The sequence below is a fragment of the Impatiens glandulifera genome, chromosome 7 (assembly GCF_907164915.1).
Source record: "Impatiens glandulifera chromosome 7, dImpGla2.1, whole genome shotgun sequence".
Lineage (NCBI taxonomy): Eukaryota > Viridiplantae > Streptophyta > Magnoliopsida > Ericales > Balsaminaceae > Impatiens > Impatiens glandulifera.
The window spans coordinates 28,816,907-28,878,865 of record NC_061868.1 but is presented as its reverse complement, the minus strand read 5'-3'; the positions used below and the strand labels follow the sequence as shown (position 1 = coordinate 28,878,865).

At 33.6% G+C, this 61,959-nt stretch overlaps 7 protein-coding genes across 7 annotated transcripts in view; 2 read left to right on the top strand and 5 right to left on the bottom strand.

The window, feature by feature from the left end:
• Window positions 1-5,110: 5,110 nt before the first annotated feature.
• On the bottom strand, window positions 5,111-8,708 carry LOC124909688. The gene is made up of 2 exons (XM_047450342.1): window positions 8,372-8,708; window positions 5,111-5,274 (listed from the first exon to the last, which is right to left on the bottom strand). The coding sequence occupies exons 1-2, from the start codon at window positions 8,706-8,708 to the stop codon at window positions 5,111-5,113; spliced, it is 501 nt and encodes a 166-aa protein (XP_047306298.1).
• Window positions 8,709-11,909: 3,201 nt separating this feature from the next.
• On the bottom strand, window positions 11,910-17,248 carry LOC124945005 (3-hydroxyisobutyryl-CoA hydrolase-like protein 5). The gene is made up of 15 exons (XM_047485365.1): window positions 16,942-17,248; window positions 16,770-16,853; window positions 16,624-16,692; window positions 16,467-16,530; window positions 16,308-16,381; window positions 16,025-16,108; window positions 15,846-15,930; window positions 15,274-15,359; window positions 13,940-14,061; window positions 13,799-13,859; window positions 13,620-13,718; window positions 13,323-13,424; window positions 13,209-13,250; window positions 12,270-12,376; window positions 11,910-12,170 (listed from the first exon to the last, which is right to left on the bottom strand). Exons 1-15 carry the CDS (start codon window positions 16,972-16,974, stop codon window positions 12,116-12,118), a joined length of 1,167 nt encoding a protein of 388 aa, XP_047341321.1. The 5' UTR covers window positions 16,975-17,248; the 3' UTR covers window positions 11,910-12,115.
• A 3,100-nt stretch (window positions 17,249-20,348) lies between these two features.
• LOC124944601 lies at window positions 20,349-20,863 on the top strand. The gene is made up of 2 exons (XM_047484899.1): window positions 20,349-20,369; window positions 20,496-20,863. The coding sequence occupies exon 2, from the start codon at window positions 20,521-20,523 to the stop codon at window positions 20,827-20,829; it is 309 nt and encodes a 102-aa protein (XP_047340855.1). The 5' UTR covers window positions 20,349-20,369; window positions 20,496-20,520; the 3' UTR covers window positions 20,830-20,863.
• Window positions 20,864-22,226: 1,363 nt separating this feature from the next.
• LOC124909687 lies at window positions 22,227-24,240 on the bottom strand. The gene is made up of 5 exons (XM_047450341.1): window positions 23,548-24,240; window positions 23,308-23,433; window positions 23,109-23,232; window positions 22,291-22,430; window positions 22,227-22,244 (listed from the first exon to the last, which is right to left on the bottom strand). The coding sequence occupies exons 1-5, from the start codon at window positions 24,238-24,240 to the stop codon at window positions 22,227-22,229; spliced, it is 1,101 nt and encodes a 366-aa protein (XP_047306297.1).
• Window positions 24,241-41,536: 17,296 nt separating this feature from the next.
• On the top strand, window positions 41,537-49,084 carry LOC124945191 (peptide-N(4)-(N-acetyl-beta-glucosaminyl)asparagine amidase). Its single transcript, XM_047485581.1, has 17 exons — window positions 41,537-41,712; window positions 41,783-41,836; window positions 41,924-42,097; window positions 42,179-42,277; window positions 42,891-42,977; window positions 43,593-43,675; window positions 45,069-45,182; window positions 45,927-45,981; window positions 46,047-46,133; window positions 46,809-46,864; window positions 46,945-47,004; window positions 47,117-47,204; window positions 47,294-48,043; window positions 48,219-48,279; window positions 48,369-48,471; window positions 48,568-48,705; window positions 48,794-49,084. Exons 1-17 carry the CDS (start codon window positions 41,635-41,637, stop codon window positions 48,873-48,875), a joined length of 2,169 nt encoding a protein of 722 aa, XP_047341537.1. The 5' UTR covers window positions 41,537-41,634; the 3' UTR covers window positions 48,876-49,084.
• Window positions 49,085-49,342: 258 nt separating this feature from the next.
• On the bottom strand, window positions 49,343-53,897 carry LOC124945517 (PITH domain-containing protein At3g04780). Its single transcript, XM_047485964.1, has 8 exons — window positions 53,760-53,897; window positions 53,601-53,687; window positions 52,310-52,433; window positions 51,048-51,096; window positions 50,906-50,963; window positions 50,751-50,797; window positions 50,579-50,656; window positions 49,343-49,612 (listed from the first exon to the last, which is right to left on the bottom strand). The coding sequence occupies exons 1-8, from the start codon at window positions 53,796-53,798 to the stop codon at window positions 49,564-49,566; spliced, it is 531 nt and encodes a 176-aa protein (XP_047341920.1). The 5' UTR covers window positions 53,799-53,897; the 3' UTR covers window positions 49,343-49,563.
• Window positions 53,898-61,744: 7,847 nt separating this feature from the next.
• LOC124945342 (serine/threonine-protein kinase Nek2-like) overlaps window positions 61,745-61,959 on the bottom strand; it is an 8,585-nt gene continuing 8,370 nt past the window's right edge. Inside the window, exon 15 of the mRNA XM_047485761.1 lies at window positions 61,745-61,959. This exon is cut by the window's right edge and continues 648 nt beyond it. The gene's annotated coding sequence lies outside the window, so the exon portion shown is untranslated.

The following is a 61,959-nucleotide window of genomic DNA, read 5'->3' as shown; positions in this document are numbered from 1 at the left end:
TTTTATTTATATAGGTCATTATCGAAGGTTTTTATATACCTTTCGGAATTACCAATTTGGGAAACCCTAAAACCGAAGGTTTTCTAATAAACCTTCAGTTTTGACACTTCTCAACACTTGGAAAATTTTCAGATTTTTTTGGAAGGGTCAAAAACAAAGGTTTATTATAAAACCTTCGGTTTTAACTTTCCCCCAAAATTGGTGATGCGAAGGTTTATTGGAAAGCCTTCGCAATATAAACCTTCGCAATTACCAAATTGAGGAAAGTAAAACCCGAAAATTTTCTAATAAACCTTCGATTTTGACCATTCCCAACACTTAGAATTATTTTTAATTTTTTTTGGTAGGGGTCAAAACCGAAGGTTTATTAGAAAACCTTCGGGTTTTACTTTCCCTAGATTGGTAATTGCGAAGGTTTATTGGAAAACCTTCGCAATTACCCCATTCCCAACACTTAGATTTATTTTTGGTTTTTTTGGAAGGTCAAAACTGAAGGTTAATTAGACAAATTTCGGTAAATCATCATATCACCGAAAGTTTTACACACCTCTTGAACTCTATTTTTATTAACGAAAGATTTCTCCTCTCGGTACCATAACCGAGAGTTTTAGAAAACTCTCGGTAAATTTTTTCGATAAAGACCCTTTTTTCACTAATGACACTATTATTAGTTAAAATCTAATAAATTTAACTAAATTCTTATTTTTTTATTAAATGGGCTGCTTTAGAGAGTGATCTGCTCTAATCTGTGGGCTTGTCTGGCTTACCTAGTGCCGACCCTAGAAACATGTTCCTATTGATTTTAGGTTTGGGATATTTTTTATATTTTAGAATTAATTTTAAATTTCATTAATAAAATTGACCAATTGAGTTTTATCATAAAGTCTTATTGCTATTTTGTTTTGATAAGCTGAACAATTTTTTAAAGATTGAATTTATTTTAAATAAATTAATGTAGGATAGTTTAGTATTATATATATCGATGTATTCTCTTTCTTCTTATTTGTTTCATAATCATTATTTAAAAAATACACACTTTAATTACTAAACTATCCTACATTATTTTATTTTTAAATAAAACTCATCTTTCAAAAATTGTTCAGCATATCAAAACAGAAATAGTGGAATTTTTAATTATACATCAAACACAATATCTATTGGGAGTTGTAGTCTTTCTTTGAACCAAATTTCAAAACTTATATTTGTCTCAATCTAAAAGTGAACCATCCATTTATAAGGTGCACTTAGACAACCAAATGTTACATTGACAAAACACACTCACTTATTTAACAAATAAACACATGAGTTGTCTAAGTGCACCTTAGAAATATATATGAATTAGATCATATGAGTTGGATAATCACATGTCCCAAATTAGAATGAGTAGATATAAATTATGAATTGAGTACCTAATTTATGAATTAGATAATATGGGCTGAATTGGTCACTCCTTCAAGTTGAGTTAACTACAACCTAAATTAGAATAACTAGATTTGAATGAAGTAATATGGGTTGGATTGATCACTTCTCAATTTAGGGGTGTTAAGATCGAAGACAATAGTAGAAGGGGGTTGAATATTGTTGTTCTATTTTTCACTTAAATGCGATTTTAATCCTTTTAGGGATTGAAAATCTATTTCTATTCTTGGACAAATCGTAACAAGCTCTTGAACGGTTTCAAGTGCGGAAAATGCTTACAAGATTTGAAGCGGCAGATATGAGAATGAATGAAGCAATGAAAAGACAACACAAGATTTTATGGATGCTCTGAGATAAAGACTCCTACGTCACCACTTCTTCTATTTCTAAAATGATTCTACAAGAAGAATTTGATTTGTATAGCCTCTACACAAATCCACTCAGATCACAGGCCTTAACACTTGCATGTATGAACTCATAGCTCTCAAACTATCTTGTTGAACAGATGACTATTTATTCAACTTACACAAGTAAACTGATTATAGAATGCTACAAAAGATTATCGCTCAACGTATATCGTCTCGTGTATGCGTAAACTTGAAGAACGAACGAGAGAACAAAGAACTGGAGAGTTTTTCGGACCAGAGAGAACAAGAGAGCTTCATCGTTGCTCTCTGATTTCTTTTTATGCTTGAGGAATGGAAACAGTCGAATCTATTTTGTCGAAATGTGGCAATGGTACGTTTGTCGTATGTCTAACATACCGGATTTTAGTGCGCATGTGAATGAAATATTCGTTTATCGTTTTACATGTCAGAGTAGATAGCTGGTTGTACATTTTGTCGTATTCAGCTGATGTAGAACTCTATTCTTAGTGAGCTTTGCTGATCATTAGCTTTGCTGATCATTAGCTCTACTAATGAGCTACTCTACTGATAGCGAACTCAGTTGTTAATCAACTATGTTGATGAAGCAACTCTACTTCCAGCGAGTCTTCATCTGATGAAAACTCTATTTTTGGCGAACTCGGCTGATAACGAGCTCTACTGCTAGCGAACTCTACTGTTTGAGCAACTCTGCTGCTAGCGAGTCTTAAGATGATGGCAACTCAATTGTTGGCGAACTCTACTAATAATGAGCTCTACTGCTAGCGAACTATGTTGTTTGAGAAACTCTACATCCAGCGAGTCTTCAGCTTATGGAAATTCTACTATTAACAAACTTTGCTGATAGAGCGGCTCAACTAATAGCGAGTCTGCTGATGGCAACTCTACTGTTAGCAAACTCTACTGATGGAATAGCTTAGTTGATAGCGAGTCTTCATTTTATGAGTTACTCTACTATTTAAGCAACTCTACTACTAGAGAGTCTTCAGCTGATGGCAGCTCTGTTGCTAACGAGTCTTCAGCTGATGGCAGCTATGTTGAATGACGAGTCGATTGTTGATATGGGGAGATGGCTGGTAATATCGCAAGGGAGCAGTCTGTCATAGATCCGGGGAGGGAGCCTTGGGTTCAAAGATCGCAAGTTCTTTTCCTTTACTTGTAACTTCGGCAGTTCATGCAGCAGCTGGAACTGGTTCTCTTATTTGGATACTTATAGCAGTTGGAGCTGGTGCTACGGTAGCTGCTGGTGAGACAGTTGTTAATGAAACAACTGTTGGTATGGTTGCTACTGTTGATTTTGCTGCAATAGGACCTTCAACTGACACTGCAACTGGTCTTTTAGCAATTCCTTCAGCTTGTGCTTTAGCAAGTACCACTGTAGGGGTTGTCTCATGAGTTGTAGCTGCGACTGTAGTGACATTTATTTCAATCACTACATCGGAGTCTACTTCTGTTGTTTTCTCTAGTCTTGCATTCTTGGCCTTAGAGACAGTCTTGAATGACTCTCCTGTTGAGTCAAGGGCTCGATTTCTTAAGCTTTCAGCAGATACTCAAGTATCAGCCTCCTTCTCTTTCTCGTTGTTGGTCGCTTGGGAGAGTTGTTGACTGTTCGCTTGACTGTTATGCGGATATTTCGAGGCTTGAGTCATGCACCCCTCTTATCTTGAGAATGTAGGTACTGACCATCCTATTGGTCAGAATCCTAGATGAATGGATGTTCACTCTCCTACCTACATTTACTTTGAAGTGCTCGAGCAGTCTGTTGATTTGCACAGCAAATCCAGTATGCTGATTCTTCGAGAGCGTCACCATGGTTATTAGGGTTGTGAAGAGGATTGATGACCAGTTGATGGCCATTCCTTTTGTGATTCCAACCATTATCTTGAAGAAGTCCTGAGTGTAAGCGTCGAAGGACCCTACCTTTGCTCGAAGGATTTTGCTAAAATATTGTTGAGTAGACGATATTATGGTTTCATCACCTTCTTCTTTCCATGAGTATGAATGGCTTGTGAGAATTCCGAGAAAGCCGTCTACAACTCCTTAATCACGGCTACTGGTATATGGTCGAAGGCGATGTTCTCTTCCATCGGAAGCTGAAAGTGTTCGGTGAACGCCTCTTCTGAGATAGTGAGCTTAGTGCCTTTCACCGTGCACTGGATGGTGTCCTCGACGACCTTCTCTATCGAGAAAAACTGACGTACCTCTTCTTCGTGTACGCAGTTGGTTCCCCTATAAACTTCTTCAGGTCGGTTGCTTCTAGGGTTTAGAACATCTTCACAATCTTGGGAACCGCTAAAGTGTAGACAAACTCGAAGTCTACTTAAAGAATGTTCTAAGAGAAATACACCATTTAAGTTAGGGTTTCAAAGAGAAGATGAAGAAAGTTAGGATTTATAGTTAAAATCGCAAGAGAGAATGTAAATTGTTGTTGAGAATGTGAGTCGTTTAGAAATGTTGGTCACATATTTATATAACATGACAGTTCAAGTGTCTTCATGTTATTTGAGCAAAAATTAGCATACAAAGTATTTATTTTTAATAATTTAATTCAAAATTGTGACCGTTCATTATCCTAAGGGAGATAATGCGACAGTATATTAATAAGATCGAAATGTTGTTCCACTCAGATGATGAGTAGTCGACTGATACTCACTAAGACAGTTGAAGGACCGTGTTATCCGCATGCCTTTTATTTCAGTTGAGTGTCACTACTCTACTGAAGGCATTCTGCTGACGCACATTAACAGATGATGTACTATGCTTGGCACCATACCTTTCTCATCAGCTAAGTACTCAGCTGATAGCGCGTAGTATTCAGCTGATATACAATCAGCTGATAACATACTTTGCCTATCAACTGAGTTAATATACTCTACTGAAATTACAAGTTGCTTATGCATAACCTCGTCTGATGTATAGTGTCATCAGCCGACTCTTCTTTCAGCTGAGTTAGAGGCAGCTATTTCAACATGTCTGGCTTATCAGCTGACCATCAGATTCCCCCTAAGTTTATGCATGATTAATTAATTTAAATCTAAAATACCTAAAATACTTCTAAAGTAAGAAAACTTAGTCTCGAGGAGTGCATTTGTGAAAATATCATCCACTTATTGATCGGTTGGCACGTATTCCAGTCGGACGTGCTTCTGCGCTACATGGTCTCGAATGAAATGGTGTCGAATGTCGATATGCTTTATCCTTGAGTGCAACACTAGATTATATATGATCGATATGGCACTGGTGTTATCACAAAATATTGGTGACTCATCTGCCCTAATGCCAAAGTCCCTCAGCTGTTGTTTAATCTATAGTAGTTGAGCACAGTAGCTGCCAACAACAAGGTACTCTGCTTCTGCTGTTGAAGTGGCAATAGACGTCTGCTTTTTATTGAACCACGAAATCAGACAATTACTAAGGAACTGACACAATCCACTAGTGCTTTTCATATCAATCTTACATCTTGCATAGTCTGCATTAGAGTAACTCATTAAATTGAAACTTGAATCCTTTGGATACCACAGTCCAACACATTAAGTTCCCTTAAGATATTTCAAAATACGTTTATCAGCTATGTGATGAGATTGTTTAAGGTTAGCCTGAAATCTTCCACACACACCGACAACAAACATGATGTCTAGTCAACTGGCTGTCAGATAGAGTAAGGAGTTAATGATCCCTCGATAGGCTGTGATATCAACATCTTGAACTCCTTTATCTTTGTCCAGTTTGCTCGATGAGTTCATGAGAGTTGAGGCAGCTGAGCAGTTCTCCATATCAAATTTCTTCAGTAATTCCCTGGTGTACTTAGCTTGATTTATGAATATTCCATTTTCAAGTTGTCTAACTTGAAGTCCAAGGAAGAACGTTAGCTCACCCATCATGCTCATCTCAAATTTGTCATGTATGAACTTAGAGAACTTTTCACATAATTTGGGGTTAGTTGACCCAAAGAAGATGTCATCTACATAAATTTGTACAAATAAAATATGTGAGTCTTTGACAAATTTAAAGAGTGTTTTATCTACGGTGCCAATAACAAAATCATGCTCAAATAAGAATTTTGACAATGTGTCATACCAAGCTCTAGGAACTTGTTGAAGTCCATAAAATGCTTTAACTAATTTGAAAACATGATGAGGCAAGGTATAATTTTGAAAACCAAGAGGTTGTTAAACATAAACATCCTCATTGAGTGTGTCGTTAAGAAATGCACTCTTAACGTCCATTTGATATACTTTAAAATTTTTGAAAGCAACATATGCTAAGAAGATTCTAATAGCTTCTAACTTAGCTACAGGAGAAAATGACTCATAGAAGTCAATTCTTTCCTCTTGTCTGTATCCTTAAGCTACTAGCCTAGCTTTGTTTCTAATAACTAATACATCTTCATTTAGTTTGTTTTTAAATACCCACCTAGTTCCAATAACGGGTTGATTATCTGGTCTGAGAATTAGATGTCAAACTTTGTTTCTTTCAAATTGGTTTAGTTCTTCTTGCATGGCATTGATCCAATCTAGATCGAGCAATGCTTCATCTACTTTCTTAGGTTCGATTTGAGAGATGAAAGCAGAGTTTGTATATTGATCAATCAATTGATTTTTGGTTCTAAGAGATGCAGAGGGATTTCCTATGATTAATTCTGGTGGATGATTTTTATTCCATCTGGAGTTCATTTCTAGAAGGTCAGATGTCTGATCAGCTGTTCCAACAACATCTAGACTGTCAACTGCCTATTGACTTTCAGTCTGGGTGCTTGGTTGAAAATCAATTGTGTCAGTTGGCTGATTAGATGGATTGTTTCTGTTAATTTGAACTTCATCGTCACTATCAGATTGGAGATTAGTTGCTTATAATCTATTAATTACTTCATTAATTTCATTAGAATTATTTTCAACAGATTCATCAAATACAACATTGGTTGATTCTTCAACAGTTAGAGTTTGTTAATTGAAAACTCTATAGGCTTTGTTGACTAAAGAATAACCTAGCATGATGCCAATATCTTCTTTGGCATCAAAGGCAGTTAGATTATTTTTTCCATTGTTGTGAATAAAACACTTACAGCCGAATATCCTAAAGTATGATATTTTAGGAACTTTTCCATACCAAATTTTATAAGGTATTTTATTAAATCGTTTATTAATCATCGATCTATTTTGAGTATAACATGTTGTATTAATAGCGTATGCCCAAAGTTTTTGAGACACACCAGAATCAGCTAACATTGATCTAGTTGTTTCTTTTAGTGTTATGTTTCTCTTTTCAGCAACACCGTTTTTCTGTGGAGTTCTAGCACTAGACAACTCGTGTCTAATACCAGATTCCTCAAGAAAAGAAGACAGATTCTTGTTTGTGAATTATGTTCCTCTGTCACTTCTAATTTTTATAATGCTTAAAGATTTTTTGTTTTGTAATCTAAGAATTTTTATTAAATTAACTCCAGTTTGATCCTTAGATACTAAAAAATACTACATAAGTAAACCTTGAGTAGTCATCAATTAGGAGCAATATATATCTCATTCCCCCTAAACTAGTTACTAGAATTGGACCAAACAGATCCATATGTAGTAATTCTATACATCTATCAGATTTAATATTTCCTTTGTTTTTAAATGTTTATCTGATTTGTTTGTCCATTTGACAAGCTGGACAGACCTTATTTTTATTAAATTTCAGTTTAGGAATTCTAGTTACAAGATCTTTTGTACAAATATTATTTATTGTTTTAAATTTTAGGTGGTTAAGTCTTTTATGTCATAACCAATTTTAGTCATTTTTGGCAATCATGCATACAGGATTTGAAGATTTATTCTTCCAATTAATTTTATAGAAGTTTCCTACTCTACTTCTTGTCAGTAGGGTGTTCCCCTACTGATCTCTAACAAGACATGCATGATTTTGAAATTCTACTATGTGCCCATTATCGCACATTTGACTTATGCTAATTAAATTGTAACATAGATTTTCTACCAATAACACATTATTAACAGTAAGATTACCGTGGACAATTTTACCCTTACCCACAGTTTTAACTTTCAAGTTATCACTGAAAGTGATTTTTGGTCTAGTGCATTTTGATATGTCTGTCAGCAGCCGGATGTTACTTGTCATATGCCTGGAGCAGCTGATGTCTAGATACCATATTGAATCTTCCAAGTTGTTGTCCTATTTTACCTTCACATATAAACATTGACAGCTTTAGTACCCATATTTATTTGGGTCCATAGTTAACTAGTCCATTAGAGATCCATACTTGAGTAATTTTTATGGATCTCCCATTTTGTGTTTTTAATAATATGTATGTTTTAGACTTGGCATATGTCTTTCTGCCTGCTGATGATCCGTTAATTTTAGAAAATAATTTTTGATAAAAACATTCCTGGCTTTTTGTCAGGTTTGTGCTTACCAGACCAGCTGGCTGCCTGTTTTTTAGCTTAAGCTAGTTGACTTTTAGTTAGTTGTCTTAACATATTTAATTTCATCTTTAAGAGTCAAATTATTACAATTTTGATTAGTTCGAATGTCAGATGAATTTTCCTTCACGAAACTTATAATATTAAGTTTGCCTTTTATCGGGTTCAACTTGTTGTAGGACTCAGTTGGATTGCCCCCAACAAATCCCAGACCGGATTTGCATCCGACAAACCTTTGTTGCTCATGCAATTGCTTGAGAGCATTTCTAAACTTAATCCATGAACCAACCACATAGTTAAATCTTTGATTTTTAATAGATAAACTCTGAACTGTTTCTTTGAGCTTCTCATTCTCAACTAATAGCTCATTCATTTTGTTTCTTAAAACTTCTGGTTCATTATTTTGATTTGAGAAACTTGTATTGTAAGATTTGTTTTTCAAATTTACTTCGTTAAGAAGATCTGATAGTTTCTTGTACTCAATGACCATGTTATTGAGTGCAATAATTAAATCATTTCTTGTGAATTCATCAGAGGTGAAATCAAATACTTCGTTGTCATATGTAATGAGGCATTTGACAATTTCTTCCTCACTTTTACTTAAGGAGCTCTCATCATAATCACTTTCAGCCCATTTTCTCTTGCTTTCCTCAACAAGCAGAGCCTCTTGTCATCTTGTTCCTGGAAAATTTGCGATCCTCCTTATTCCTTCTTTTGGGTTTTCTGTAGTCAGCCATAAAGTGACCTGGTCTGTCACAATTAAAATATTTTAAATTAGCATTAAACTCATTTTTATAATTGTTTCTATTAAGATTATAGTTCGAATGATTCTTCCTCATGAATATGCCAAACTTTTTGACAAATAATGACATCGCGTTATCGTTGACTCTTCAGCAGACTTAGCAGACGTCGAAGCAGGTGGCTCTTCAGTAGTCACCAATGCTTGTGTTGTGATGGAGGTGGACGGCTCCTCCTCATTCCTTGAGTTTATCTCAAACTCATAAGTCTTCAGATCGACAAAAAGATCATATAGCTCAATTTTTTTGAGGTCTTTGGATTCCCTCATAGCCATTGTTTTAATATTCCATTTCTGGGCAAAGCTCTCATATCTTTGATAACAACTTCCCTATTGCTATATACCTTTCCCAGGGTTGAGTGTTCGATGACTATGCTGCTGAATCTTTCGTCGAACTCAGTCATAGTCTCACTTGGGCGCGTCCTGATATTGTCGAACTTTTGTGTGGCAACCATCAACTTGTTTTCTTTTATTTGGTTGTTTCCTTCACAAAGTTGAGTTAGCTTCTCCCAGATCTCTTTGGTAAAGGAACATGATTTGATCTTGCTGAACATGTTCTTGTCCAAAGTTTTGTAGAGGATGTCTTTGGCTACGTTATCGAGGTTGGCCTTCCTCTTGTCTTCAGCAGTCCACTCATATCTAGGTTTCTCTGTAATCTGAGGAGAACCCTCCATTGTATTTGTGTTTATATTGACCTTTAATATCTTCATGGGACCATCTATGATGACATACTACATGTCATCATCTTGTGCCGTTAGATGTGCTTGCATTCTGATCTTCCACTTATCATAGTCTTCCTTTGAGAATATTTAAATCTTGTTTAGGTAAGACATGATTCAGATATCTGTAGTAGCTTAAGAATAGAAAATCTTGCTTTGATACCACTTGTTAGGATCGAAGACAATAGTAGAAGTGGGGTTGAATACTATTGTTTTATTTTTCACTTAAATGCGATTTTAATCCTGTTAGGGATTGAAATCTGTTACTATTCTTGGATAAATCTTAGCAAACTCTTGAACGGTTTCAAGTGCGAAAAATGCTTACAGGATTTGAAGCGGCATATATGAGAATAAATGTAGCAATGAAAAGACAAGACAAGATTTTATGGATGTTCGGAGATAAAGACTCATACGCCACCCCTTCTTTTGTTTTCCAGAAGGATTCCACTAGAAGACTTTGATTTGTATAGCCTATACACAAACCCACTCAGATCACAAGTCTTAACACTTGTATGTCTGAACTCCTAACTCTCACACTATCTTGTTGAACAAACGACTATCTGTTCAACTTACACAAATAAAATGATTATCGAATGCTACAAAAGATTATCGCTCAACGTATATCGTCTTGTGTATGCGTAAACTTGAAAAACGAACCAGAGCACAAAGAACCAAAGAGTTTTTTGGACCAGAGAGAACAAGAGAGCTTCACCGTTGTTCTCTAATTTCTTTTTATGCATGGCAACGGTCGAATCTATTTTGTCGATGCGTGGCAACGGTACGTTTGTCGTATGTCTGGTGTATGAGATTTTAGTGCGCATATGAATGGAATATTCGTTTATCATTTTGAATGTCAGAGCAGAGAGCTGGTTGTACATTTTGTTGTATTGTATTTTGTCGTATTCACCTGATGTAGAACTCAGCTGATAGCGAGTTCTCCTGATCATTAACTCTGCTAATGAGCTACTCTGTTGATAGTGAACTCAGTTGTTGATCGGTTCTGCTGATGAAGAAACTATGTTGTCATCGAGTCTTCAGTTGATGGCAACTCTACTGTTGGCAAACTCTGCTGATAGCGAGCTCTCCTACTAGCGAACTTTGCTATTTGAGCAACTCTGTTGTTGACGAACTATGTTGATAGTAAGCTTTGCTGCTAGCGAACTCTACTGTTTGAGCAACTCTGCTGCCAGTGATTCTTCAGTTGATGGCAACTCTGATGTTAGCAAACTTTGCTGATGGAGGAGCTTAGTTGATAGCGAGTCTGTTGATGAAAACTCTGTTGTTAGCGAACTCTGCTGATGGAGCAGCTCAGCTGATAGCGAGTCTTCATCTAATGAGCTACTCTGTTGTTTGAGCAACTCTACTGTGAGCAAGTCTTCAATTTTACCTACGAATTAACACATTAGTGAACTTAGTTTATTCCTTCATCAAAACCATGTGTGTTCATTTTAATTATTCTAAGTTCAATTTAATCAATTAAAACGTTTTTCATAATTTAACTTAATTTAATGATTTCCCCTTTTAACTTAATTTAACAATTTCCTTTTATTTCCCCATTTTACTTAATTTAACAAGAGGTATAAGTGGTACGGTTAATTTTTTTTACAAAAAATCATCTCAATCGTTGGTGTCGGTTTTTCAAAATCTTCATCCGTCGATTGACTATTAAATGTCGATTCAGTTATAAGATTGATTTAGTCGGTTTAATCGTTAAAAAAATAACAAATATATATAATATAATAAACTAAAAAATAAAATAATAACAAATATAAATATATATATATAATAAACAATCAAAAAAAATATAAATATATATATATAATAAACAATCAAAAATCTAATTGAGAAACATTCTTACAAATAAAATTCTAATTTAAATTATGTAATAAAATAACTATTTAACTTTAAAATATATATATATATATATATATATTAAAATATTAATTAAATTAAGATGAGTTTAAACAAAACATAACCAAAAGTAGCATAATATTCATCGTTTACGATTAGGTTAAAAGACATATTTAAAAGATACAAAACACGTATATAAATAGTCGTTAAATCGTCGTTTTTTATTATCTAAACCATCAACCGAACCGGACAGAGTCGATACAGAAAATTATAACTCGATTCGGTCGATTTTTCATCATTTTTTCTTAAACGCTGTCTCAACCAATCAGTTTCATCCTTTGTGTTATTTCTTTCCCCAACTCATTACCCAACATTACTAGTGTCAGAAACAAAGAGATAGATTTAAATTTTAGTACAACACCATAAGTTTCTGTTTAGCTAAGAACAAAGGACCATAATAGATTGAGAGAATTGTCCACAGAGGAATTTGCAGAACATAGAACAAAATAGGTAAATTGACAAATACTTCTGTCAATTGGTTGCTTTTTTTTCTGCATAGACTGAATTCTCGTACTTTCCTTCCCACCTGTTTATTTTTTCAGTTGAAAACAGAGCATACATCAGATTTTCTAGTTGGACTTAATTGTAAGTAGGGGGAACATTAAAACTGTAAGTCCCTGCTGACCTGTGCTCCTCATTGTCAGGAACATGAAGCTCCTGCTCCTTCTCAAATGGCTGAAAGACAGCATCTATTTTCTCCTCATCCACTTTAGCAAGGCTAGGAGGATCCCACTATGAAAGAGAAAGAGAGAGTGAGCTAGTTTGTGGTGGTAATTCTATTAACATAATCAGGTTCTAATAAGCAAATTACTAAATCCCCTTCTCGTTCATATGCAAACCACCCACGATTTACATGTGTTTTAGCTTCACATTCTAGCAATACTTTAGAGGGACATCGTTTGATAGAATTCTCAAAATTAGAGTTTCACTATTTTGTTAAATATGTTGATGCTTTACTCTTGGCACCTTTCTCAAAAGTTGCATTAAGTTGTTTCAAACCCATTTCAGTTTTGCTGCCATGATTAAGAAAAAAATACAGATTTTGCAAATCATCAGGATTTCTCATTTTGATAATGCCATGGAAAAATAAGGAGACTGCATTCAAGTTCATTCCTTAACATGATAATCTTACACCTTCAACAAATTGGATATCAAATGAAGCACAACATCTAGAGCGGCCCTTATTAAATGAAGAAAAAATGGTCATATGTGATTTAAGTGTTTGAAAGAAAAAGATCTAGTTAAAATTTCACTTAAAAGGGGTTTATCTCAAAACTCATTCATAGTATATGGGCCTAGATTTAAAATAATAAAAGAGATTAAAGGCGGATTTCAAAATTGAAAAATAATTTAAACACTTGTTTATGGGCTTACTCCACAAATACCTCATAATACAATTCTATAATTTCTCTCAAGTGGGAAGAGTAATGCCTAAGAGATCAAAGATTTCAAACTCGATTCTCACTAAAAACGCTTTAAGTTAAAGTGGGAGACCAAGACTGTGTGCAGTCGTGCTAACTTCCTCTGGTTTACAAAAAAAAAACAAGGAAATGAGATATAGTACCTTTGGAGAATTATCCTTGTCAATTGTAAGAGCTCGAATACCCTGTATGTTATGAAAACAATAAATTAATGCTTCAATTACGTGCCAATATAATTCTTTCTTTCCTAATAATACCTCGTAGACATCACCAGATATTGTGGTTCTTAGAATGTTCATTGTCAGCCTGAACTCCTTCTTCAGACAATCAGACAGTTTCTGCTTCCTTCCTTCGCGAATCTGTTTATCCAACAAGAAAAGTCCTACTTTTAATGCAACTCTTATTATTAGTTTATAGAAGATTGAGTTCTAGCATTCATGTATCTCACAGTTATAGTCATCAACTGGATATTGTAGTAGTAGAAGTACAAATACACAAAATAGAACTAAAAATACAAATTGCTCAAGATTTCACAGCAATGCAAAAAACATTACTGATCTTAGAGTTATCTTCAATCCTGTAGGTGATGCTCTCTTTAAGCCCTTGACAACTGAACCAATCCATTCACTTCCTTCTTTGCTAGCTTCAGTTTCCTGGAAGATGAGATGTATATCTTAATTTGCAGTTGGCACAATGAAGAACTCTATATCCAGTAAATTACAGGAGAACTTACACAAGATTTTATAATATCTTCCACTGTGTCCTTACAGAAACACTCATTAATTATTGACAGCCTGTGAATTAATACAAAAACAACTTCTGTAAACATCTCTTCAGCTACAAGGAAGAGGATTTACTAGATAAGAAATCTTACTTGTTTAAAATACTTGCTTCATCAATCTGAACATTTTCTGAGAACTTCACAATAGTAGATTTGACAGCAGACTCATCACCAGAATTTAAGCTTACCAAGCATTTTTCCAGCTCTGACAATTTCTGATATTACAAACCAAATGATGGAGTTATTACAAATTCAGCAAAATGAACTACAGAGAAAATAAAAAACAACATCAAAACTCTTCGAGCCGAATCAAGACAAGTCATGAAATGCTGATTCTAGCTCTCTTAATGCTAAGATCTGTCTTCTTCACCCCCGACAATTTTCAAAAATTAAAGTTCACTAGGAAGAAATCTTTCATAAATGAGAAAATAAAAACGGTCTATTCACACTCAAAAACATGATTATGAGACCCTAATTTCTATCTCTATTTACACTATTAATCTCTAGAAAACAAAATAAATAATATTCTTCAGCACTCTCATGTGATTAGGTCAGCCCTATTATCCTAAAGAACATAACAATAATCCCTAAGGTACAAATATCCTATTACTACTTGTAATAGAGTGTTTCCATAGACTGGAATATAGATCAAACAATATTATGTGGCTATTCAAAACAAGGAGACAAGTGTCCTAATTGATTACACCTCCAGGAAGAAAAAGAACAAAGGGATCCATCCAAGGTGAATCAAAATTGTGTTCAAATGCACAAGATTGCACCATAATCTGACAAGAAAGCAAAAACCTCCTGTTATGGCTAGGTCAAAAATCGTTTAATATCAAGAGGTGGATATTCTCACCCTAAGGTCTTGGGTTCGAGCATGTGGATTTGATTTTTTTTACTTTGATAACAAATAAGACACATCTTTTCTCCAATTTTTCCCTCTGAGTTTTAAAATTATAAAATCAAATAAATATCAAAGGTAACTTCTCAAAAAAATGGATGAAAGTCATTACCAATTTGAGGTAGTGTTACTTTCATCCAATTCTAAAAGTTAAATTTTATCCTGTTAGAAATAATAACAATAAATCGAAGAGCTTTTCACAGAAAAAAGAAAAGATAAAAAGAGAGACTATTCTCAGCTTTTTTTTCATGCCTGCATGGCCTTAAGCCATGTCATTGGGCAAGGTAGAGGAGCTTCTCAATTATGGAATAGACCCTGGCCCTGATTTGGATCATGTTCAAGGTAAGTTTCCATGGTCAGGCTTCTGTACAAATATACACCCATTCTAGCATTACATGCTTATTTTAATCCCAATAATGTTACAACACAATCTAAAGATAACATAATCTATCAAGTTGATTTAGGGAAAATGAAAAAGGGAGAAGAAATTAATTAGAAAAAGAAGAAAAAAGACCCAAATCACCTCGGAAGGGACAAAATAAGTTGCCAGTCCAACTGAAACCAATTCCTTTCCATTCAGTCTAGCTCCAGTTAGACCCAGATATTCCCCTGCAAACACATTTAATTGAATCAGAAATTAGTTTTTGCTGATTTCTTGTATTAGAGCAAAAACAATTTGTTTTTATTCTGTTTTCTTTCTTTTTTTTTTAAACAAAACAAGTTATTTTATAAAATAATCTACTTAAGGTTTCCATTCTTTTTCATCAATGTATATAAAAAATTATAGCATAAAAAGTCCATGCACACAGACTAAACAATATAAGAGAATGGACAACCTAAACAATACAATTCAACAAACACATGAATAAAAGTATAAAACTGTAACTGCAGAGATTCCAAGTTCTTCCTTTTCCGTGAGAATGGTTAAAAATTGAAGTAAAATCTCAAATCTAATCTTGGTATTGATATGTGATTTACAAAGTTGAATTGCAAGATAGTTAAACAATGACATCCATATCTGTTCACTTCAGAAATCTATAAAATGTATGGTCACCTTGAGAATACGATATTATCCTACAGTAATGAAATGCATACCGATATGGCCAGGGAGATGAGAGAGCATGTATGAGAATCCACAATCCGTGTGAAACCCAATACTCGCTTCAGGCGTAGAAAATACCTAAAATAAGATCTGATAATAGTAAGTTCATTGAAAGATGCAACAATAGAATTTCTTATTAAGCTTGATTTTTGGTTAAATAGTGAATACTCACAGTCTTTTCAGTCACAACTGAAAACTTCATTGGAACCATCAAAGATGCTCCTCCACCCATTGCAATTCCATGAACAAGTGCAACCTAGAGTTGTCAAACATTAGAATTTAGACACAGTAATATTTCACCTGCACGGTGTTTTCTACGCTAATCTTGTCTTTATCCATCATTCCCACATTGATTTCCTGTTCTTTATACATTCATTATCTTCATTGTTTTTTTTACCTTTGTTATACCATTACAGATATAGTTCTTACATAGTCAAACAGATATAGAACAGTACCTGGGTCTTCTTAAATGAATGGATATGATAGCACAGCCAATACATTCTATACACCACCTCAAGGCAGGAATCCTCTGTCAAATAACCAAAACTTTTAAGTATAATAAATCCACATGCATTTGAATAAAGTTCTAATAAAAAACACACAAAATAGCATACTTAAATTTCTGCCATTGTAAAACATCTTTAAGTCACCTCCAGCAGAAAAGGCACGACCAACTCCCTAATGACACAAATGTGAAATGATCAGAAAACAAAACCATATCCAGGAAAGTCCAACTAGCCTTACACTATTGAAGTGAAATAAATACCTAACCTTGATTATCACAAGCTCCACACTGCTGTCTCTCTCCCATTTTTCCAAACATTCAGCTAGAGTAGAAACCTAATTCCCAGAATTTCAACTATTTAGATATTTAAAAACCTCCAGATCAGGAAATTGAAGTAAACTAAGATGCTTACCACTTTTGATGAAATGACATTCAATTGATTAGGTCGATTCAAGACAATGGACCTCACATGATCAATTTCCTTAGTGAGAACAACCTAGTAGTAATGCAAAACACCATAATAATACTGGTATCAGTATTCTTAATAGAGAAAGTGAAATATACAACCTTTTGCCCATATGTACCTCTTCTTCTGGGTATACAATTTCTTGAGCCATTGGGATATGTGTTAGCTCAACCAACTTATCTTGCAGAAATGATCTATGAAAGATGTAATTAGTGGAGGAAACAGGCACAAACTCTAACTAACTAACTGGGTTTTAGCTTATAAAGACCTCACCCACTCTGAGGAAATTGGTAGGTAGTGACACTGATTTACAGAGATAAATTTGTTCATGGAAGTTGTTGAATGAGACAATTGACAGATTTAACAGACAGGGGTTAGGTCAGGTGGTTGGTAGCCACCGTTGTTTAGGAAGTAATTCAACCGGTACACGGAACAGAGCGTGACCCACGTTTCTGTCTGAATCACCATTACCTAACACCTTCTATTAGTAGTGTGTCTATTTTGTTTAGGGAAGAAAAGAATAATGTCCTTGACTTCATGTCATTTTTTAAATTTATTGTCTGTAATTATGATTTTATAAATTATGTTCACATTTATTTAAATTGGTAAAAAAAAATTAAATATATATATAGTTAACTTTGACTATGTAAGCATCATTGTATTTTTTTTTTTTTAATGAGAATTTTAAAAAGGTTTGAAGGAAGGACATTGGAAGGGAAATTTGATGGAATAACCCTTATAAGAGGGTTATTACCACTTTTAGCAGGTGATTTATAATTTTTTCATTTTTGACCTCAGTTTTACCCTTTATTTAAAAAAAAAAAAATTAAAATGTCAGTAGTGCGCCTTTCAGTTAAAGTGTCCCTATTCTTCTCCCCTTTCCCTCCTCTCCACCAACCGTCCTTTCCCCGTCCTTCCTTCATCAACTTTCCTTCATCATCAACGCTTCCTTCATCATCAACGGATCCTTCCTTCATCATCAACGTCCTTCATCAACAAAACTGGAACGTCTTCAACATTCAGGTTAGACCTTCGTCGTTTTAGGGTTTTGTCGGTTAGAGTCTAGGATGTAGGTTAGGTCATGGAATAATGGTTTTAGAGCTTGGCTGATTTGTTTTACAGTGAAATATACATCCGACGAAGGTGACGAAGGCGACAGTGCATCTGTCGCAGACGACGATGTATCTGTCGCAGACGACGATACATCTGTCGCAGGCGGGAAATGCATCTGTCGCATGCGCCAGATGCATTTCTCGCCTGCGACAGATGCATTTCCCGCCTGCGACAGATGCACTGTCGCCTGCGACAGATGTATTTTCCTTGCATTTTCCTCCTTGCAATTAACACTGACTGGTCACTGTCAATGACTTCTGTGAATTTTTATCAATTGCAGATCACATGAATGTTGGTGTTTTTCTCCTCTTTGATGGAGACTGGAAAACTGATGATTGTGGGGTTAGTTCTTTTGTCTCAAGTTCGTGTCGTGGTGTGAATGTACCCCGAAATGCTACATATGAAGAGTTAGCTTCAATTGTCTATAATTCTATTGGTGTGGACAAACTAAGATATGACTTAGTGTTCAAGGTAAAGTATAATATGTTAATGATCAATTCTCCTCCTGCAACAATCATTGGAGATAGCGATGTGGCGTTCTATTTACAAGAACTCTCGTCTTCACTGCCCAATCATCGCGCCCCGCTATGTGTCTCCTTAGTAGAGAAGTCAATACCTTCAACTCAACAAAGTGAAAGACCAGAAAATGACATATTTGAGCAGCAAGATATCTTACCAAGGCATCGAGATGTATGTGAGCAGCGCGACGTATTTGAGCAGCAAGATGTATTCCCAAGTCAACAAGATGTATTCCCAAGGCAACAAGATGTATCTGAGCAGAAGAATGTGTTTGAGCAGCGAGATATATTTGAGCAGCAAGATGTTTTTGAGCAGAGAGATGTATGCGAGGAGCAAGATGTTTTTGAGCCGGAAAATGTCTTCCCAAGTCAACCAAGCACTTCCCATGTTAGGAATACATTCAGCCATACTGAGGGAACCAATCACTACTTCTCATATGAACCACTCGAGATCGAAACTCCTGCTCCATTAATTGAAAATTCATTGGAAGTGGGTACGTTTTTTGACAACAAAAAAGAAATACAATTGAGGTTGCATAGACATGCGATGTCTAATCACTTTGTCCTTAAAGTGGTGAAGTCAACAAAAAATCTTTGGTTTGTAAAATGTATGGCTGAGAACTGCAAGTGGAAATTGCGTGCTATGAAAGGAAAATTTTCGGAGATGTTTGAGATCAGAAAATTTGTAAAAGAACACACATGCTCAATTTTGACGAGACAAGACAATGTGAGGCAAGCACCATCATGGGTAATTGCGGAGTGTATCAAACGTAAATACATGGACCATCACCATGACCACATGCCTAAAAAAATAATGGAAGACATGCATACAAGTTATGGGTTAACTTTGACATATAATAAGGCTTGGAGGTCAAGGGAAAAGGCCTTAATGGCGGTGCGAGGAACTGTGGAGGATTCCTATGGTGAATTGCCATCCTACCTGTTCATGTTGCAGAAGAAGAACCCAGGTACCATAATTGACATCCAGACGGATGAGGAAGGACACTTCAGGTATATGTTCATGTCTCTAGGGGTTTCATAGGATGTTGTCGTCCTGTATTGTGCATCGATGCCAGCTTCCTTAAGCATAAAGTTGGAGGTCAACTACTGGTTGCGATAGCATTGGATGCGAACGAGCAACTATATCCCGTTGCTTTTGGTGTCGTTGATTCAGAGAATAATAACTCTTGGACATATTTCATGCAACAACTAAGGTTGGCAATTGGATCAGTCCCGGATCTCGTCTTCATATCCGATAGACACCCAAGTATTGCCAACGCCTTGTCCGCGATTTTTCCAGAAGCACATCACGGTGCATGCACATACCACATCAAAATGAATATAATGGCCAAATTTAAAACTGATAACTGTCATGTTGAGTTTTATTTGGCTTCTCGTGCATACACCGAGACCACGTTTCAGAATCATTTTGACAAGATCAGAACTAAAGACCCTAGGATTGCTCAATATTTGGAACAAATTGGAGTGGAGAGATGGAGTCGTGCTTTTTTCCTCGGTTCGCGATACAATCAAATGACAAGTAATTACGCTGAGAGTTTTAATAGTCAGTGCAGAGAAGCTAGGAAATATCCCATAACAACATTAGCTGACTATTTAAGATTCACAATACAAGATTGGTTTTATCATAGATTAGAAAAATCATCCAACCACAACGAACATTTATCTCCATATTATGAAAAGTTATTACGTGAGGAAGGTGAAAATGCTAGATTCACAGCGTTTATCCACTTAATCGATTTCAGTTCCATGTGCATGACGGTGAATTTGATTTTCATGTTGACTTCAAGGGTCGAACTTGTACTTGTAGGGTATTTGATGTATCCGGTCTTCCTTGTACGCATGCCCTGGCTGCTGCCCGTTTCCGGAAATCGGTTCCATATGAGTTGTGCGCAAGGTTAGAGAATTTTTGTTCCATAAGTTATGTTCAATTTATGTTGTGTTGAATTTATGTTATGTTGAATTTATGTTATGTTCAATTTATGTTGTGTTGAATTTATGTTATCACTGTATAATTTTTCAGGTTTTACTCAACTGAATCGTGGTGCATGGCTTATGCGGAGACATGTTATCCAGTTTTTCAACATAATGAAGCTTGGGACATTCCCGAACATATCAAGAAACGAGTCTGCCTAAAACCCCCCGTGAAGATTAAGAAAGGACGACCAACAACAAAACGTAGATCATCACAAGGTGAGGTTCGTAAAGAACGGAGACGGTGCGGCTCATGTGGCGGTCTAGGTCATAACAGAGCAACATGCTCAGCAGTGATGCCTGCACCATCTACTGCAAGACCTTCACAATCAAGTGCCCAATCTACACAACCTTCACAATCAAGTGCCCAATCTTTGGCATGAAACTGTTTTAGGGTTTTGATCAAACCGTTTTTGTATGTACATCAAACTGTTTTAGGGTTTTGATCAGACTGTTTTGGGGTTTTGATCAAAATGTTTTTGGGGTAGGGTTTTGATCATCTGTTTTTGGGTTTTGATCAAACTATTTTTGGGGTAGGGTTTTGATCAAACTGTTTTTGGGGTAGGGTTTTGATCATCTGTTTTTGGGTTTTGATCAAAATGTTATTGGGTTTGGATTATTTGTTTAAGTGTTGTCATATGTTGTGTTGTCAAAGAGAAATAGCAGGATTGATTGCAGGAATGCAGGAATGCATCTGTCGCAGGCGACGGTGCATCTGTCGCAGGCGGGAAATGCACCGTCGCATGCGGGAAATGTATTTCATTTATGTTTTGTGCTTAATTATATATATACTACATTATATAATCCATGTGAATTCAAAATAGCAAACTAAATTACATTCAAAAATAAATACATATGGTTTACATTCAAAAATATACATAGCTAAATTATGTCCATTTTCTATGGGTCTATTATATGGTGGAACAACCTAACTGCTCATTTTTGTCTCCAAAAAACCATGTTTTCTGTTGTCATAGCTAATATATCCAATTTGGCAGTAAGGTACTCCAAATACATGATTGTAAAAAGACCACAGTCTCCACTCTTCGTGCACTTGAGGACTCTTGGGTGTGGTATTACAACATATGACATTCCTTCCAAACTGAACTTAGGATACTTGATCCTGTCAAACTCGGTCGTTCCAAATAGAAACATATATGGAATCATTTCACATAGTGGTTTCATGAACTTGTCATAGTGATTCTTTTTTATAAATCCTTGTTCGCAGTCATAAACATTGATGCACCAATCTTGTAGTTGCACCTCACAAAGGACCCAATGCTTCATATTCAGATTCATAGGGAAATATACCTTATCTACAATCATCCAAGAAGTCATCAATTTTCCTTCATCACCCCTGAAATATTCCATCAAGTCATCGTCGAATTGGTATGTTTGTGGATTTTTGGAGAACTTTGAATAACGTAACGACAACCTCGTAGAGACATTACAGTCACATATTGAGAAATCCATCGGTTGATAAGTCTTGGGAAAATTGGCAACCCTTTTTTTAAGAATGTAACATGCTGCATCTATCTCCTGCGACAAATTCGAGAAAATGAAGTAAGCACAGAGCATCAAATGAATTAAGCACAGAACATCAAAAGAAATAGCAGGAATTGCATCTGTCGTAGGCGACAGTGCATCTGTCGCAGGCGACGGTGCAACTGTCGTAGACGACGATGCATCTGTCGCATGTGACAGATGCACCGTAGCATGCGCCAGATGCATTTCCCGCCTGCGACAGATGCACCGTCGCATGCGACAGATGCAATTCCTGCTATTTCTCTTTAACCTGCTGTTAATACAATACCCAAAAAACAGTTTCAACAACAAAAACTTACGTGATCATGTAGCCAATTCTGAGGCCTCAACATTCTGTTAAACAATTCTCGACCAGCATGGAAAAGAACCAGATTTATCTTGTCTTCATCCTCCAGCTTCAGCCATTGTTTCAACTCATCCAACAGTTCACTATCATAATCTAAAAGAGGATTGACAGTTACTGGATCAATGAGTTTAAAGGATTTTCCATTAGGATCTGTGTAGTTCCCCAATTGTGTGGACCTCTTCTTTCTCCGAAAACTCTGTCCCTGAAATCTTGTTGGAGTCAATACCAATACATCATCATCCTTCTTCTTTCCCAACTCAGCCTCTTCATCCTTCTTTTTTCCCAAGTCAGCCTCTTCATCATTCTTCTTTCCCACGTCAGCCTCTTCATCATTCTTCTTTCCCATGTCAGCCTCTTCATTCATCTTCCTTTTCTTGCCCAACTGCTGCAACCTATTTTTGGCCAAAACCACCTTCCTCTTCTTCTTCGTGGCCAATTCTTTCTTTCCCAACTCAGCATTCTTATCAACAACTGCTGCAGCCTCTTCATCTTTGTTTTCATTCTGCTCGGCTTCTTTGTTGATCTCCAAACCATCAACAGCCTCTTCATCTTTGTTTTCATTCTGCTCGGCTTCTTTGTTGATCTCCAAACCATCAACAGCCTCTTCATCTTTGTTTTCATTCTGCTCGGCTTCTTTGTTGATCTCCAAACCATCAACAGCCTCTTCATCTTTGTTTTCATTCTGCTCGGCTTCTTTGTTGATCTCCAAACCATCAACAGCAGCATCATCTTTGTTTTCATTCTCCGCAGCTTCTTTGTTCATCTCTAAACCATCAACAGCAGCAGCATCTTTGTTTTGATCATCATCAACAACAGCTTCTTTGTTCATCTCTAAACCATCAACAGCAGAAGCATCTTTGTTTTGATCAACATCAACAACAGCTTCTTTGTTGATCTCCAAACCATCAACAACAACATAATCTTTGTTTTCATGAACAACAGCTTCTTTGTTGATCTCCAAACCATCAACAACAGCAGAATCTTTGTCATCATCAACAACAGCAGCATTGTTTATCATCTCCAAACCATCAACAGCAGCATCCTCCAACCCAACATCATCATTGTTTATCATCTCCAATCCATCGGCAACATCATTCTGATCATTGTTTATCATCTCCAACCCATCAGCAACATCTTCTTTCTCATTCAACCGATCAACAACATCATTCATATCAGCAGCATTTTCTTTTTCATTCAGCAGATCATCAACATCATCATTCTCATCAGCAACATCTTTGTTGATTTCCAAATCCTTCTCCACTAAATCATCATCAGCAGCAACATCATTCTTTTGTTGTTTTATTTCACCCAATAATTGGATTATGTGATTGAACATAACCCGTTGATCCTCTTTCACTACCTTCATTTCAGTTTTCAGCTCCTTCACATCCCTTGTCAACTCCTTCACATCCTTTGTAAGCTCATCAAACTTGTCATCATTCTGGGCTTTAGTCACCGGATTGTCAAACTTGTCATCAAACTTGTCTTGCCTAGTAGGAGAACTGTCTTCTTTCTTTTGAGGATTCGTTGCTGAAGGGACATGGCTTGATTCACGAGTAGTAGACCGAGAGTTGTCTTCGCTAGATTCATCACTAAATGACTTCTCGGTCCTCTTAATTGTTGTCCTTTTAATTGGTTTTCTCCTCTTGAGCGTTTGTTTGGGAGTACCATCTTCATTCTTTCTCTTCCTACCATCCACCTCAAATAAATCATCATAAATGTAATCTCCCATTTCTTCAAATTCATCCCCACAGTAGTTCGTCTTCTCCTCCTCAGACTCATGAATCTTGTTAAAGACATTGCATTTGAAAAGGGCATTGGATACCTCTTGGCTAGTGTTGGTGTTGCTTCTGGAGGCTATAAAAAGTAATATCCTTGGGCATGTATGTTTTTCCTCGATCATATCCGCAAATTTGGGGACAAATGTCTTATAACCAAATATGTCCAAACTTGGAAGGCTATGGCGAACCCATTAATAGTATAAGCAACATCACAGTTCCCCTTGCAAGTTTCCTTCTTCTCCACATATAGCTGTCGAAGATGTTTCATGTCCTTGTCAATACCCTTCAAAGTTGAATTGAATGACACCTTTCCCCATGGAAATTGAAGGAACATTTCCATATCCTTCACCATGCTGAAGATCTTCAAACATACCCTCTTCCTATTATCAGATCCAAAGAGACACTGGTAAATAAGGTTGATGAGCCCAAGCTTCCATGCATCCTCCTTCTCAGAGCAGTTGAGGAAAACACTTTGAACTTCTGTCACTTTAACAACTGTTTTGCCACCAAAGTATTTATGGACTAGGGGTGGACATTCTTCAGCGTGCCAGTTTTCAATCACAGGAAATCTTCCAAAATTTAGGCCTGTTACCAAGGCATATTCCTTCATGTCCCAATAAAGCTGTTGACCATTGACTAAGAAAGTTATTCCCTTCGAACTGGAGCTGCTTTTCCTGATCAACATCTGGTGGATTATTGTTCCTGAGAAAATGACAGTCGGGGCTTTCAATAGATACTGAAATTGACTCTTCATAGCCCTTTCCATAAGACCAAAGTGATTAAACTTGTCCTTGGTCTTTAACAAGTAGGTGCAAGTAGATTTCCATGAAACACGTCCAGGAAAGTTCTCAATTACCGTTTTTTTTTTTGCATTTGGTTGGTGCCATCTGCAAAAAAATCAATAAGTCAGAATAATGAAAGTAAATACCACTAATTTAAAGGAAATATGACATATGTCGCAGACGACAGTGCATCTGTCGCAGACGACGATGCATCTGTTGCAGGCAGAATAATTCTGCCTGCAACAGATGCATCGTCGTCTGCGACAGATGCATCGTCGTCTGCGACAGATGCATCGTCGTCTGCGACAGATGCATCGTCGTCTGCGACAGATGCACTGTCGGCTGCGAAAATGCATCGTCGCCATCGACAGCCTGCAACAGCCTTCGACAGAAGCATTTTAAACCCAAAACTAAACCTAAACAATAAACCTAAACAATAAACCCTACCTAAACCTAAATTCATACCTAAACCTAAACAATACCCTAAACCATTCATCCATTATAGCATGCATGGATATAAAACGGAGAACTAGGATAGAAACGGATAGAAACGGGGAAGATAAACTCACCTTCGTCGTTCTGGAGTTGAGATTCTCGTCGGGGGCTCTTGTTTGTCGTCGGGGCTCGTCGGGGTTCGAGGGAGGGTTCGAGGGAGAGGACGTCGTCAATGTTTCGGGGGATTTTCGTCGTCGTCGTTGTTTTCGGGGTTGATCAGTCGTCTTCGGGAAGTTGGAAACGAGAGAGAGGGAGTGAAAGGAGAAGTGGGGAAAGGGAAACGACGGGGGAGAATGAAAATCAATTTTTTTTTTTTAAATAAAGGGTAAAACTGACCTTTTGCCTTGGCAAAAGGTCAAAAATAAAAAAATTATAAATCACCTGCTAAATGTGGTAATAACCCTCTTATGAGGGTTATTCCATCAAATTTCCCCATTGGAACATGAGTTGAAACAGTAGATCTGACAACTTTTGTTTAGTCTAGGTGGCACATTTTATTCTTTTTCAATATTTCTCATTTTATCGTTTTAATAAAAATTAATTTAATGTATATTAAAAATAATTATGATTTAAAATATAGAATAATCATACATTTTTTTATAAGAGAAATATAAGGAGACTTAAAAATATTGAAAAAAAATGTATGAATTATGTGAGATGAATTGAGTGAATTGAAAATCTTTTTGTATAAATTTTTGAATGATTCATTAAATATTTTTTATAATATAAATTTTCAAATAATTCATTACATATTTAAATTTATTAAATATAATTTTTTTAAATATGTTATTATGTTTTATTAATACTTAGTTTGACTATTTTCGCAGATGCCATTGTCATCTGCTTGGTTCTTCCATTTCTTAAACCTATTAATTTGCCATAGTTCTTCCATTTCTTGAACCTATTAATTCACCTTTTTGTTGTTTCTTAGTACTCGAAATTTGTTGATTTCCCTTTTGTTATTCGTTTGTCATGTCTTCTTCCTTCCTAGGCTCTATAGGAATAGACGGAGTTTCACTTAAAATTATATTTCAAAAAGTGTTTTATTTAGAAAGATCGTATTCGTTCTTGTAAGTAAAATTTGATGAATCTCTTTTATTAAAAATAACTTGTTACAAAATAAAATTAAGAATATCAAATCGAATGTGAAGGATATATGTGGTGCATGGGAATATCTTAGATCAAGTCAACAACTTTATTTTTTTTTTAAATAACCACTTGGTTATTTTGTTTTTTTCTTTTCTGCATTTCTATCATATACTTTTTTTCTTTTGTAAATTGGCCCTTATTTTGTTAGGCCACATCATCGACCTTCTATCAAAAATCCAAGTCACTTCATCTCTCCGATGAAACGTCATCTTCTCTTCTCATATTCTTCTGATTATTGTATCAATTGGTATCAGAGTCACTGTCCTTACGATGGTCAAAACCCGACATCAAACAAAAAACGACTCCTTGCGTATGTTCGTAGACTCGGTGTCCCTGACTCTTAAGGAGGTACGAAAGGATCTAAACTAAAGTTGGGTCGATTGAAGAATAATAACATGTACTAACCAAGCAAGAAGGTCCGGACCACCCTGAACAATCGGCGGAAATGTCGAGAGCAGGTCAGCATAGAGAACAACAATGTGTACCACCGATGCGGCTAACCAAAGTGGACTTCCCTATGTTCGACGGAGTGGACGTTAGGCTGGATTATATTCTTAGAACAATTTTTTAGTATCAATCATACCAAATATGCAACTAAGGTAGAGATCGCTCCTATTTATTTCTCAGGGGATGCTCAAACTTGGAATAGATCATTTTTGTCGACCATAAATCAAACAATAACATGGATAAATCTCAAGAAGTCGCTACTTCAGCAATTTGGCCCATCGATCTGTGAAACCCCAATCAGGCAGCTGATTAATCTGAAATAAACCAAAATTGTTCAAGATTACAATCTAAGGTAGAAGTGTTAATCGGTTCGGTTTTCGGGTTTCTCGGTTCGGTTTCTTCAAATTATTATTTTTTTAGCTAATTCGAAAACCGAACCGAATTCAAATAAATTCTAATAAAACCGAACCGAATTTGATTTTCTTTTTTACTTTTATTGTTAAATCTTTAATTCGGATTATTCTAATTCAAAACAAAATTTGAATTGTGATGTTGAACAACGAAGATAGATCTTGAATTCAAAATATGTGTTAAACCACATGGAGATATATCAAGATTTAACAATTTTGATAAAGAAGAAACTAAGACATAACGAGATTAAATAGATCAAACTCAGAGATGTAGTTGAAGTCTGGAGACTCTTTCATGTGAGAATGGAGAAGAGATGTAGTTGAAGCCTGAAGGGGCTAAAGATTAGGTTAATTTCATATGAGAATGAAAATGAAAGAGGGAGATGACGACTTGAGATTAAGTTAGAGAGAGTATTTGATTAGGTTAGAGAATAAAAAGGGATTAGATTTAGAATATATATATATATATATATATATATATATATATATATATATATATATATATATATATATATATATATATATATATATATATGAGGTGGACTATTGAGAAATTAGGTTTAGAGAATAAAGGTGAGGTGGGCTGTGGCCCTAATGAGAAATTAGGGTTAAAGAATATAAATGAGATAAACGGTTAAAAATTAGGTTTAGAGAATGAAGGAGAAATTATTATATATAATAAAATAAATTATTATATATTATATATAATAAATAATTATATATTATATATAATAAATAATAAATAATAAAAAAATGAATTCGATTTTCGGTTTAGTTTCGAGTTAAAACCCCAACTCGAAAATCAATTCAAAAATCGTATTTGAATTCGAATTGGTTTGAAATTCGATTCGAAAACCGAAAATAAAATTCGAATTTGGTTTATTCGAATTCAGTGAATTCGAATTCGGTCGGATGTTTGGTTTAGACAAAATATTGAACACCCTTAATCTAAGGTACATGGTTATTTCTCATAAACTTATACACATGTCTAATGAATATGTACTTGACTGCTATCTAAGTAGTCTTAAAGAATATATTGTTAACTTTATACGGTTGTTGCAACCTCATTCACTAAACGATGAAATGGAAGTAGTCAAGGTCTAATGAGTAGTGGTTACTTATACAACTCGAGTCCACCAATCTTACTCACACCCTCCTATCCGAAATCTACCCTGTTTAATCATCCCAAATCACATCAACCTAACCTCTCTTACTTCTCCTTTTTCAACTCGAATCTCAGGCAAAGATATATGCAATAGATGGATCCTAAAGTCCTTGATGACAGAAGGAAGAATGATCTCTATTATACTTGTGATGAAAAATACGTTTCAAATCACAAGTGTAAAGAAAATTTGTTTATGATACTAGTGAATGAAATTGGGGAGTGTGAGAACATACCTGAAATTGTTAATTTGAACACTCTTATGTCCAAGCCAAATTGTGAAGAACCTTTCATGTCTCTCCATGCCCTATCTAGATCGAAAAACTATCAAACTCTACGAATTTGGGGGAAATTTGGGTTACTATTAGTTGTTATTCTTATAGACACTAGTAAAACTCATAATTTTATTGGCAGTAAGGTTCTCAAAAACATTCATCACCCTATTGTTATAACTAAAACTCTACAAGTAAAAGTAGTAGATGAATCAAACCTGGTAAGCGGTAGTTGTTGTCAAGACTTGAAGTGGACCAAATGATGATGAATACATAGACGACATGTGGGTGTTATCTATGTCAAGTTATGACGTGGTCTTGGGCATTGAATGACTTATAACTTTAGGGCCATCATCGTGGATTTTTAAGAAACTTACATTGACTTATGAACGAGGGGGGAATAATAATATGCCTGTAAGGAATTAATCAAACAATGATTAATATAATGGAGGGTAATAAACTGCTTAATCTAGTATAAAAATGAAATATAGAAGCACTAATATAAGTAAGGAACTCAATTTATGAAGGAGGACATTTCTCCGTAATTGTTGTGAGTTTTTATGAGGCCCTGAAAGGCTTGGCTGGAGTTTTGGCTTCGTTTGAAGACCTATTCTAGAAACCCATTAAACTTCCATAAGCCCGAGATCATGATCACTAAACTCTTTTAAAATTAGGTACAGAACCAATATGTTTAAGATCATATCTTTATCCTTCATTACAAAAAGCAGATGGATAAAATACTAGAAAAATGAATCATTCAACACAGTCATAGTAAATTTGTTGCACCAATCGTCCTAGTAATACTTATCTTCGAGGTTCTATATAGACTATCGCCAACTAAATGTAGCTATAGTCAATGACAAATTACCTATTCCCATCATCGAAGAGTTATTGGAGGACTTCATGGTTCTAAATTATTCTCGAAACTCGACATGTGTTTGGGTTATTATCAAATTCGTATAAAAACGGTCGACTGCCACAAGACAAATTCTGCACACATGAAGGGTTGTATGAATTCTTGGTAATGCCCTTCGGGTTAACTAATGCTCCATCTACCTTTCAAAGTCAAATGAACTCTATACTTAAACTGTTTTTGAGGAAGTTTGTATTAGTGTTCTTTGATGACATTCTAGTATATAGCCGCACTTGGGAAAATCACACGATGCATGTTACTCAAATTCTAGAGATTCTAAAAAACCACACCCTGTTTCTCAACCAAGAAAAATGTGATTTGGATGTATCCAAATAGCATATTTGGGACATATCATAAGTAAGGAGGGAGTAGTAGTTGACCTTGAAAAGTTGAAAGTTATGTAAACATGGAAACTTCTATGACGATCAAACAACTTAGAGGGTTCTTGAGTCTTACGGAATATTATCGTCAATTCAATCAAAAATATGGGTTGATAGAAAAACCCTTAATAGATTTTCTAAAAAAGGGAATTTCAATTGCATTGAAAAAGTAGGGTTGACTTTTGAACACCTCAAACAATTGATGATGTCTCCTCCTATTATAGCATTACCTGACTTTGCTATTCCATTTATAGTTGAAACATATGCTAGTGAAAGTGAAAGTGAAATTGGAACAATAATAATGCAGGAAAACCAACTCATTGTATTCATAAGTAGAGCCCTTCCAAGTGATAATAACCCTTCTTCAACTTATGAAAGGGAACTATTAGCCATCACATTTTTTGTCGAGAAGTGGAGACCTTACTTGCGATACAAGTCATTCTTAGTTGAGACATATCATTAATCACTCAAATATCTTCTGGAACAAAGAGTATAAATACCCACCCAAGAGAAGTGGCTCTACAAGCTGGTTGGTTATGATTTTATAGTACAATTCAAATGTGGCAAAGGTAATGTAGTGGCGGATGCTTTGTCTATAAGGGGTAATGAGGGGTGCAATGCACGGGTATTTCAGTTTATCATTCACCAGTCATCCAAATGATTAACCAAAAATGGGTCACTAATCCTAATTTAATTAAGATTATCCATGAAATCAAGGAAAGTGAGGAAGTTCATAAGGAGTTTACCTTCATAAATGAAAAGTTGAGGAAAATAGTAAGCTAGTGGTGGACTACAATCCTAAACTTCGAACGATACTCATTGCTGCAATGCATTCTATCCCGACTAGTGGTCACTCATCACGTGTAAAAATTTGCAACTGATATATTATTGGGTAAAAATGGAACGAGATGTTAGGGAATATATCTGGACATGCAATGTATGTCAAAGAAACAAAAGAGAAATGTAGGCTCCGAAGAGTCTTCTACAACTGCTGCTTATTCCTAATAAATTTTGGGAAAAAATATCTATGGATTTCATAGAACATTTACTAAAGCAGGGAAGACAATGATTATTGTGTTGGTTGATCGCCTATCCAAAATGACACACTTCTTTGATTACACCACCCTTTTACAACTAAAAAGATTACAGAAGTATTTTTGGACGTCTTCAAACTCCATAAAATTTCGCTATCAATAATAAGTGACTAAGAAAAAAATAATTATCAACATGTTTTGGTAGGAGTTCCTCAAAATGTAGGGTGTGCATCAAGCCATTTCTTCAGCTTACCACCCACAATTTGACGGTTAAACGGAAGTCGACAACTGTTGTTTGGGGACATATCTGCATTATATGGTAGGACAACACCTGTATTAGTTGAATTAATGGATTCCCCTTGCTAAATGGTGGTACAACATCAACTTTCATTTGGCCACTCATGTTTCTCCCTTCGAAGTTATATATGGGTATAAACTCATAATTCATACACCCTACCTAGTAGGGGACTCTCGAATTGAGGAAGTAAACTGCACCTTGTTGAATAGGGAAACCACTCTCCAATTACTCAAATTTCACTTACAAAGAGTCCAAAACAAAATAAAACAGACTCGTGATAAACATCAAATAGAAGCAATTTTTTTGGTGAATGATTTTGTTCTCATTAAACTTCAGTCATGTCTACAATTTTCTATAAGGAAGACATATTACAAACTTTACCCTAAATTCTTTGGTCCATTTCGTATAATAGAACGAATTGGGGAAGTAACCTACATTATGGATATAGGACAGGAAGCTAAAATACATAATGTGTTTCATATACAATTGAAGAGATATCATGGAACACCGGATATGATTGAATAAATACCTAGTGTGGCGGTTCTAAATTGTGTCAAGAAGAAATGTGAGTAGAAAAATACTTAATAGTGGAGGGCAATATGCTTAACCCGGGGGAATTAGTCGCACTCCAAAGGAGTTGCGGAACCCAACGTTCTCAAAAAAAATATGTGTTGTCAGTTGCTCATTAAATGGTTAGGCAAAGAGAAAGAAGAGAAGTATTGGGAGAATGTAGAGACGTTGACCATCGAACATCCTGAAAAACTCCTAGAATGGGGAAAGACAAGGAAGAGGTCAATGAGATTTCGTTGAGGTCAACTAAAGGTTGTAGGAGAGGGTATTGTTACAAAATGAAATTAAGAAGATCAAATGGATGTGAAGGATACACGTGGAGCATGGGAAGTTGTTGGATCAAGTCAGTAACTTTCTCTTTTTTTCTTTTTTAAATAACTACTTGGTTATTTTGTTTTTTTTCCTTTCTGTATTTCTATATCTGTACTTTTTATCTTTCAATAAAATTGACCCTTATTATGTTAGTCCAATCTTGTTTGTAACGGAATTAAGTGAGAATTTTCAGAGCACTATATACTCATATAGATTTCTCACATAATATGCATGTTGAATGTTAAAAGTAATATGCATGTTGAATGTTAAAAAGGCAGTAACTCCTTATTTTCTCTCATCTTCCTTCTATCAAAAACCAATGTTACTTCATCTCTTAGGTGAAGCGTCATCTTCTCTTCTCATCTTCTTATGATTATTGTATCACAACTTCTGCACATTCTTATCTTTCGAATTCTTCTTATGTGTCGATTTGAAGCCAAAAAAGTTATCATTTGAGTTCAATTTCTGTCTATTAAGAAGGTGATTCTCATCTTTCATTTCTTTTGGTGCAACCATGATTACGCTTCTTGTATCGAACTATGCTCCCTAAACTGCAAGCCTATACAACAATGGCATCTTAGAAGATTGATAGTAATCATTTGTTATGGATTTCATGTAAATAAGCTCTAGTAAATAATGATTTTTTTTCTTTAATATAGTCCATTTAAAGATCAGATTTTTTTTCTAAAAATTAACTGATTTTTGGATAACCCGCCTACAAGAAGAGAATGTAGCTTCAATGTTGCGTCTAGAAGATCCGCTTTGTAGCCCACCATAAGGCAATTATATTTATCCTCATACAGAATCACCAACATTGGAATGTTGAATCTGTCAACTAGGCTTACCCCGTACGACGAAAAATTAACATTACTGTGATGGGTGTTGATTTGGGTGAGTGTGGTCGGTGTGGCGATTCTGGTGTCGACACATTCGCTAGTGGCACAAGTTAACGATTGTAGGAGGATATACAACCAGTTTTTGTCCAGATCCTATCAGAATAGGGTTCAGGAGCATGGAAAGAATGATGTGAGAGTTTGTTGAGGTGGAAACTGACATTTTCGAAAACTAGGTGGTAGTGGTTGGGCTGGATCGTCGGGCATATGGGTAAGGACAATTATTGACGATCGCTAGCATTAGGTGAGAATTGTAAAAGGTTGAAAGAGGCAAATAGGAGGAGGAAGGAGAACATAGAAGATGAAGCCAAATTTTACATTCAATCGCACAAATACAAACTATCCTGAAATAGAAATAGATGTTTGAAGTTGATGACTCGGTTTTCATTAATAAAGATTTGCATCACAAATGATGGTTTTTTACAATCATAGAGTAATATATTGTTCTTCATGTACACAACAGGTTGAGCATGGACTCAACCATATATATAAACATATGCCTAATAAATCTAAAGATCGGACTCTTAGTCTAGATCTTCTTTCGGATCCATCTCGACGTGGGAGCCTTCTACATCGGCTTCGGCATCCTCTACTGCGAGCAATGCTGCATCATGCTCGAGTTCGAACCTCAAGTCTAAATTGATGTCTGATGGATAGCCATCTGAGTATGTGGGCTCGATTTAGGTACAATACATCGATGACTACTACAACTTCTTACTCCATGGGTGTGTCATCTAAAGTTCCATGTCGTTCATCAGTAGTCATGTACGTCTCCTCAGATAGATGATCGTATTGAGATGCATCTATGTATGTGGGATCCTCTTCTTCTAGTGAAGTTTGATCGATATTTGAGCGAGAAGAATCATCGACTGATCCTAAGTCATCAGCCATGTCAATATTGAGGACCTCAAGGGTCACGTCTACGTAACTAGGGGAAGCGATATGCTCATGAATAGGTGAAGGGACGTCGTGCTCAGAATCATCATATTTTGAAGAGTCCTCTTCCTTTAACTAGATATACATCTCCACTTTAGTCTCCCAATGGAGATCCCTTTCCTTAATGATGATGTTGTACCAATAGTCAATGGTCATCATTCTCCACGTAGACTACCACAAACTCGCATATGCATCGTAGCTTAGTCGTGATTAGTCTATCAGCTATAGGATAAGGCCCATCATAGTAAAGCCATCACATTTACCAAATTGCTTGTGTAGATACACAGTGCAATAAGTGGTAACCTCTATTAGTCCGAACAACACAATGAAAGTTCAACCCTCCATAAGGAATGCATTATCCAAGATGTGGTATGAAGGAACCACAAACTGGATGTGATGATCATCACCAATAGGATGAGTGCATAAATCTACAACAACTCTCTATTCAAGCCTTCAAGCATGATCATAGTAAGTGTCATCAACATGAGGATGAAGGAAACTGAGTTTTCATCATCTAGAGATAGAGAATAAGAAGAGAACCTCTCTTAGACATGCGGGTTTGACCAAGAAGAGTCTAAAAAACACCGAGCATAGTCTCAACTAAAATAAGCCTTGACAAATTATGTTGGGCGTTCTCCATAGTCATGACAACTTCCAATATGCGAGATGAAGGTCGATGTGTCTTATCGGGGCATAAGAGAATGTGAGCCATGAGGATGACCAAGATCTTGCGACAAATGATCTCATGGTGTTCATGGTTAGTAGATCACTCTAAAAGTTTTTTCCACATGGTTATGGTAATACCTTTATTTTGAGCTAAAAAATGGGAAGTATGCTCATTAGCAGTGGAGAACTCCCATAGGAGGTCTCGAGAGGACCACACATCCTCTACAAGAGGGGGGTATAGAAGATGCCGAGAAAAAGAGCGTAAGATGGCACGAAAATCCTCAATAGTAGGATCAATATGATGCAAACTGATGGTGTACGTTTGAGTATCACCATCCCACTACTAATGCATATGCGACATTAATTTTGTGTCAACCTTCAGATGGGCCAAAGATAAAATGCTGCCCAACTTATAACGAGTGTAAGAGGGAGAGTCTTTAAGAAATCTCTACAAATATATAGAAACCATGTCAAGGGGAGCAAATCTATGACATATACAAAATAGGGTTTAATTAGTACCAAAGTATATGTTTTTTTAGAGAACTAACATTTATCCCGTGCATTTGCACGAGTAATAATATAAAAAATCGTGAAAAAATATTACGATAAAAATATTATATCATTTTAAATTTTATTTTTAACCGTTTTAAGTTTATGGGCGAGTCAACCCATAATCCGACTCAAATATCAATTTACTCTCACATATATATCCAAACTAACCACAGCTCTCGACCCGGCAATCCGGACACTTTAAAAATTAAGCATCATTATATATATATATATATATATATATATGTTTTGGTTATGAACGGTTATTTCTTCTAATACCATGCATGAAAGAAATACAACATGAAATATGAAAGCACAAACATGTAAACAACCCCGAAGTTGTTTAGAAAAACTAAACGACAAGCTATGTTTCCAACCATACACATAATACCTTAGAATTTGAAATAGACACTCAATTTCTAAATGCGATTATCATTGAAAATAACATAGTTCATACAAAATTTATTTTCACTCATGTACACAAAGATTTCGTACATGTAGCAAAGCTAAATAGATAAATAATCGAAAGTACTAGAATAAAAGATTTGCTCTAATCGTTAGAGCTTGTCTCGTCTTCATCTTCTTCAATCACCTCGTCTATGTCCTTTGGTTCGAGATCAATTATCCCCCTCAATGACAATTAAACTATAAAGCCCCTTGGTTTTAGCAATAACATTGACCCAGTGTGTGGGAAGTTGAAATTAACTAGCATCCTCCCACATGAATGGGTAGTTAAAGTAAAGTTGTGAGGAAATAGGACTCGTGTCTAGAGGAATGTCTCCTCCCAATGGAACGACTCTCTGTATGCCAAATTTTCGTAATAGAAAAGTAGTGTCGTAGGAGGTAGCCTATTCTAATTCGAGCAGAACAATGAATGGACCATCCTCCATCTCGTATTTCATGGTATCGAAATGATACCATGGAACAATGAACCGAATAGGATGATCATCCGAGATGACCTGTGTTGTGTTCATTTCAACTATTATTTGCATATAAATAGGTGCAAAGGAAGAGTAAAGAGATGAAGTATGAGGCAAGAAATGCAACTTATCCAACAACTAGATATATATGATCAAAGGTGATCCTCTTTGGGAATAAGGCATTAGTCCCAAAGAAATTCGCGAAGACCGATAAGCGTCTCAGCGAGCACAAGGCCAACTAACCCTCGAGACTCTGTCATCATGGCGTGAACTAACTCGATGATCCTAAAATAAGTGTGTCCTCCCTCGATGTGACACATAAGATAATGATCTAGAAGCACCAATATGATATGTCTTCGTTGTATGACGCTTCTGTTTGATCCCTTGAAATTCCAAATGACATTATCCAACTTCTACATATGGATAAATCCTCCAACAATGATCTGTAGGGAGTTGTTTCTACTACACTCAAAGAAGATCCGGAGAATCTCCTATGGTTCTTGAGGAGGGTAAGGAACCAAAAACATAGGTTCATTGAATCGAGACTTAAGAATTGCTTGAAAGTCCTCGATTGAGGGTCAAATGTGCTTATCCCTAATGACAAAAACACGAGCTTTCGTACTCCATTTACTCTGCATGTGAGCCACCAGCGCCTCATCGATCCATATGCGGGTAAGCGGTAAAATCTCATTTACACTGAAGGGTGAAAATGCATTGAGATTCTCCATTAATACACTAAGGTATCACTCCAAACATTTCTCCGACAAAACAACTATTTTCCTATCAAAAAAAAAGTTAAAATTAGCTTTTATTTTTGGAAAACAATTCTGAATTTTAATCTTATGAGCGTCTATTTATTCTAGCATGCAAACACATAGGAATGATAGTACATTGATTAGCTTACGACAACGATTGTCGTAATCAAGAAGAAATGAGATTAAAACTTGAATGGACATAATTGTCACCCACAATTTGACATATTTGCTCTTCGAAAGATACATCATGAGGCACAAGGGTTTGTTGGTGTAGTTAATATCATTTGGATACTCTTTAACTACACACATTCGACATTGTAAAGGCATTTGAGCAAGTTCATGTGCAAATAGTGTTTACCAAAAAACTTATGTTCACACACCTCATCGATTAAAAGGCATTGAGTCTTGTCAGGTTTAATCCACGTGTAAATAGGCAAGAAAGCAAGCAAGCAAATGCGAGATTCACATTAATTTGGCCCGTATAGGTTTTAGATTAGTACGCGTGAAAGTGTAATAAGCTAATTGACTTTAAGAGTCGTCACTTTAGTTTTCTTCACAAAGAAACTAAAGAAGAGGAAACATAGTATACACGGATTAAGGGTTCGGTGCTTGGTTATACAGTAGGAAAGGATAGTAACAACTATGTCATATGCGTCTATCCCGTGGGATAGTCTCTACTCGAATGGAGTTGGCCAGTTATTTGTGAAGGTACTTACACGTTGCATCATGAGTTTAGAATTCTTTTGCTTGTGCATATCCTAACATTATGTCTAATATAAGGGATTAACCAAAGTCTTTGACTAAAGATGACTCTAAGCTTCAATTAGATTCAAACAAGGTTGATATTTAAGCCATTTAGAATTTTTTGAGTTTTTATCATCATGTCTTATGTCTAATTAGATAATAATTGTATGATTAGTTCAAATGTGACTTTAAACTCTCGATAGGCTTGTTTTAGGTAAAAGACGATATGATGAAACACCAAAATACTCTTCGAGCACATGTCAACGTTAATGTGAATTCGTCGATTTGCGTGTTACTTGAAGTTTTCTTTTCGAGTTTGAACTGTGAATCCTTGTACAAGGAAAGGAGTTCACAAGTATAAAAATATGTGGATTAAGGATTTGAATGGGGAATTGGAGCCCCATTTATGAAACACCCCAAATTAAGAATTTTCCCAAAAATGTTGAAATTTTTTGAAAGTCTTTGTGCATGTTGACCATATTTTTAGAAATAATTTTTACTCGAGTTTAGAATTTTCGGAGCTACAAAACTCCTGATATGACACCACTAAAATAAGTGTTTTTCCAAAAGTGTTTCGAAAGGTCAAAAATAATTTTGTGAACCCGCTGTAAAAATTTTGTAATTTTCCGAAAAGTATAACTCAAAATATAAGCGTTTGAAATTAAGCCGTTTTCCAAATGGGCCCTAAAAATTATAAAAAAATATTGTTTTTTTGAAGAAAATAATATTTTTAGCCAGTCATAAAGTTTGGTGTATTTTGAACTTTATTTTGAATTTAAATGTCTACTACATTTTTCCTAAATAATTGTTTAATCTATTTAAGCAATAAATTTTAATTAATTTGGGATTAATAGATAAAACATTTTTCTCAAACAATTATTAATTTATTTTGACCATTATTTTAATTATGAATTTAATGAATGCAACAATTAAAATTTATTTTATTTTTGACATTTATTTTAATTATCTTATATTTAATGAATGCAGAGTTTATCCAAAATAAATTATTTTTTATTTTTTTTAAATCTCTTAATGAGCCTTTAATTTTTAGAAAATTATTTTTATATTTCGGAATTATTCTAATTTTTTCTTTAAATTGGGTGAATTAAATTTTAGTGTCTATCAAATATCTTTCTTGAATCAAGTTTAGAAAAAAAAAAATAGAAAACATAGATCCAAATTTGACACAAAACACTACTTTAACTAAGAAGAATAGAAAACAGACTTGGTAGAAAAATAATCCAAAAAAATCTACAATTTCAATTCAAATTTTAAAGTCAAATACCAAAGAGGGTTTTAAATAACATATTTTCTCTTTTGTTTTTTTATTATGTTTTTGGTCATGTTGAAGTCTTGTAAACAAGAATTAGGCTGTGAACAGGAAACATCTAGTCAAATAAATGTGTTAGCTATTGAAAGATAAAAAAAAATTAACTCATTTAGAATTTAGACCAATTCATAATCATCATTTAAATAATATCTTGCATATTGACTATAAAAGTTAGAAATTCTTCTAGATTTTTTAAATAATTTACATTAACATTTGTCCTTCAATATACTATACCAGGTCATGAACTAAAATCCATTTATCTAATAATGAGAAGGACCATTATTTATTTCTCTTTTTACTATTAAAAATAAGTCGTTTTGTACAACTTGTATATAAATGTATTAGCTATCCTATAGTCCAAGAATCAGCCTAATTTGATCAATATTAAGTTCAGAACATTCTGTCAAAATTTGTCTAAATTGTTGATTGGATTTTGACCCTTTTCTAGTTTGATACTATCTTGTAAGGGATGAAATCCTCTGATACAGATTCCACGTGATCCCTGTGTTCCTTCTCGCGAAATCCTCTAATACAGATTCCACATGATCCCCGCGAAATCCTTGATACAGATTCCACATGATCCCTGTGTTCCTTCTTGCATATTTTGAATATTAAAAAAAATAATCATATTGTGTACCCAAGTGGTCTTATAGATTTCGAAATTCATTTCTAGAGATTCATTTTAGAAAAACATCCATTCTAGTTTTGCACCTTGATAGACAACCAAATTATTTAAGTAATGTCAAAATTGCAGAGCATTTAAAATTATACACAATCCACTATCAATCTCCAAAGTTCATCTAATTTATGTATATTCAACTTTTTAAAAATGGTTCAAACTCCTCTAGATTTTATGTGGCATTCAAAAATTGACCATAAAATGACTATAAAATGATCATAAACCCTTTCAGACAACATACCAAACATGAATCCACACCCATTGATATCAAATTAACATGCTCATTTAAAAACATAACTTCATTTAAATTTAAAAATCACAAACTATAAATTAAAACATATAATCAACAATTAATCCATAATCATTTCATGTGATATAATGATCAATTAGAAATAGTCAAACTATTCTAAGAAAAAGCCAAGAAAGAAAAACCCAATTTGAATTTTTTTTAGAATTTGAAATTTTCAATTCTAGTTAAATATAATAAATTTTATGAATCAAGAATCATTCAACAATGTATGTAGAATTAATCTAAGACTTCATTTAGAACAAAATAAAACATTGAGATAACTGAATTAAAAATTTATGTCCAAATCAAATTTTTATTAATTGCAATTACATGAATACTTTGATTGTTTTCTTATTACATTTCATTAAGTATCAACTTGATTTTTATCCGATTTTTGTTAAGTGATATTTGACCATAACAGTTTTTTATTATCTTTTAAGATATTTTATTCTTTAGAGACAAATATTTATTGTTAGTGCTCATTTTTCATGTTTTTTTTATATTAAATGTTAATGCAATATTTATAATTGATATGTCCAAGTTTATTAAAAATATTATGAATAATTTGTAACTAGAAAATAACAAAAATATTATGGTCGATTGAAAATTAATATTTAATTTAGAGAAGTGAATATGAAGAGAAAATTTGGGAAAAGAATTTGAGAGAATGACTTGAGATCACTAATCGAATGAAAAAATGAAATGTAAGGAAAGAAGAGAGACAAATTATTTTATTTTTCAGAGTCAATTAGATTGCGCTATATATGATTGTCGTTCTCCTTTCATCACCCAAATTATTGAAAAAATCTAATGAATTCATCCAAATACTTTCATTACAAACTTTTTAAATATAGTATTTTTTTTTTATTATTTTCAATTATAATTATTGTAAATTCTTTTTTATAAATTAAAAAATTAAAATTTCTCATTCAAAAGTGATGGAAAATAAAATTTGAGAGAAAAAATGAGAGAAAGAATGACACTCTGATATCGGGGAATTTGACGAAATGACACTAAATATTGTCTTATTTGACATAAGTGTCGGCTCATAAAATTAAATGCGCTGATGACACTTTTTTTTAGACGATTTTGCCCCTGTCGCGAGACGTACATAATCGCGAGACGCAAACTCCGGTTGCGAGACGCAACCGACAATCACGAGACACAATTTTTTTTTCGTCTCGCGATTGTCGGTTGCGTCTCGCGAATGCCGGTTGCGTCGTTTCGCGATTGTGAATGTCTCGCAACAAGGACAAAATCGTCTTAAAAATTAAAAAAAATATATATATGTCACTAACATATTTAATTTTATGAATTTCCCATTATATCAACCTCAAAGAAAAAGGGTAAGAAAAAGAGAAGTCTAGATCATTTCTCTTTCTTTCATTTTTTAATGAAATGGATGTTTTTTTATAATAAAGAATTTGACGATGAATTCTTGAAATCTAAGAAAGGAATTCTCCCCTCTTCTTGACCAGTTGAACCAGAAAGCGATTCCCTTGGATTTCACTTGATCCTCCTTGAGAAGAAGATGGTTGCTCGCAGGATTTCCGTTCGTCATAACGTCACCGACTATGATATCGATTACGACACTGACGACGGTTTTGAAGTATATATATACATACACATACATACCTTTCATATCAGTTTCTTTACTATCTTTCATTACTTATTTTCAGGTTCTCAAATTCCAAATCTTTTCACTAACTTCAGTTCCCCCCGATGAGCAAAAGGTTTGTCTTCTCTAATCATATCATAATTACTTTACTAACTAGTACATGTTCCATAACCAACCTCAATGTTTATGTTGATTGAAAAAGATACTGGCAAGGGAGAATGATAGTATCGTATCGGACGTTTCTGACCTCGTTGCCATTTCTGATAAACTCCGGTTGGTCTCTATTAACGATGATGAGGCTAACAGAGCTGGGATATCGGCTGATCATATTACCCAAATGGAAAAATCTGATGAAGAATTGGCTCGGTTGTTGCAGGTCTGGGTCCAATCGTATTTGCGCCGTAATTGCACTGTTGATGAGTCCTAATAAATAACAAACTTTTCTTGTATCTTTTAGGCGGAAGAAGAAGCCCTTATGTATCAACAATTTGCAGCAAGTGAACATGGGGAAAAAATGGAGCAGCGGATTAGGCCATACATTGACCAAGTTCAGATGGTAATGTTGGTAGATTTCTCTTTGATCATCATCTTGTTTGATTTCCTTTTAACCCACTTCTCCAAGAGGCCAATGAATTATTATCGATGTTGATTTGACTGTAATCTGTATCTCCAAGAGGCCAATGAATTATTTAATTGTACCATTGCATCCTTGCATGATATAACTTTCAATGTCAAAATAACTATGAAGCTGTTTTTTTTTTAATCATTTTATTGAAAAATAATCCAAGAGTCTTTACACGATAAAGTAAAGAAATTGGAAACACATTTCATTTCCCAAGCAATCAAACAATTCTAAAAACAAAGTTTTTGAGCAACAAACAAAACACAACTCTTTTTTTCTTTGATTATTTTATCACATGGTTGTTTCTCCTCATCGTGTCATCACTTTCCACCTCGCCTGGCTTGCATAGGAGCCAATTTTGAACTGTGTTTAGAAGCTGTTTGTTATTTTGAATACTTTGGGAGGTGTTATTTGCATATATTTATGCATATTGTTAGTTATTTATTTCACTGTTGGTTTATATATCTTCTTCCTTATACGCATTCTAATAATTAAACGTCATAAGCATTTGTATCTAACTTACCTTATCTTTTTGAGCCATATGTAGTATGAAGACCCTGCACGTCAGGAAGCAGCACGAAAGACAGTGCCTGTGGAGAAACTTGAGGAGAAAGCACTGGTAGCATTAGCAAAGGTCTGATCTTTAATCTTATCCAGTCTTTGATTAAAAGTCCTGCATTATTCTTGAATGAAGGTCTTCTTCAGTAGGGCCAACGGTGTATGTTGTTTAATGGATTTATAAGCAGTCATGTGTAGTTGTCAGATTTACTCAAAAGTGAAGTATAATAAAAAATTAGCTTTCCATGTCCACACTTTCTTGGGTTGGATTACTTCCAAAAGATCTTTCATATTCTATGCCTCTGGATAACACACTGTATAATCTTCCACATAATTACTCTATTATGTTGGTGGTACCTCTAATATCTGTTATGTTCATACAAGTCCATTAGTGAACATGATGCGATGATTTCAGTTTATGAATCAAATATCAATATTTTTGAATGACACAACAGCAAACAATTGCATTGTGGAAAGCACAAAGTATGCAAGTGTTCCTCATAGAAGACATTATTTGATGTGTCTATATGTGCCAAAATTGTTCTGGATGTACCTTGAATAGTTAAATTGATTCATATAATGGATTCAAAAACAAAATCTTGACAGCTTGTCGACACAATATTCTTAATTTCTCTACCTTTTTCAAGGGTAGTCATGTTTAAATAGTTGTCCTTTATTTTTTCATTTTCAGGAGGGTAACTTTGAACCCAAAAAGTCTGAACAGGATCATGCTTTCTTGCTACAGCTCCTATTCTGGTTCAAACAATCATTCAGGTCTCTGTCTCCCTCACATTTTTATTGATAGAAATAACTTTTTCAGTGTGGTGACATAATGCAGATTCTGCTTCTGCCCAAAGTTTTTCTCCACATTTCAATGTCATTAATCATTTGATAAGCAGTCAACTATTAGACAAATGATCCCTATGAGTCTGATTCAGTTCAATTTAATCCATCCCTTATATCTAAGGTGAATTGTGATATCCTTGCAATTAGAATCAACTCTATATAGACTATAATTGAGGAAATAATACCTTTGACAATAGCTAGAAGAAGATAGAATGCAGAAGGGACAAGATGAGATAGGAATTGTAGCAAGAGCCTGCAATTACAGAAGAGATACCAGTTAGATGAGAAATGAACTAGAATGTCTTAGAAGGAGTTGAGAATTAGAGAGAAACCTTGAGGGAGAAACTGAATTGTTCAAATGGATCTCTAAACTGTCTTTTCCGGCCTTTTCCTTCCCTCTAAATGCCCATAATTGTGTTGGATCCTTTCTAAAAACATTAGCCTCCCCTTCGACATTCGTTCAACCACAAACGTCATAGAAGAAAGGTTAGCTGAAACTCCCAAAGATTGAACAAAAATTCTGAAAATCAAGTCTCAGGACAAGATTCATCCTCACATGGTGCATCATAATCAGTCAAATTAGACCATCTGAGCAAGTATTGACCTATGCTGATACCATCTTTCAACACCACTCTTTCATTCATAGTGGCTTTAAGAGGAGTTGCTTCCTGCTGTAACTCAGATACATATTGTTGAGCCCATGTGTCTCCAATCGTCTTTTTGAGATGGGAAATGTGCATCACGTATGCATTTTTGCAGTTAAAGGAATATTCAGTTTATAAGCTACTACATGAAAAGGCCCATAAAACTTATGACTTAGTTTTAAGTTTTTCCTCTTACAGACGAGTGTCAATAGGGCTGCAACTTGACATAAACCCAGTCATCAATTTTGTACTCAAATAATTCTCTTCTTATTTTGCCTGATGCTTCATTTTATGTTGGGCTCTATGCAAATGAAATCAAGACATTTTGATGGCTTCTTCCCTAGCAGCAAACTCCTATCCACAGCTTCCACTCGAAAGTCTCCTGCTAAATAGTGATAGTGAACTGGAGGTGCTTGGCCATAAACCACTTCACATGGGATGGTTAGGACAGATGAATGATAGTTAGTATTATACCACCATTCAGTAAAGGAGAGCCATTTAACCAAATACTGGGGGTTTTCACATACTCCTGAACTATAACTTATGTAATAAGCATTATATTCCAAGGGCCTGAACCCTTTAATCTGTATCAACATGGAAGAGCTAAATTTGAACTGTGGATGCATTTTATATAAGGTGAACTTTGAATCTAATTATATTTGAACTTATTCCTGTAGGTGGGTAAATGCACCTAGTTGTGACTCTTGTGGAAATGAGACAGAAAATAAGGGTATGGGTACTCCACTTCTTTCAGAAATCCGTTATGGTGCCTCACGTGTTGAAGTCTATAGGTACAAGTTATGAAATGTTTATTTCTCCCCTCCTCTTTCTCCCACACAATAATCCAATCATCCTGTGCATTTTGTTCCTGTTGCAACTGTCAGCTGTTATAAATATAGCCTTTCCAAGATTTCGGTAGGTTTGGAGGGTTTATTTCTTACAGATATGCTTTGGGATTCAGTTTTATATGTATAGATAGTCATGCACCAGAGAACATTGAATATTGAAGAATTAAAGTAAACTAATCTCATTGAAAATTAAGATATATGGATAAAGGCAAGGAAATCAGTCTCCTACATCCAACTGCTGAACAGATTGTGCAGACATTCTCACCAAGGCCCTTGAACGAACAATATTGGAAGAGCCATGTTCAAGTTGGGCATGTACAACCCTGTTTGAGGGGGAGTGTTGACACATTACTAGAATTAAAGAAGGGATTTACCAGTATATTTTAATGTAAAAGAATAATTAACTGATAATTGTCTGTAAACCTTTTTAAAAAATAATTGTGTATACATGAATAGATAATTATCCTTAATTATCTTTTAACTATAGTAACTTAATTCTAGGATATAATCACTACCTAAATAACTTGATTCAAAAATAGAACCCTGCCTAACAGATTCCATGATTTTCGGGATAATGTGTATTGTAACTTTATGGTCCTTTACATTATCTGCATTGTCAGTTCATGCTTTTCAGAATCATATGCCTGGATTTTCTTTTAATGGGTTTAATCCAGCCTCTGTGTACAGCTGCTTTGGCTGCTCAAGCATTACTCGTTTCCCGCGGTACAATGACCCAATGAAGGTAATACTAGCTTTTAATTGGTTTTGGATTTGACTTGTGGCAGTCTTAACATTATCATTATGCAGCTCCTTGAAACAAGGCAAGGGCGCTGTGGCGAATGGGCCAATTGCTTTACATTGTACTGCCGATCATTTGGTTATGAATCTCGTCTTGTGAGTATGGTTTTTATGAAAGCAATTCAAGGATTACAAGCTTAACAAAATAACATTATGAACTGTCTGCAGTGAATTCTCTTGCTTATTTATTAACGTCATTTTTTTAAAGTTTCAAACAAATATACTCTTCAATGTTTACATTGTATTGCTGAACAACAAGTTTTACTCTTACATCCTAAGCTCCAATTAAGAATGAGAGTTTTAGTGGCAGTAAGTGTTTGATGCACACCTATCCTGATTTTTAATTAAAGAGGCAAAAATAAGGACAGATTGATAGGGGAAAATGATATATTTATACATGAACTTTTTCAATTGGGGAAAATATATCCCTGAACACATAAAGGAGCATAATCCCACATGAACTTTCTTAATAAGGGTGCATAAATAATCTCCGGTTTAAATCGATGTCTCTTTGAATAATTTTATTAATATCGTTACAACTTCCGTTAATTTTGTTTTCTTTAGCAAATCTCTGTTCTCCTTTGTTAATCTTTTAGCAGAAGAAAGTTTAGTATTTTTTAAGTTAACTTCATCCTACTCTTACTCTAAGATGTTCTTTCATGCTTTTAAATATATTCGAGTATAGGAATCTGTAGGCATTAGTGACTTTCTGGAATTTTTCAATTGTGAAAACCTTACAGACACTTCAACTATCTCTCTCTCTCCTATCAGATCCTGGATTTCACAGATCACGTTTGGACTGAATGCTTCTCTCATTCTCTGGGCAGGTTTGTCATTAATCTGAATGCTACAATTGGAGGTGATTTAGTTATTTTCTTAAATTATTAGTTCATGGTGAATTTTGCAGATGGATGCATCTTGATCCATGTGAGGCTATCTATGACCGCCCACTCTTATATGAAAATGGGTATGCTATTCCCACCTCAAGTCATCTGTTAAACTGCATCCTGATTCTCTATTATCTTCACATCATCTCATGTCCTATCTATTTTTTGCATTATATATCCCGTTTTCTGCAGCTGGAGTAAAAAATTGAATTACGTTATTGCTCTTGCAAACGACGGAGTCTATGATGTCACCAGGCGCTACACAAGAAAGTGGAATGAGGTAGTCATAAACTTAGTGAAGTTAGCTCACATTTTTCCACGCACTATTCTGTTCTTTCAATAAAGCAAGAAAATCTTTTCATGTCGTAGGTTTCCTTGAGGAGAAATCTTACCACTGAGCCTGCTTTGACTGCTCTTCTATCTAGACTTAGACAAGAATGCAGACAGAAATTTTTGTCTAAGGTGGTTACTACTCTGGAAGAACGTGACCGGAAAGAAGCAGAAGCACTTGAGAAAGATTTTCGTTCCACCGATATCTCCTCAATATCTTTACCTGGAAGGCAAAGTGGCGATGAGAGTTGGCGCATGTCAAGATCAGAATTTGGTTCCGACTCTTTGAGCTCATCTCTTTGTCCAGTCCGTAGATGCATAGACGAGCATGTGACAAGAATCTATGATGCACTTTCCATAGTCATATGCCATTTTGTTGAGGCATGTTACCCCAAGTCTAAAGCTATTGAAGTTCTTAACATTTTCAGGAAGGCTATGATCAATCTCAAGAATTCACCTTTTAAACAAAGGACAACTTCAATAAATTCTGGTGCTGAAAAATATTTTCTACAGATGCTTCCATATTTTGGTAAATTACTTGATGCTCTTTCTCTTAAGAGTAGTACCTCTGATCCTGATGGAAGGATTGAAATAACGCTGGCCGGTGCCCCAGTTAAAACGTCCATAGCATTGCCAGTTTTTTTTCATGCTGTTGATGACGTGATTCAAAAAATCAGTAATTGTAGCAGCTTCAGTGAAAAAGCATCCCTTTCTTGGCCAATGTTGAAGAGGAATAGAATATGTTCAGGTTTAGTGCTTGCTAGTGGGGAGGAGCTCCCATTTGGTATTGTAAGTACACTACTAGTATTGAGTTCATTCTTTTTTCATAATTTCTAATGATTTTGTATAGTATCAAGTTTGCTTCTTATTTAAAGCATCTTAAATAATAATAATGATGATGATGATTTTGTGTAGTATTTCTTTCATCAATCAATAATTTCAATGTTAAACTACTACCTTTCAGGCTACTTGTACATTTGATGGGACACGGATGTCAAAATGGGAGGAACCAAATGGGGCAAAAGGTAACAAATATATTCATCCTTGAGACCATTTTTGTCTTATTTGTTTGGCTATAAAAATGTGATAAATAAGCAGATTCATCTTTTTGTAGGTTGTTGGATCACTTATAAAGTAAAAGACAACAAGAAATATAAGCTGGTAGCATATGAGCTAATGTCGGCCAATGATGCTCCTGAAAGAGATCCAATGGATTGGTATGTATGTATGACTTTTGAGCAGTAAGAATAATATGTTATTAAAATCAATCTGCCCTAAAGCAAAATGAAATCCGATTATTGTTCATTTTGCAGGATTGTAGAAGGAAGCGACGATGGAGGTTGCAGCTGGCAGATAATGGATAAACAAGCTTCTCAGACTTTTGAGAATCGCTTCCAGAGAAAAGCCTTTGAAATTAAAAAATCAGCTACATTGCTTGCAAATGCATTCAGGTTTTTCAGTCACATTGCGATTGCAAATTATATTATTCAAGTTTTCAATAGATTGTTTTTTATAAATTTGATTTTGGATGTTGTGCAGGTTCAGGTTTCTTGCTGTTGCAGATTCAAAGTCAAATCAGAGGTTCCAAATTGGTAGCATCGACCTATTTGCAGAAGAGTGAATGAAGTGCTTGGTTCCTTCGATATTTTATAATTTATATTATATTCTCCTTCCCATATGACTGACCTTCTCATGTGCATTGTTTGATAAATAGATGTTGGCTGATGTATATTATTATTGTCTTATCAGAAGGCTTATTTACTTTACTCTTGTGACATAAACTCAGTATTTGAGACTTCTGGTAAATAAATGAAATTGTTTGGTAAGATATTAGATGGAATTCAGTTGCAAATTCAAGCCTTAACCCTAAATTTGTTGGGTAAATATTAATTGGAAATTGATTCCCATTTGCTACATTTTATAGCGGTTAAAGTAGTTGGTAATTTTGTTGCAACAAATTCAGTAGAAAAAAAAATTGATTCAAATTTGGAGATGCTTTTTTGTGACTAAATTCTTTTGTTTTCATACCTAAATTTGTTGGAAACACATCATATTGCAATTTGCAACCATTTTTCTGCAGATACAAACTGAGTAAACATCATTGTCAATAGATGATAAAGTCAAATTGCTTCAATGAAGTACAAGGAACCAGTACAATAGTTTTATCAAGTGATGAAGAAATCTATCAAAATCTCTGGCACAAATCCAAATCCCATCAAGATATCAAATCATTGAATGATTGGTTAGGATAAGGAAGAACTGTGATAGATCAAGTGTTTATGAAATAATAATAATAATAATTGCTGAAATTAGTGATCCTCGATCTTTTTCAGGCCTTTCATGTCGGTTGTTTCCACCCTGCAATTTTTTAGGTCACACCATCACTAAACGATTGAAGAATAACAGAAACAATTATTATCATATATTCATACAGTTAGTGATAATTTAGCATAGGTATAACAGAGAAACATACTACAATAGTGGTCAAACTAAATAAACACAAATTATCAAAAAAGGAAATTCTTGACTGAATTGGAGGAAACATATAGTCGGTTCTGGAAATAGATTCCATACAAGACGAACGACGTGATTAAATTGAACAAGACGTGAAGTCAGGCTGAACCACAAACAGAACTAGACAGAATTGAATCACAACAATCGAGAATCAGGTTTGATAGAATTTTCAAAAGTCTCGGAAGTCTCAAGAGGCTAACGTATTGCTACTGAATTAGATATTTGTTCAGGTGTTGAGATTCAGAACTACTGTGAATCGAACTAGATGTTGAATTAAGACTGTTGAGAATCGTTCAAATCCAAAAGTATATGCAGCTGATTATGGTATTGGTTAGCAATGGAATCAGTTTTGTCTCATGTTGGAATGAAGAACTGATAGGAACACATTCGTGAAGCCATGTTAGTCGGAATTAAGAAAGATTCTGTTTGGGGTAGGATATTTTTGAGAAAAGAAAGATCATATTTTATGAAAAAATGGATTATTTGGGTTAAATGACTCAAATATCCATTACATTTAATATTAAAATGTTATAAAACATAATTTGGTAATAATGTTGATAATTTGATTGAAGGAGGGATAAGGGGTTATTTGCATTAACCCTTCCGTCAAACAAGGCCTCACATAGGACAACCTAGAAGGTCATAAATTCTTACTGGTGCAAACAGAAGAAACATAACCAATTAGGATACAGACATTTATGTGCTTTCTCAAAGATACCAGGACAGACTAATAATTCAGGACAAATATACAAATAGACAAACTTCAGGATCATGTTTAAATTAAAAGATAAAAGAGTACTTTGAACTTACGTTGTTCCATAAAGGACAATCTTCTGAATTTTTGTGATTTCAGAGCCAGATTGATTGTCTTCAATAAAAATTGTCAAGCTGACAGATTTGACCAATTAGAGCAACTTGTACATTAAAGATTACTATCATAAAAGTGAAGGAGATTATAACTGAAGCACATTAAGAAAATTACCTTCGAACATTCTGGAACTTAACATATTTTAAGACAGTGGATTTTCCCTGCAAAATACCAAACAAGAAATTAGATGCTTCAAAAGTATAATCAAACATTTATAAAGTCCTCGACACATCATATTGCACGTGGATGTAGATATTCAAGAAACGTACCTTGAGAGCATCAGTGGATAGAACAACTGTGTCACTTGGAGGATAATCGCTAACATTGCTGCAAATTTTTTCCAATGATTACCAAACAATAGGATCTGAATATTTATTCCACTAAAGGACATTCGCAGTTTCAAAGCATTACCTAAATCCCATATGTTCCTTGTTTGAGAAAAGCTTCACGGTCTTGGGACCTAGAAATAGTAACCCATTAGATCATGATATGTCTAGTAGATTCACCAACCACATAATGTGAACATTGATAAAGTTGAAAAATGCATGCAAAACAGACAAGCATGAAATTCCAATTTATGCGAAAGAAAAAAGATATTTGAAGGAGGAGATCAATCAAGTAATAATTTTAGCATTCTGACATGGAATTATCCTGTCAACAAGCAACTAACACCAGATCAAGTTAGTCTAATAACTGCACTAATGACTAGGAAGGGTGTTGAGAAACTGTTCAATAATGTTTAGACATTAGAAATGATATTGGAAATCAGAATAATATCTCATAATATAATACAACTATAATATATGATTGAGAATATAAGCAACTTTTATTGAATTTAGCTAAGTCCTTGTTTGATGTGGGTTATTTGGGATTAATTCCAATAACCTCATATCCCATCAAGCACGTCATTCAAATCATCGACCTCCTAATGTCTTTTTACCCAAATAACCTACATCAAACAAGGTTTAATGGAACCACATGGTTATTAAAATAACCTAAATCAAGCAAGCCATAAGATACTATTACCTTATGCTATCCTATAAATAACCCTGATGTCTATTATGTAAGCAAACACATTCTTGATAATACAGGTTCTCTTTAGTTTACCACAAATAACATATGAATATCATATCACTAAAATATTCACCTTGTTCATTTTTCATTAATGGATTAGATTAACATTTCATGCTTTGTCATAATGGAAGTAAACATTGCAAAGGCATTTGTTACTTGCAATATCTCTCTACGACATTTATAGTTCATAGTTCTCTGGTAATCATTCCATTGAACCTAGAATTATAGTTATCAGAAGTCATGTTTCTCGTAAGTTAACAAGAACGAACACATTCTTGGAGACAGAAAATTCTCCCCAAGTTGAATCAAAGGAAAATAAAAAGACACATTTGAAAACACAAAGGAGAAAAACTGTGCTAGGTTTAGGACATGTTAGTAGATTGATCATTTTGAGAAATAGACAAATATTATGTATGCAACATAAGCTAATGTGCATGTGGATTTTTATAGAACAAATATAAATATCATCTATAGCAGCCACTCATGTCTCCCTATAAAAGTACATGCAAATGCAAAACATATATCAATGAGATAAAGTGCAGGCACAACTAGAAAACATAAAGGGGAAAATTAACCAGTAAAAGAGATTGAATTTTTACCTTCCTCTTCAGGACCTATGATGACAATAGAGTGCAGTTTAACAACTTGAGTAAAAGGTAAATAGATCAAAAGCTGATCATCAGCATCACTTTCTAGATTCAATCCTTCATCTTCTCTGTAACCCTACAGTCATGAACCAATAGTATGAAATTTTATGGGAAGATGAAGAGAAAATGTAGATTGATGTGGTAATTGGATAAAGGCTTTCTAAAAGTTTGAAAACAAAACACAATTGTGCGAATTTTTGAAGAAAATATAATAAATAAAGAAAGTTTTATACTTAGCCATGAATAAAGGCAGGTAAATAATTAAACAAAGAAGGAATTCAATAGTCCTGGCTACTTGTCCACTCCATTGAACTGCTTAGGAACTAGTGCAATCAGAATAAAAACAATACACAGGCAGCTTTATAATTTTCAATTTCATGGTGTTCCATCATCTATTTATTTTCCTACTTTAACAAACTAGCTGGGACTTGAAGACCTATTCAAACGATTTATTTTATGGGAAAGTGGAAGCCCACTTGGTCCTTGTTACTCAATCCTTTTGAGCTCCTTCTATTTATTCTATAAATACTACACAAACAAGATTTAACTTTACAAGATATAAAGAGCCCTACTAGCCACAATTGACAATATTATTAGAGGAGAAATTTGTTTCACAAAATTATATAACAATCAGTATTTCATGGATCCATTACAGGGATCGATCTCCTACAAAACATGATTATCCACATTCCTTCTCTATCTAGTCTGAAATAATGCTAATCTTCCTCTATATTATGAGATAACTTTTCTTATCATCCTCATATCCTAAAAATCTTAACACCATATAACCCACTTGTACAATAGCTCCTCATAATAATTGATACCAAACTTAGAATTCAAGTGAACTTCATAACATAAAAGAATTAATCCACGCAAGAACACAACAAAAAGAAACTAACAAGGCATGAGGAATATCTTAAACTTTTACAATAACTCAATCAACATGATACAGTTACAATTCCCAACAGAAAAATAGAACCCACATCATAGATTACCGGATCTAGCCATAAAACAATACAACTATGATTAACCAACCACATTTGATTCTTCAATGTTCAGAAAAGGGGGGCAAATTTTGAATCATATGCTGACAATACAAAAGTGAGTCTAGAAGTGAACCCTTTAGCTAACCATCATCCCTAGATCCTCATTTAAAGAGAAAAGGCTGAAGCAACTATAACATACTAGAAATGATAAAAATAAAAAATAAAAAATAAAAAACCCTATACATGATGATTAATACCTGCTTGAGAGCATTGGGAAGTGAATGGCCGGTGCTTTGGTTAAGGCATTCAACTCCAGACCAATCTACAAAGTCTAGAAGATCCACCTGATAGACATCAAGATACGAAAGTTATATGCAGATGAAAAACAAGGAAGGAAGGAAGGAAGGCGAGATTACTTGGTTCCTCTGAATCGAAGAAGCAGATTCAGTCGACATGGCTGACGGGCGGGCGAGCGAGCTGATTCTCTCTCTGTGCGTTCTTCCGTTGAGAGAGATGGTTTTCTGAAAACCTCTATCAAGCAAACAAATAAATAAATAAACTCCTAAACCTTCTTTGAGATTGGGTTAATTAAGAAAATATATTATTTAATGTGTAAAAGTAAATTATTTAGATAATAACAAACTAGTTTAATGTAAAAGTAAATTATTAAAAATATTATTTAATCTAAATTAATATTATATTTAAATATTTTAATAAATAAATTTAATATAGGCGATACAAACAAGGCGACTACGATACAAACAATGCGATTACGATAAAAACAAGGCGATACAATTAAGGCGACTCCCTACTTTATCGTATTATATAAAATTATATAATATACTTTTTGAATGAAAAAATGTTATTAAATTTGTTAGTTTATATATATATATATATATATATATATAATTAAAAATATATTTAATTTAAATTAATATTAAATTTAAATATTTTAAAAAATAAAGTTTTTAAATAAGTTTAATATAGGTATTAAAAAAATCTACTATATACTATATCATATTATATAAAATTAATTATTAATAAAAATGTTAAAATATAAAATAAATAAAGATAAATGAGTTTGAAAGATAAACTAAATTAATTTAAAAAAATTAAATAAAGTAAGTTAAAAGATAAAAGCTGAAAAATTAAATATAATTAAAATTAACCCATTGAGTTATTAAAGATTTTTGAATGAAAAATATTATTAAAATTGTTAATATATTTAAATAAATATATTTAATTTAAACTAATATTAAATTTAAATATTAAAAAAAAATAAAGTTTAATGTATAAAAGTAAATTATTTAGATAATAATAAACTAGTTTAATGTAAAAATAAATTATTAAGAATATTATTTCATCTAAATTAATATTATATTTAAATATTTTAATAAATAAATTTAATATAGGCGATACAAACCAGATGACTACGATACAACAAGACCACTACATAATTTATCATATTGTATAAAATTAATCATTTAAATGTATAAATATAAGCTACATTTGAATAAAAAAATGTTATTAAATTTGTTAGTTTATATATATATATATATATATATATATATAATATTTAATTTAAATTAATATTAAATTTATATATTTTAAAAAATAAAATTTTTAAATAAGTTTAATATAGGCATTAAAAAAGGGCTACATATACTATATCATATTATATAAAATTAATTATTATTAAAAATATTAAAATATAAAATAAATAAAGATAAATGAATGGTAAACTAAATTAATTTAAAAAAATTAAATAAAGTAAGTTAAAATATAAAAGCTGAAAAATTAAATATAATTAAAATTATCCCATTGAGATGTTAAAGAGTTTTGAATGAAAAATATTATTAAAATTATTAATATATTTAATTAAATATATTTAATCTAAATTAATATTGAATTTAAATATTTAAAAAAATAAAGTTTTTAAATAAGTTTAATAGAGGCATTACAAACAAGGCAACTATATACTACATCATATTATATAAAATGAATTATATAAATGAATAAATACACATATAAAATAAAAATATTTAATCTAAATTAATGTTAAATTTAAATATTTAAAAAAATAAAGTTTTTAAATAAGTTTAATATAGGCATTACAAACAAGGCAACTATATACTACATCATATTATATAAAATTAATTATTTAAATGAATAAATATACATATAAAGTGAAATTATTTAAATTTAGAATATATTTAATAATAAATTATAATATTAATAAAATAAATAAAAATATGAAATAAATAAAAATAAATGAATTTGAATGGTAAACTAAATTAATATAGAATGAATGTTAAACTAAATTAATATAGGAAAAAAAAAGTAAGTTAATTTTAAAAAGTAAAAAAATTATATATAATATTCAAATTAAGCAAATAAACTCATCTAAAAGAAAGGTTTTAAAAATAAATTTTGAATTATTTTTAAAAAAATTGATTTGGGTTGATTTTAGGTAAATTTTTTTTTTTTTTAAAAATGGACTTTTATCCCGAATTCCATCCACTAAGCTACTCTTACCCGCTTAAAAAGTATAAATAGCATTCTTGGCCAAGACATTCCAACAACAATTAATCTCAAATCAACAATTAAGCTTCCACAAAATCCGCAGTAAATGTTTTCTCTAAGTTTTTAATATTTTTATTTTAAATCTTTGTATAAAGTTTTAAAGCTCACTTTTGAATCTTCACACAGTTTTATGAAGGGTCAAGAACTTTTCATCAATTCACTGTACATTTCTCAATAATCTTCAACAAGTAGCATTTAAATAATATTTTGATATTATAAAGGTCTAGAATTTAAAAAATAACTAATTAAATAAAATATTATAAAATTAATTTTTTTAAAAAATAACCAAATATTTATGAATTAGTGAAACGTTAAAAGATTCTTTAACGGGTAAGAATGATATAATTCAAAAATATTTTCCAGTGTAACCAAACAATAGAACTTAAAAGAATGTTTGAATTTTTTTAATATTTTATTAATTTTGACAACTCTATCAAACAATAAATCTTAAAAAAAATAAATTATTTTAATTTTAAAAACTTTTCATGACCAAATATTAATTTAATTCAACCAAAAAAAATACACATTTGTATAAAATCTTTACTTCAAATTAAATATATTTTCTCTTGCATAGTGGCTAGAATCCAACGACTACTAGCGAGAGATATTTTTGAGTTAATAATAATAATAATAAATTAAAATAGAAATTAAAAATACTAAAAAATTACACACTAACTTATAATATTAAAATAATTATTTTAATTTATTTTAAAATAAATAAAATCAAAATAATTAACTAGCCAAAAACTTATTTAAAATAATTAATTATTATGCTAATTAATCAAATTAATTAAGGGTTAAAATCAAAATAAAAAATAAAATTATTTGAAATAAATATTTTACCATAATATCTCCAAATAATTTTAAAAAAAAAATTAAAGGACAAAAATAAATAATTTTGATGAATTGTTGTATCCATTTTATCTAAAAGAATTATTTATTTAAATCTTAAATTTTTTTTTTAAGAAATTGGTAAAATATTTGTCATATTTATTTTAATATTTTGTGTATTTAAAATGATCAAAATTAAATCAAAATGGTGAAAGAAAAATCAATTTTAAACAAATCTTTTTTAAACAAATCTTTAAGGTTTTAAAATAAAAATAAATAATCTGGTGTAACAGAAACAGAAGAAAGAATTACAGCAGCAACCGCGCACATTGGATCAGTATTGAATTATCATCCAACGCTCTAGGCACTTTCACGTAGCTCGTTGTAGCCGAGGAGACGCGCGCCCGAGTCGCAACAGACCCTGCTGTAACAAATCAATTGGTGACTCTATCAAACAATAGATCTTTAAAAAAATAAATTATTTTAATTTTAAAAACTTTTCATGACCAAATATTAATTTAATTCAAAAAAAATACACATATTTTCTCCCTAGAGTCCTTATTTTTGAGTTAATAATAATAATAATAATAATAATAAATTAAAATAGAAATTATAAACACTAAAAAATTACACTCTAATTTATAATATTAAAATAATTATTTTAATTTATTTTTAAATAAATAAAATCAAAATAATTAACTAGCCAAAAACTTATTTAAAATAATTAATTAAGATTAATTATTGTGTTAATTAATCAAATTAATTAAGGGTTAAAGTCAAAATAAAAAATAGAATTATTTGGAATAAATATTTTACCATAATATCTCCAAATAATTTTAGAAAAATTAAAGGACAAAAATAAATAATTTTGATGAATTGTTGTATCCATTTTATCTAAAAGAATTATTTATTTAAATCTTAAAAATATTTTTTTTTAAATTGGTAAAATATTTGAAATATTTATTTTGATATTTTGTGTATTTAAAATGATCAAAATTAAACCAAAATGGTGAAAGAAAAATCAATTTTAAACAAATTCTTAAGGTTTTAAAATAAAAATAAATAATCGGGTGTAACCGAAACAGAACAAAGAATTGCAGCAGCAACCGCGCACGTTGGATTAACATTGAATTATCATCCAACGCTCTAAGCACTTTCACGTAGCCCGTTGTAGCCGAGGAGACGCACGCCCGGGTCGTAACAGATCAGGAGACGACAGTTAGCTGGAACGTTAACGGACTGCTCAAATGCCACAAAGTCAAGACGGAACGTCAGGATGCCATCAAAACGATATCGTTTTGACTCCGATCTTCATCTTCATCGCGACGTCGAGCAGATAAGATCTGAAGAACCGTGATGATCTTGTCTTTTTGGAACTCAGACATTGGTCCATCAAATGAGTTTATTCAAAGCCTAGAATGATCCCCCTACGATGGTGATAATTTTCCCTACAAGAGTAGGCTTCGTCATTGCCTATTCCGGCGACTAAAAGCCAAGAATAGTCAAAAGTCATTAATGGCTTTTGACTGATTCAACCAATTTGGCTTCCCCAACTGACTTAGGATGAGTATAAATATCCCCTTCAAGTCATTATGAAGCGAATGAACCAACACACAACCCTTAAATCAAAGAAAATCAAAATCTGCCATTAAAGCTTCGAATTTTTTAAAATTTCTGTTTAAGACCTTAAAACTTGGATCTGAGCATCTAGAAAGCTTCCCTAAGGATCAAGGAGTATTCTTCAATCCTTGATAAGGTTTCAATCAACCTCTAATTCATATTTATAGTTTGAATTTGAAATTTTTATATTTCAAATTTTATAAGCTTGTATGTTTAATGTTTATGATGTTTTATGGTTGAGAATTTATCCCTAGATAATTTATAAACTATCTGGATATGATAGAACCGATCAATCGATCTAAATAATAAAACCCAAATTTGAATTTCAAAAATCAAAAAAACGGGTTTGTTGTTCTTGGGATAATTCGATCGAATCACGGCCCAAAAAGCTTCCTAACATGATTGTAAACATGTTGGGAAACTATTTGGATCATGTTTAATCAAAATCAAAATTCAAAAAAAATAAAAAAAATTGAGCTCTTGATTTGATCAAAACGAACAACTAGTGTTCTTGTTTTGGTACCAATCAAGTATATGTATTATAATAGGTCCTTGCGCGGGCGTCTCTTCTCTAAGACTTGCTTGCTCTATATAGAGTGCCCCTTCCTCGAGTGAACTTGCTTGAACATGAATAACTCCCTTAGGTATTCTACGTGTATTCTTACGCGAACCAATACGTCCATTCTTACGTGAACCAACTCTCGGTATAGTTTTTGCCATATTTTATCATCTCATAAAGAAAGTCCCGGCGTCAGAGAACTCCTAAATGCATTTCATACGCAACCCACCAAATTCCGACCACCCTCGCTTCTACGAACCACTGACTGACCTGGTTGCTCACAGAACATATGCTACGATCTGCCGGGTCTTTCCATATTGATTGCGCGCGGGTCTACGAGACATGGGACTTCAGTGGTAGAACCTCGTGAACCAGACGTACTACTTGACTTGGATTTTATTACTCAAATGAAAGTAAATATAGAATAAGCAATGTGAACTATCCGTATGGAATTCTTCTCTTTCTTAGTATGATTTCTATCATCATCTCTATTCCTTTTAGAAATTCTCCTATCCTACCTAGGAATTTATCTATTAATTCCATTACCTTATCCTTACCCAAAAGGTTAAAACATTTTTTCCTTAATTGACCTAGGACTTTTTCCCGGGCATCCTCAAAATAAAGGTTATTATACACCCCAACCCCATCCCTTGGTAAACTATTGGATAAGTCATTACACTTCAAAACAACCTTACAATCAAAAACCCAATTTTTGATCATAAACTATTTTGAACAAATTGATCATCATCCAGGTCGATCCATACCTTTAGATGATGATTAACATGTTTCTAGGAGCTTTGTGAAGCTACCCAAGCTCTTTGATCAAAGAATTAGAGCTAAAAAATGAATTTTAAAAATTGGATTTTTGTGTTCTTGAGGACTGAGGCATGTTAGCCTAGGACCGAGGATCCTCGGTCTGAACCGAGACCAAGGACCGAGAAAAATAAGTTAGGATCAAGACCTAGGACCGATGTTCTTAAGTTAGGACCGAGACCTAGGACTAGTGTTCTTGAGCTAAGACCGAGAAATTCGACTAATGATTCTCACTTAGGACCAATAAAGTTCGGACTTAGGACTGAGACTTCAATGACTCACGATTAAGAAATCCAAACTTGGGACTAAGACCCAAGACCTAAGACCAAGAGGCTTAAGTCCGGGACCGAGACTCCCAAGACCTAAGACCGAGAGGTCTAACCCTATGACCGAGAATTCTAGACTCGGGACCGAGAGCTCCCAAGTCCAAGACTAAGGAACTTAACCTAGAGTTAGTCCCGGACTGAGAGGTTTATACAGTTCGACCGAGAAACCGAACCCCAAGCTAGTCTAGGACCAATAGATTTTTACACCTAGATTAGTAAGATCAGCCAAGGACCGAGAGTCCTTAACACCTGATCGAGAGACTCCGGTCTGAGTACCGAGAGCTCCTGAACCCAGACCGAGGGTCTCCGGACCCCGACCGACAAAAATGAACCACAACCTTAGGACTCCGGTCCTAAGGCATGTTTGGTTCTACTTTTGAAAATCCAAATTTATTTTTATAATTTTAGGGCTTCAAATCATTTTCTAAAAACCCCCAAAACATTAGAAAATGTATTTTAAATATTTTTGGATATTTCCACAAAAATATTTCCACAAAGACTCGTTTGGTGTTTATTTCTAAACCCTAATGACTTTAAAAATGACTGATATTCTCCAGGTATTTCCACCTTAGTTATCATTCGCAACAGGTACTAGCATTTAAATATTGTTGTTTCAATAGTTTAAATAACGCTAAAATCTAGAAGCATGACTATGACCTGAAGAATAATCGGTTAAAAACTCAAACGTTATACAATCGATTTTCAAAAAGTCAACTTTATAAGTAGAGACCGTTTTAAAACGGGTATGGAGGACATAGCGCGAAAGCTCTTTCCCGAGTATCACAAAACTTCGAACCAAACAAAACTTTAGTGTAAAATACGTTTGTGCACGTACATATTTTTATTTATTTTTCTAAAATCGTTTGACGACTCTATCTTCAAATAAATAATTGTTTTTTTTAAATTAATTAATTTAAATCAAATTTTATAAAAATTCAAATATCTTCATTTAATTACAACAAATCTCCATATTATTAAAATTTAAATAAATTAATTATTTTTACAATTATTTTTAAAGTTGTAAGGTACTATCATTTTTTTAAAATAATATTTTATTATTTTTTTTAAAATGTTTGACACGCAAATCAATGTTGAACATCAAATCACTCCAGACCCACATGTCATGTTGCTGCGAATTCTTATGTTATAAAAATTATTTTAATTTTTTTTTAATTTTTTTTAGGTAATGAGTTTAGTGATCCAATTAATAAGAAAAGGAATAAAATTTTGATTATGGTTATATTTACTTAAAAAAAAAAAAAAAAGCTCAATCTAAGAAAGACAATCCATCTTAGATTTTAAGCTCTTAATATTATATTAAATAGGTAGTCACAAATCTGAATCATTCATCCGAAGAAGAGTAGTAACCTGCGACGAAATATTAATCTTCGGCTAGCAACCTCCCCGTTTGGAGCTACTAACTATACCTGTCCAAAAGAGAGTGTATGTTTAGGATTTAGGAGTGGCACTCTCATTGAAGAATTATGCAAATATAAATATTAGTTTTATAAATAAATAAATAAAATTTAACTTATCATTTTGTAAAGTAATATTAATCTACTATCATTATCAATTTGTTATTAGCAAAATAAATGAAGAATATTTTGATTGATGAGAATATGAATCTACCTAAATATATGAACAGGATTCATAGATCAAAAATTTTGGCAAGAAAAAAACTGCAAATTAACAATCCTGAGATATATTTAATAAAAAACATCAGGTCCTTTCACATCTGCTAATCTAGATTAGTAACCCAACCTAATTCTGTCCATCATACAACAGAAAAAGTTCATAATAAGTGGTTCAAATATATATAAAATTAAAAAAAGAAGTGAAGCTCATTCATTGTATCAATTAGTGCATAAGTGGCTAAGTCTAAAA

What these genes read in the sequence shown, in the direction of transcription:
- LOC124945005 (XM_047485365.1), bottom strand. Translation starts at nt 16,974, where the DNA reads ATGGCTCAAGAAATTGTATACCCAGAAGAAGAG. An exon ending in GAAGCAAGTATTTTAAACAA is followed by an intron (nt 13,860 to 13,939) that starts GTAAGATTTCTT and finishes ATTAATTCACAG; the next exon opens with GCTGTCAATAATTAATGAGT. An exon ending in TATCTGGTGATGTCTACGAG is followed by an intron (nt 13,251 to 13,322) that starts GTATTATTAGGA and finishes CATAACATACAG; the next exon opens with GGTATTCGAGCTCTTACAAT.
- LOC124909688 (XM_047450342.1), bottom strand. Translation starts at nt 8,708, where the DNA reads ATGGTCATTGAGTACAAGAAACTATCAGATCTTCTTAACGAAGTAAAT. An exon ending in CAAGTTGAACCCGATAAAAG is followed by an intron (nt 5,275 to 8,371) that starts GCAAACTTAATA and finishes ACTCTAATGCAG; the next exon opens with ACTATGCAAGATGTAAGATT.
- LOC124945191 (XM_047485581.1), top strand. Translation starts at nt 41,635, where the DNA reads ATGGTTGCTCGCAGGATTTCCGTTCGTCATAACGTCACCGACTATGAT. An exon ending in ACACAAGAAAGTGGAATGAG is followed by an intron (nt 47,205 to 47,293) that starts GTAGTCATAAAC and finishes TTCATGTCGTAG; the next exon opens with GTTTCCTTGAGGAGAAATCT. An exon ending in GAAAGAGATCCAATGGATTG is followed by an intron (nt 48,472 to 48,567) that starts GTATGTATGTAT and finishes TTCATTTTGCAG; the next exon opens with GATTGTAGAAGGAAGCGACG.
- LOC124944601 (XM_047484899.1), top strand. Translation starts at nt 20,521, where the DNA reads ATGGCTTATGCGGAGACATGTTATCCAGTTTTTCAACATAATGAAGCT.
- LOC124909687 (XM_047450341.1), bottom strand. Translation starts at nt 24,240, where the DNA reads ATGATCGAGGAAAAACATACATGCCCAAGGATATTACTTTTTATAGCC. An exon ending in TTGCTGATGAGAATGATGAT is followed by an intron (nt 23,434 to 23,547) that starts GTTGATGATCTG and finishes AACAATGATCAG; the next exon opens with AATGATGTTGCCGATGGATT. An exon ending in AGATGCTGCTGCTGTTGATG is followed by an intron (nt 22,431 to 23,108) that starts GTTTAGAGATGA and finishes ATCCTCTTTTAG; the next exon opens with ATTATGATAGTGAACTGTTG.
- LOC124945517 (XM_047485964.1), bottom strand. Translation starts at nt 53,798, where the DNA reads ATGTCGACTGAATCTGCTTCTTCGATTCAGAGGAACCAA. An exon ending in TATCCACTGATGCTCTCAAG is followed by an intron (nt 50,798 to 50,905) that starts GTACGTTTCTTG and finishes GGTATTTTGCAG; the next exon opens with GGAAAATCCACTGTCTTAAA. An exon ending in ATTGTCCTTTATGGAACAAC is followed by an intron (nt 49,613 to 50,578) that starts GTAAGTTCAAAG and finishes AAAAAATTGCAG; the next exon opens with GGTGGAAACAACCGACATGA.